This window comes from Staurois parvus, unplaced genomic scaffold (assembly GCF_062004578.1).
Source record: "Staurois parvus isolate SC_StPar_1 unplaced genomic scaffold, SC_StPar_1.0 ptg000232l, whole genome shotgun sequence".
Taxonomy (NCBI): domain Eukaryota; kingdom Metazoa; phylum Chordata; class Amphibia; order Anura; family Ranidae; genus Staurois; species Staurois parvus.
Window position 1 is genome coordinate 7,187,795 of NW_028318028.1, and position 72,089 is coordinate 7,259,883.

At 41.5% G+C, this 72,089-nt stretch overlaps 2 long non-coding RNA genes across 2 annotated transcripts; both read right to left on the reverse strand.

Annotated features, from left to right (window-relative positions):
• Positions 1-18,155: 18,155 nt before the first annotated feature.
• On the reverse strand, positions 18,156-24,630 carry LOC149460320 (uncharacterized). The gene is made up of 3 exons (XR_016313088.1): positions 24,446-24,630; positions 21,408-23,548; positions 18,156-18,440 (listed from the first exon to the last, which is right to left on the reverse strand). It is a non-coding gene; the product is annotated as an uncharacterized LOC149460320 (long non-coding RNA).
• A 17,840-nt stretch (positions 24,631-42,470) lies between these two features.
• On the reverse strand, positions 42,471-56,554 carry LOC149460321 (uncharacterized). The gene is made up of 4 exons (XR_016313105.1): positions 56,483-56,554; positions 51,226-51,246; positions 44,555-44,643; positions 42,471-42,699 (listed from the first exon to the last, which is right to left on the reverse strand). It is a non-coding gene; the product is annotated as an uncharacterized LOC149460321 (long non-coding RNA).
• Between the last annotated feature and the right edge of the window lie 15,535 nt (positions 56,555-72,089).

A 72,089-nucleotide genomic window follows, 5' to 3' on the forward strand; every position in this document is an offset into this window, starting at 1 on the left:
CTGATCGCCTAGGCGATCGGACCAGAAGTGGGAGCAGGTACCTGTCAAATTCGGTTACCTGCTTCCTCCCGCTCCCCAAAGGTGCCAATCCTTAATGGGGAGCGGGGGAGCAGTCCTTAAAGCGAAACTTCCCCTTTTGGGTGGAGCTCCGCTTTAAAGTGACACTAATCATTATTCTTATTCTGTAAAAATAATTTATAAACATTCACTACTTAATGGCTCAGTAATCTATTTTTCATGAAATTGTTTCTTACTGTGCTTTCCTTCCTCCTTTTAATGTCCTTAATGATCTCCCAAACCTCTCCTTTTCTCTCTCACTTCCATTAGTTTGCAATAATTAGCACAGCTAGTTGTGATCATGTGCACTGCTTTATGCATACTACACATTCTATAGTCCACATTCCATGGTCCCTAGTCCATCTTTAAAGCAAGCAAGACAGGGTGGCCACTTTCTTACATGCAGTGGGATTATGGAGAATGAACATAGCCACCGTCTAACAGGAGGTCAGATTATTGCAGTCAATAAAATAAAGGAATTTGAAGATTTGGCTGAGAGCAATACAAGGTTCTTTTGAGTTAAGAATACATATCGTTTTCTGAATCAGCGTGTCACCTTAAATCATTGCATTAAAAGATTACAGCTTGCTGATCACTGCTGATTTGTAATCACTCAGCTGTTCCTGGTTGTAAACAAGCAAGAAGGCTATCTGATGAGTTTATTTTTTAGAATTATTTTCAGCACAATGCAGCACTAAAGCTGGCTATACACTAATAGGATTTAGTCTGAAATTTTTCATTTTAAGAATGTTTGTTCAATTTTCTAGTCATTAGTGTGGTCAATCCGACCTTCATTTTTGACCACAGTGGCAAGAAAATTTGAAGAAGCAGGAAAGCATGATGAAAAATGTTTCTTGACTTTACAACAATGTGTGTGGTTTTCATTCGGGAAGTTATATTCTTTCCAAAATCAAATGTTAAAAGCAAAAATAAAACAAAAACAAATTTTAAGTACTTTTGATCAACATTCGTCCAGTCATCAAATGTTCATAGAATTTTCTTGCGACTGCAGAACAATTCGTACAAACATTAGTTAAAAATTCTACTAGTGTATAGTCAATGTTATTCTAAGAATGTCCTTATAGCCACTTCCATATAGCCCTAAAAAATGGTGATAAGTTTTAGAACAATGACCCCACTTTATAAAAGTGGAAATACTTAAAAAAAAAAATAAAGCCTAATTCAAAAATTCTTCCTTGTAAACCACTCCAAATATATTAATTATGGGAGTCCTTACCAGTGATGCTCAAGGTCAGAAGGAAAATTTCTCCTAGCTTCAGTCCCATCTCTTACGTCTTTCTCTCCCATTTGCAACAGAGCTGAAAGCCTTTTGGTCAGCAAGAAAATTGTGTATATACTGTAAAGGACGAAAGGGTGGGTCCTTTATCACATCTCTTTTGTTAGGCGTCTGAATTAGGAGTATGTCTGTAGGAGAACTTTCTAAGTACTACCGATAATCTCTGACCTCTACGTGTATGTTCAGCAATTATTAACACCGTTCTGTGTACGATTCAAAATATATGGAACACTATCCACCCTCTGGCCAATAAAGAGTTTGGGTGAATTGAAGAAGCATTTTTATTGCAACACTTAGATGATAATTAAAATGAGATAAGTTTACAGGTAATTCTAAATAGCTGTAGATATTGTTAAGTTAAGTAACTCCAGGCAACAAGTAAAAAATCACTCAACTGCTAACTATTCAGGAGATGCTACAAATGAGTTAAGGAACTGTCGCCTAGGTCTGCAATGCTGGCAGAGAGAGGCAAAGTTACTTGGACATGACTGTCAGTTTACTGTTTATAATGCTGCTCCTGTTCACATTTGAGGAGAGGATTCTGTGATTGTTCAGTGAGAAAAAAATTACAGGCATGGTTGCATGAAAGGTTGCTGTCACAAAATATAGAGCAGCCAGAGTTAAGCTCGCCCTCCATCCACAAGGTGGTGAACTGAGGATGTGGACTGCTGGAGATTCCGAGGAAGAGTGTAAAAGACTGTGGGAAATGTAGTGCAAGAAAAGAGACTTAACTTGTATTGTAGTTTGTTCTTGGACTTCAACTCCCAGTTACACTATGGTGTGCAGGAAGGGGATTGTTTTTAAGGATTTTACCTGGGCTGAAAAAAAGGGAAGATGCGCATTCTGCAGAGAGACTGAGACAGACCTGCTGCGCCTGGGGAGAGAGGAGAGGCAACATCTTGCTAAGAGGCAGCGAGGTGATGGCTGTACCAGAGCAGTGGAATGAACCTTGGATGCTGGGGAGCCTGTTGTCTAGCTATGGAGCCAAACACGGAGGACCTTGATAGTAGGGGACACCTTGCCTGGTGAAGACAAGGAGCTGGTGAGAGGTAACTGGCCAACTTTGCACTACACTTTTGTAAAAGAAGGATGGAGTTGCATGGCAACATGTTTTTAGCCCCAAGAAGCGGGCCAGCAGAAGGAGTAAAGTAGACAACTACTGACTGTTGAACTGACAACATGTTGTATCTTCCTGTTAGTTAGGGCTACCCAGAATAGAGTGTAGAAGGGGTTGTATTTTATACCTATCATTGTGCTTGCAGCACATTCTTGTCCTTATTTAATTATTGCAGTGTGTTTTTCCAACTGTTTAATCTTTGCATTACATAATGCTTACTGTTCTTTTCCTCTGTTGTTTATCTGGTTGTAATTTATTCCTCGGTATTGTCTCACAATTTACTGCGTTATTCGGGGTGTCTTTACACCTTAAGTCATTGATGTGTATATCCAGACATCTGCAATAAATATCCCTCACCTGCCAGGTGTGTCAGGGAGTGTGCTGCTAAACAGAGTCGTGGGCAAAGGAACAAGGTGACTCAACGTGCTCCTTGGGGGGGTAAGCGATATACACGAGGGCTTATAATTCTGGGATTTTCCTGTCCTTCAAGTGAATGATGGAGACAATGAGCCTGAGAGTCAACTCATATTCTGCGGCTGCCACCCAGTGGTGTAAGGAGCAAAATGGCTGGCAGTTGTTGAGCATGATGGCTGATAATCTCAGAGACGCCTGGACAAAAGAGTAGATCTGCCAAGCAGTGATGGCGTAAGCTAACTATAATTTTACTTAGCAGTCATTGGGGCGTGTATCCAAACAAATACAATAAATATCCCTCACCCACCAGCTCTGTCAGAGAGTGTGTTGCTAACCATGGAGTGGGGGGATCTAACGCGTCTTCTTAGGGGGTAAGCACTACAGAACCAAACCCCCCCCCCCACTTACAGCAGTTGTTTGCTCCAAAGTGAAAGTACCCTTCCTCCCCTCTGCCTCTAATAAATTTGCAATTTTTTTTTGTAGGTGACACTGGGTAGACAGGTACCTGCCACATGTTTCTCACTTATTGCCTACATGAGAATTATGTCAGTCTGCCACCTTCCCCCCACTCCCATCCACAGTCTCCTGGAACACATTACACAGTGGTGAGTGCTGAAGGACTAGAGTGAAAAGCAGTGGCTGACAATCACTGTGCTCCACTCCAAGCAGGCAGAGAATTGAGAGACCAGTGGTCATGTGATTGCTCAGTTCTTGGGATTAGAGCCGACATGGGACAGCTGCAGCATCACACTAGTGCTGCAGCATAGAAGTGAGTATGGATTTTTTTTAATTTAATAAACCTCATACTTTTTTCTTTAACCTCCCTAGCGGTATTTCTGAGTGTAGCATGGGGTAGAGTTTCAGTACCAAAAGCGGTAACCCCGAGCTACACTCGGGCATACCATGCAGCGTTGCATAGGGAGTCCCTGCAGTGCTTACCTTGTCCTTCGCTCCCACGATGCGTCCCCTGCAGCGTCCCCGGCCATCTCCTCCGGCCAATGCCGGCATCCGGCTTCTGTGTTCCGGTCCCTGTGACGTCGGGACGTACGGGCGCCGGAACCGGCAGCAAATTTGAAATTTTTAAAAAAATGTCATTTTTAAAAAAATTATTATCACATAGTAAATCATTGCTGTTTCAAAACATTTCACATACATTTTGTCCCGAGTGCTTTGTCCTGTGCCCTGCCTGCATTTTGATTGTTCTTTCTGCCTGGAAACTTAGAAAAGTCCATGGCGTCCAAAAAGCGTCCCTTTATGTCAAAAGCAGTTTTAGACCAGCTAGAGAACAGCGATAGTAAATCAGAACCACTTGCAGAATTGAGTGATAATGATTTGTGGGGAAATTCGTCATCAGACACTGAAAATGATTTTGCGACTTTCCTCAGCGATGTGCGAACTTGGTGCTATATTTCAAATTTAAGTGTTTTTGGTTTGATTATATTATTTTATTACATTTATTATTATTATATTATTATTTTTTATGATTATTTATTAAATTATAATTTTTGATTTCGTGTTTCAAGTTTTATCATATCCGGAATGTTTACTAGACTCTTGTTCGGACAGATTTCAGTGAGTTATTCCTAAATTACAGGCCTACAATAAAAAAAATACATATTTCCATGCAAAAAAATGGTACCGCTTTCAGCACCAAAAATCTGAAATATTCATACCGCTAGGGAGGTTAAAGAAAAGGATTGGCTACCTATACAGCAGCTTTAGGAGTAGCTTATCCTTTTTAATTGAGGTTTTTTAATAAGACAGATCATTTAAATTAAACTCCATCACTATACATAGGCTGAATAAAACTTCAATATCTACTATACCGTTCACACCTTCGCTTATTTCACATTCTTGGAATATTTAATGACATGACTTTTAGATAGCAGATTGTTCAAGATTTTCAATTTGCAGCCCTTTATTTGAAATTCATTGCATGACAAACTATTTAAATAGTTGATAAGGCAATATACAGTATGTCAGAGATTGCAGACCAGGAAAAAATGTTAGTTCCCATACACTGCAAGGCGAAATCTGTATATTCAATGTGGTTTATCAGCAGGCTGGTGTGTACATTATTAATATATAATATGACAATGTCAGATGAAGGATATCTATGATGTCTTATGACAGCTATTGCACTATGCAACAGATTCCTCAAGTACACATTTAGTATTATATGGATTAAATAATTCAAGGGGTTTGGATGGGTTAAGCAGTGTTCTTTTATGAATTTTTTTGTTTTGGAAGGATATTATTTGCAGCATTCTCATTTGCTTTAATTACTTTTCAGGGAGATTTCTGCTTCTGAATTTCAAATTGTCCACATTACAAGAAAATCATAATGGTGAAATCCAAGATGATGAAAAAAATTAATCCAGCTCTTTATTGATGTAGCACCCTCCTAGATTAAGTAGGTTGCTAGGTAAACTTACAGTATATTGATTATGGCTGCGCAGGTTTCACAGGCTGCTCTGCTACTTCCCCCTGTCTTGTAGAAATTTCTAGAACATTGGGAGGGTGGGCAGTGGCTGCAGCCTGAATATTCATGGGACTCCAGCCAATCCCTGGGGGAGTGTGCTCAGAAGCTGGAGAGGGGGCCCATAAATAGTTTGAAGTCTGAGCAGTAGGGGCAGCTTGCAGAATGTTGGTGTAGGGCAGTGTCCAAGGGTCCCAGGAGAGCCCTCCTGAGGGGCCTTGCCCTCCTGGGCAGAAGCCAAGGAAGCCAACCTGAAGACATAGAGGGCCTAACTAGGTTTAGCTGGGGGGCCTATTCACAGAGTCACCCAAGAATCCAAAGGGTCAGGACAAAACACAATGGATAGAGCCAGAGGGAAGTTGTGGTAGAGAGCCCAAGTTGTCCAAGAGAGTGGTGTGAGTCTTCATCTTCCTCACTGGAAAGAACCTGGTATATAGCGGCAGGAGGCAACCGATGAGCCTGTGGCTGAGTGAGCACAAGACCCCAGTGCTGCAGGTGTGACAGTGTGGTGCTTTAGACTCTTGGAAGAGTACAAGTCACAGACAGCATAGAGATTTTGTGGGACTGTGCTGGGGGAATGCAGCCAGAAGTTGCAGTACAGCCAAGCAGTGGTGGAATACAGCCAAGAGTTGTACAAGTGCAGCCAAAGTTGTGCAGAGAAGCCAGAAAGTTATTAGTCCACAAGTTTGTTTAAGTCTAAGTTCTATAGTTATGGGGTATCCCATGCTTCCTAATCCCCATCCAAGTTCTGTGTTCTCTCATAAAATCTACCCCCCCCCCCCAGACAGATTCTTGAGCCAAAGGAAGAATGCTGGAAATGCTGTGTGCCTGGCTGTGTGTGCTCTAAGGGGGGGGATAGGCCCAAATTAGCAGCAGCTCTTTAGGGGGTGTGCTACATTATATAATAAAAGTAATCTTCTTCTAAGAAACACGGACATTGTCATTGCTGAACTCTTCCTGAAATTGTCAGTTGCCTGTCTGTTGTGCTGATCTTCTGGTTTTAATACCTATGTGTGGCAATGACTCAGAACAAATATGCAGATTAAAAAAGTGAAATGGAAAAGATAGTTAGAACTAATCTCTGTACATGTTCTTGGATAGGAACGTGGGCAGGCACTGCACTCCTACCTTATCATATACAATACAGGACCAGTGATGGGTGATGGTTCTGCATTGTATGTGATAATGATGGTGAGAGGGGTGGCGACAAGACCTGCGAATAAAGGTGGAGTTGATGGGCAGAAAGACTCTGAAACCATTGAGAAAGACTCTGAGACCGTAAGTTACTATTACTATGATTTCTCCCATTTCCCAGAAACATGAAAATATATTTTTCATCAGCTGGCGGGGTGGAGTGATTTTAATTATTTTGTCTTTGCATTGCATACTAGCACATTATGAAAGACTTCCCTAAAAATGAAGCCCTCCAGCAGAACGCTGGCACAGCTCCTTGAGGCTTCTATCTTCAGCCGGTCTTCCTTCTGGGTTCGAGAGCAGCAGCTGTTTGACTGACCAAACCGTTGTCACTCCCACGCATGCGAGCTGGAGTATCGCCCATGGCACAGCTCTTTAAATCGATGGCATGCCGTCCATTGATAGCGCAGTGCCCATATGTCTGTGACATCACCGGCGCTGCTATAGTAAATCCGGTGCACGTTTAGGAGATTTTTACAGTACCTACAGGTAACATCCCCTTGATGAAGCCACGTGACCCTGTGGCACAACGCGTAGGGGAGGGGCTCTGATGTCACCGCATATTCGGCATCTAGACGGCGAGTATGAGAAGTGTGTTTAGCACACACAGAGGAGACTCTTGAGCATAATTATAAGGCGTGTTTTATTTTTGAACATTGTGAGTGCAAAATCTACTGGCTACAAATAAAAGCTGTTTTAAGGATAAGGCACTATATTTCTCTTTCTTTTACATGTACGTTATATGGAGAAACAAGGAGTGATGGAGGAGTAGATTTATAGTCCTAAGCCTGCCAGAGGGAGAGATCCATGCATGTCCATCCATATTAAAGGATCAGTACATCTAGAGAATCCTGGTGGATGGAGTACCACATTACATCTATAATCCTTTTTATCACAGAGAAGTTGAAACATCCTGCTATTATTGGGACACAAAGCTATTTTTGCCTAATTGAAAGTTAGGCTTATATTGAGGTCAGTGCATATTGATATCAAGGCTTGCTGAGTTTAATCACAGAAAGTGAATACCTGACCTGGATCACATTAATTGACTTTAGGACATTCACAATTTATTACATTTTTATATATATATTTTATATTATATATTCTTTATAATTATTTTTTATTTTTCATTTTATTTATTTCACATTTTTTCACCTGATGGATTTATAATTTTATTTTGGAGTATTTATCACAATAATTTGGATTATTAATTTTAATATTATTAATTTGCATTTATTTGAAGCTGATCATTCATCATGTTTGAATTTAGCATATTAATTAATTAGCACATGAAGGTGATTTATATTTATCAATAGGACCTTGACACAGTTGCATTGTTAAGATTAATTATTGACACATGAGTGTGTGTATGAGTGTCAGAGAACCAGATTAGAACATAGAACATAAATGCACACATTTTTTATTATTAATTTCAATCAATTAATAATATTAGTGGCATAGTGGCTCACAAGCACTTTATATAATTTTTTTTGATACCTACAGGTAAGCCTTATTAAAGGCCTGATGGCCTAAATGGACTGATAAAGACTTACCTGTAGGTAAAACATAAACAAATAGGGTTTACTTCCACTTTAACTCATAAAGAATGTCTTAAGGCACTTTAGAATTCTGTCTCTTCTCCTCTTGATAAACATTGTAAGCTGTACCATTGCAAGTTCCCTTCACTTGAAACACCTAAACATATCATTTAGAACAGCCTTTCTCAACCTTTTCAACACAGAGGAACCCTTGAAATAACTTTCCAGTCTCCGGGAACACCTATTAAAAATTACTATGTCTACAACTCATGAAACATTAGTGATGGTCAGTGGGAAGAATACTTGTTACACTTGTGGTCAGTGGGAAGAATGACCCCCTTATAGATTGCTGAAAAGATCAGTTATGTCAGTTAGAACTTATCTGAGTGGCAGATCCTGCTCACTGCTCAAGGAACTCCTAGCAACCTCTGGAGGAAACCTGGTTTAGAAACCCTGATTTAGAAGTTTGTCCACACACATTTACCAATATAGGTAGTATGATGGCCAGGTATGCACAAACGTATGGGTATATGGTGTATGTAAACACTGACCATACACATACACTTGTATCCTATGAGCATTTACAGCTATAAGTGAAGGAAGCATTGGAACAAGAGCTCGAAATCCATAGCACTAACTTTACTGGAAATATTTTCAATGTGGTAACAGTGACAACTCAAAGTATGCATCCACTGCAGACTCCCTGCACCACCCCATTTTATGTTACAAAACTTGTACTGATCAAGAGTTCTCCTGCTCTATCTCACATGTTCTGAGCCTGTGAGGGAAGTTTATGATCAGTGTTTTGCTTCCTCTGAATTGCACACATAAAGTGCTACTTAACATTTGTCTAATCCATTGCAGAGCATTAACACAGATTAATGTACATTGTGTTAAGGCAGCTCATTAAAGTGGTTTTGCGCCCTGTTAGAAAATAATTAAAAGTCAGTAGCTACAAATACTGTCCCATATTTCTGCATAAATTGTTTCCAAAATGTGATCCGATCATCCTAATAAAAATGAAGATAATGTTACTAACAGACAACACATTACATTGTCATATTTTTATTGAAATGAGGCTTAAATGATCATCTTTATCATCTTTATCAGGTCTCTGATAAAAAAAGTGAGTATTTAGTTACAAAAACAACCAAATGGTTTCTGTAGCTGCTGGACAGGCCTCTGTGGCAGTTAAAGCTGAAGTTAGATATGCCAATTTTTGCATAGTTACATTGGTCTTGTTTGGACCAAACTAAAGATGTATGTACCATACCTATGAGGTCCCTGTGGAAGCTGGAAATCACTGTAGTAGTCACTGCTGCTGCTACAGTGATCTTCACTTGCTTTTGTATCCCATGTTGAGCAGCTGATGTGGAGTGTCAGGGTGGTGATGACATGATGAAAGTAAAAGAAGGCACACCGGCATAGTACATTATCATAAGTAGATGGCACACAGTAGAGGGCATATAACAAACCCAGTCCCAGTGCTGGAAACCAGTCCATCCACGGGGGTGTAGCTTTTGCGTTTCAAGGGTGATGCCCTCTTAATCAGAGCTGGTGATCCCACAATCTCCAGCAGCATGGCAGCCACTTGGCATAGAACCTGGAAGCTAGCAGCAATCAGTGTAGTAAGCGCTGCCTACTGCAGTGATTTCCAGCTTCCACAGGGAACCCACAGGTAAGGCAAATACATACTTTCATTAGCCCAAGCTGGATGTGAAAATTGCCATACCTAAACTACCTTTTTAAATGGAATTGTGGCTCATTTCTGGATACAAAATTATTCTATTATTATTATTACAGGTAATTTACGCAGCGCTTTACATATACATATTATACATTCACATTAGTTCCTGCCCTCAAGGGGGGTACAATCTAAGGTCCCTAACTCACATTCATACATACACATACTAGGGACAATTTAGACAGGAACCAAGTAATCTACCAGCATGTCTTTGGAGTGTGGGAAGAAACTGGAGTACCCGGAGGAAACCCATGCAGGCACAAGGAGAACATGCAAACTGTTCATGTTGATTTGTTGGATATCTTATTTGAACGGTCTGTTCAAATCCCACTACTGTATATCAAAGACATTGAGATCAGGATCTTACTTGGATGTTCCATAGCAAGGAATTATTTTCTTTGAGGCACTATGCTGAGAGCTACTCTTGTAGATCACTGTCATTTTTCATTGCAAACATGCTTTTCTACATTGGGCCCCTTTCACGCGGACAATCCAATCGGGTCCCCTTGTCAGTTTTTGCAGAATGAGGAAAGAACAAAGAGAGGGTGCACAGGCCTAGTGCATTACCATAAAAAATATTTAATAAGAAATAAAGTAGGTGTTGTACTCACAAACGACAATAAAGTCAAGGCACATCATAAAAGAACAGCTGGGTCAACACCGCGCTGAGTAACAGTCTGTAATGGGGAATGTAGACATCCAATAGGCTGACGCGTTTCAAGGACTTGCCTCTTCCTCAGAGCCACGTGTCAGTTTTTTCAGACTGACCTGATTGGATAATAAATATATTTTTATAGATCGGCGGTTGTAAACAGACTTGTGTCAGTTTACACCCACATACCTCCAGTCGCTAAAAAAATATGGAAGGGGATCTGTTCCCCCCTATCTAGGTGGATCGGATTAGAGAGCAGTCATGTGTAAATGGACATAGAGCATAGCGGGCTCTGTCCGTGTCTGTTCTGCATAAACTGAGCAGAACAGACCTGTCATCCACCCGCTCTGCACTGCTCAGTGGGGGGATCTGTGAACAAATCCCCTGCTGAGCAAAGTGAATTCCCGTCCCATGTGAAAGGGGCATTAGACAGGCAATATGCAACAATGACAAATAAGAGCAACTAAAAAAAAAATGTGAAACACAATAGCAAAGTGGGAATATGATACAAAATATAACACTTACAAAAAATATACACAAATATTTAAATCATTTGACATAAGTCCACCAACTGAAAAATATGATGAAGTGCAAAGTCCTTATTGATTCACCGAGATCAGCATGTGAACAACATAACGATAATTGATTGAATAAAGTGCATTCAGATATCACCACGTGCTCCAGAGGAAAACCTCCCCCAATTCAGTGGCACTTGATATTGTGGCCTATCCAAACCTGACAGGCAATCGCACTCGTGGTCAGTGTCAGCGTAGTACAGATCATCAATCAAGAAGCCCTTCATCAATTAGAGACTGATATGACGGTGGGACATCCTCCAAACTATTACACTCCGTAATCAGGGAAAGACGTGAAAGGAAACTCAGCGTAAATCCATTTAAAACCATTTATTGGATAGAAAGTATTGCACTCACATAAAATAAATGAAAGCATGCCAAAATATCCACCATAACTGTTACGGGTATCTGCATATCCCATGGAGCGAGCGTCTCACCCCATCCTCCTCGCGAGCAATACGTCATTTCTGATGTAAGGTTGATGTCTCATTCCAGAGCATGTCGTGCGGCCCGACCCTGACACGTGTTTCTTCACCTGACTTCATCAAAGGGTTCATATAATGACAATATGCAGGTCATATATATTTTATAACTTATTCTGTACAATGACAGCATAATTGCAGCTGTAATTGTACCTAAAGTGCATTGAAGACTCGGAATAATCTTCCAGCACAGGTAGTGAGCCAGTCAACAGTAAATAGCTTCAAACATGCTTGGGACAAAATGCAAAAACATTTCCCAAAAAACAATACAAAAGCAAAAAAACGGGCAGACTCGATGGACCACTCAGTCTTTTTCTGCTGTCACTTTTCTATGTTTCTGTGTTTCTAAGATCATGAAAGTACACATGTTGCCATGGAAAAAAATCTTTAATCCAAAGAAAATTTTCCATCCCATTATGTTTCATTTAACTGGCTCAGCAGGCTTTGTAAATCACTTGACACTAATTATCATGAATGACAGTTTACCAGAATACATGCTTCAATTATGTGTGTTCCTCTGTGACAGTGCAGAGCTTAGAGCAGAAATCATAGGAAATGGTGACAAATAAAGTGATGACATATCGCAGCTCTGCGGCTTGTCCTGAGATCCACCTCCTGTAGTCTTGTGTTATAGATGGTGGGCAACGTAGTTTTGGGCAAGGCTATGATGTACATGTCACTTATTCTACTCTATGAAGACACCATAAAAATTGAAGCTGATCTGCAGGTAGATATCAAAGCAAAATTCAATGCAGCCCTGTAATAATTAATAAATCATTTTTTTCGTTTTTAAAAATTGAAATTGCCAATTTGGCTTAGCATCAGCTTCTTGCAGCACTTGAGCTCAGACAGGGAGAAGTAAAACCAGCCCAAAGAGCCAGTCAAATGTGCTATGATGTGAGGATCATGCTGATTGGAGGAGAGAGCGCAGTGATAGAGAGATGAGCTCATAAGTCTGCTGACACTAATTTGGGCAGTGACAAAGGTTTTTAGGGGGAAGAAGGCACTCCAAAAATATCACTGAAAACCAAAGATCTCACTGAAAAAAAAGAAAAAGACTGGCGTAGTGATTGAATAAAGTTAGTGCCAAAAAAATAATGGACAAGCAATGGTAAAGGAATATTGTGACTTAACCTCCCTGGCGGTATGATTATTTCAGATTTTTGGTGCTGAAAGCGGTACCATTATTTTGCATGGAAATATGTAGTTTTTTTATTGTAGGCTGTAATATTTAGGAATAACTCACTGAAATCTGTCCGAACAAGAGTCTATTAAACATCCCAGGTATGATAAAATTTGAAACACAAAATCATAAATTATAATTTAATAAATAATCATAAAAAATAATAATATAATAATACATTTAATTCAATAATATAATCAAACCAAAAACACTGACATTTGAAATATAGCGCCAAGTTCGCACATTGCTGAGCAAAGTCGCAAAATTGTTTTTAGTGTCTGATGACGAATTTCCCAACGAATCATTATCACTCAATTCTGCAAGTGGTTCTGATTTACTATCGCTGTTCTCTAGCTGATCTGAACCCGCTTTTGACCTAAAGGGACGCTTTTTGGACGCCATGGACTTTTCTAAGTTTCCAGGCAGAAAGAACAGTCAAAATGCAGACAGGGCACAGGGCAAAGCACTCGGGACAAAATGTATGTGAAATGGTTTGAAACAGCAATGTTTTACTATGTAAAATTCGTTTTGAAAAAAATGAAATTTTTTAAAAATTTTCAAATTTCCCGCCGCCGGCGGCGCCCGTACGTCCCGACGTCACAGGGACCGGAACACAGAAGCCGGATGCCGGCATCAGCTGGAGGAGATGGCCGGGGACGCTGCAGGGGACACATCGCGGGAGCGAAGGACAAGGTAAGTGCTGCAGGGACTCCCTATGCAGCGCCGCATGGTAAGCCCGAGTGTAGCTCGGGGTTACCGCTTTTGGTACTGAAACTTTACCTTGAGCTACACTCGGGAATACCGCCAGGGGGGTTAATGTACATCTGATAAGGTTGCGAGTAACCAATGGTAAATGGTATATGCAAAATTAAAGTAGCGCTTGTGTAGAATATAGCTGTCTCCAAGCAGTTGTAGGTTGCTCTTGATGCTTGGGGTAAAGCCCAATCTTAGGTCTGCTCAACAGTCATCGGGATTGGTAAAACAACTGGATATTGATGATAATCAAACACAAAGTATATTTGTGTAGTAAGGGCGCTTGTTGATAGATGGTGAGAAATGTCATTACTGAAAAAAAAATCTCACAAAAAGTAATATTATTGATGGTTTTGTTAATGAAAACACCAAAAATGTGTCTGTTACAGCCTCAAGTTATAGGTGTATCTTCGGATGTGCAGGGAGGACAAAGGTTCATTTTACTGAAAGTGGTTGTAAACCTCAGACATAAAATATGAACAAAGCCTATCCCTCTATAGTGTGTACTTGTTTAAATTAAGAGCACTAAGGGGTTTATTTGCCAAAGCTGGTTCACTCAGAATCTGGCGCAGCTGTGTATGGTAGCCAACCAGCTTCTAACTTCAACTTGTTCAAACAAGCTTTAGCTGGTTTCTATGCAGACGTGCGTGAAATTCTGAGTGAACCAGCCTTAGAACGTAAACCCCTTTGAAAATGTGCAAGTGCACGAAATGCATTAGGGAGGAGCCAAGCCAGTGTTACCGGACTGCCTGAGCCACGAGGAAGGCCAGTGGCCATCTTGGATTCATGTTTACATTCCTGTACACCAGTGGTCGGCAAGCCGCGGCTCGCGAGCCACATGCGGCTCTTTACACACTAAAATGAGGCTCTTCTGTGTGCCGGGCGCCCGCTCCCCTACCTCCTCTCGGGCGGCCGCCCCAAAAGTCAGGACAATGCAGCTAGCCCAGCAATGGGCAAACTACGGCCCGGCGGACCTTTTAAACCGGCCCGCGGAGCGTGGCAAACATTGGCTGTCAGGATGTAGGCGGGGCAGCGTGACGAACTCCTCCTCTCACAGTCCGCCCTGAAGACCGGAATGGCGCGGGAACACGGCGAGAGGAACGCGCGGAGCAAAGGTAAGTGAATTGACACAATATGGGGAATGAATTACTATAGGGGGGGATGAATTACTATAGGGGGGATGAATTACTATATGGGGGATGAATTACTATATGGGGGATTAATTACTATATGGGGGATGAATTACTATGGGGGATGAATTACTATATGGGGGATTAATTACTATGGGGGATGAATTACTATATGGGGGATGAATTACTATGGGGGATGAATTACTATATGGGGGATGAATTACTATATGGGGGATGAATTACTATGGGGGATGAATTACTATATGGGGGATGAATTACTATGGGGGATGAATTACTATGGGGGATGAATTACTATATGGGGGATGAATTACTATGGGGATGAATTACTATATGGGGGATTAATTACCATGGGGGATGAATTACTATATGGGGGATGAATTACTATGGGGGATGAATTACTATATGGGGGATGTATTTTCAGTTTTAAAAATGTGGCTCTCAAAATAAATTTCAATCGTGGTTTTGGCGAGATTTGGCTCAGTTGAAAAAAAAGGTTGCCCACCACTGCTGTACACCATAGCTGCATTCCTATGGTCCAGATGTGAGTGCGTTTTTGTTCAAATCTGTGTTATTTCTGCTGATTTAATAAACATACTGCACTATATAGCACTTTCTTCCCTGGCTCATTTATTTTGAGCCACTAAGGCTCCCTGTTCCCTGTAAGTGCTTACTATTTGGTGTGTAAGTTTGAAGTGGAACCTTCCCTATATCCGGAGAGTGTCTTTGGAGGAGAGGCTGTGTGCAGACATATTGCCAGACGTGCTCCATATATCCCAGGATGATGAGGACCAGGAGTGGTCTTGATTACTCAAAAGCGCTTATTGTTGCATTGTCTGGTTAGTGCAACTTACTCTCCTTTCCACATGCACTTGATGCACGGATCTGCACCTGTTTGAAGATTTTATTGTCACCGATACACCAAATTGTGCGCCAATTAGACGCATTTGTGCACCCTTTGTGACACTTCTGTAGAATCTCAAAATTACCATTGTTATTTTCCTATTGGACTGAGCGTTAGCTTATCTTACATGCACGCTATTCATATGCGCTGTATATTTATGCTTTTATTTATATTTATTAATTTATCTTTATTAAGGATGTTTTATGAGTCAAAAGGAGATTGTTTCATCTGAGCGCTGCATTTTGTTTGGTATTATAAACCCCTAAGTGTCATTTCTGTCTGGTGGTTTATATCTCTGCTATCAGCATGAATCACTTCTGTTGTCCTGACACAAAAAGAAAAAGGGTGGCGGGGAGGGACCTCCAGCAGATTGACAGCCTCTGCTCTAATCCTGTGAGCTCTGTGGAGTTGGAGTGTCTGTTCCTTCCAATCAGCTCTCAGAGCTCTTCTCACTAAGCTCTGCAGTGTGTAATTTCAGCTCTCTGACCCTTTTTTTCTGAAATCTCAGACAAGCTTATAAATTTAGCACTTTGAATGGATGTTTCATCACTCAAAGGACGTCATCAGGGGCGTTATTTGTTTATTTAGTGTGTCGATTTAAATGTTTCCATACTTTTTTCGTCTATTTTTCCCTGAGCCTTGGAAGCTAGTGGTCTTGCTTCCAGTATTTGGAGCGCAATCAATGGTCCGTTGACTATTCAGACCCAGAGTGAGGGGTTAGATTTCCTGGTAATTATGGTGTGTTCTGGTGTGCGGAGCGCAATTGAAGTGGGTCATGGTTCATTCCTGTCCCTACTTATCAGGCATGACATTTCATGTTGACCACGCCCCTGACAACATCCTTTGAGTGATGAAATGCATAGTGTAGAGCTTTGACGGGTTGTAGTGGATTGTGATAGACAGTCCACGTTTTATTAGATGATCAGTAAAATGACAATTTTATAGTCTTGCTACTTTCTGCTTCTTGCTCTTTAAAATTCCTTACTCTCTTAAGTAAACAATCAGATATAGGTTGACAGAACAATGATGATAATTAAGATGGCGCCTTCACCTGGGGTCTCACCGTAGGTAACTCATTAGGAGAAAAGTATCTTTTAATGTAAACAACCCCCATAAAAGGGAATGAGTCTTTTTGGGGAAAATGATTGGAAGATATCAACACGGATGGAAGAACACGCAGAAACCCAATGGACTTTTCACCCAATCAATGTATATGCTTTGCCTGCATCATAAGCCCTATAAATGATACTGTTAGTTCTTCAATAAAACAGAATTTTAGGAAGTTGACAAACTGCAACAGTGTCAGTGTCTTCTTCCACGTGCACGTAATTCTATATTAATTTGGCTCACTGGTAGATCACGGTAAATGGTCTGTAAGTGACCGAGTTCAAAACAGTGTGATGTCATCATGCACCGCCACGGACCATGGCCATCTTGTTGGTTGGAAACATTACTCATATCTGCTGATTCTTACTCTGTTGTTGTAAGTACATTACTTGAATAAATTGCATCTACACTACGACTACACTATGATTGGATATATTTTTTTCCTTATGTGGTGTTAACTATGTGGAGAGGTATTTGCCATCTTAGACCGCAGTGTTCAGTAAGAAGCTTCTAACTCATCTGGTATCTGGGGAGATCCTTCTGGGAATCCTGGGTTCATCTGTTGGGCTTGATATCTGCTTTGTTTGACCAGTCCTTCGGGTGCTCAAACTTTCTGGTAAGAGACCAAAAGATTGGGTGAAAGGTGAATGATTCTGGTTTCACTCTGCACCATTATTACTGGATTAGAAGATTTTTTGCAGAGACTTTATTATATGTACTATGTTGTTTCACCAATATTTTTCATCTGTGGTGATTTTGATGTTATTATTATTCTTTATTAGATAATTATAAGTGCTAAAATAAGTGTTTGTTATTTTACTATTCATTGAATGTCTTGCTGCAATGCTTAGCATGATTGAAAGAACAGAGGGTGCCTTTGTGCTGCCACTGTATGGAAGGGATCTATTGCTTCCAGTTGGCAAAAGGTACATATTTGAACTGATTGCTTTATTACACTGGGGTTGATTTACTAAAACTGGAGAGTGCAAAATCTGATGCACTTGTGCATGGTAGCCAGTCAGCTTCTAACTTTAGCTTGTTCAATAAAGCTTTGACAACAAAACCTGGAAGCTGATTGGTTTACATGCAGAGCTGCACCAAATTTTACACGCTCCAGTTTTAATAAATCATCCTCTGGTGTGTTAGACAAACTTTAGATCAGGGGTCTCCAAACTGCGGCCCTTTGCTTGCCTTTATCCATCCCTTGAGGCATAATTCCTACCATTGACACCAATAATGAGGCACTATTCCTCCCACTGGCACCATCTATTTCTCCCTCTAATACCAAAGATCGGGCATTGTTTACTCCCACTGGGCACAGCCCCCCAAAAGTCTGAAAGACAGTAAACTGGTCCTTTCTTTGGTAAGTTTTAGATTTTAGGTGCAGCTGCAATTTATTAATTTGATGTTATTTGCTGCATTATTGGAGCCGAAAGCAGTGAAGCAGGACTTTCACCTTTATAAACTTCATATGACACAATCGCCTTAATGAAAAATCAACCAGCAATGGGTCAACAGTATTAACAAAAGTTTATTGTACACATAGACAGTTTAGAAAAGTCATGATCAGAGCTTCAAAATGCTATCCACATTGGAGAATGGAGAAAGTTATAATAAATAAATATAGTCATTTTTCCTTTAGAACAAAGTGCGTGATAGGCTTATCCTCATTAATGCAGGTTATTGACCAATGTAGGATTGTTCCGGGGTCACTACTGTGCACATCCATGCTGTGAGTATACCCCAATGCTGGATTGTGTCGACCTTTTGCATCTGCGGCAACATTTACAGACAAGCTGAAAAAAAAATAGAAAATTTGCATAATCAAATAATGAGAAATCAGAAGATATATATTTTTAGATGTTGATATTTCTGGTCATCTACTTGCCTTCCTAAATGGCCAGTCCACCCAAAGATGATATTTCATCTTTAGGTAGTTGTTGGAGTGCTAAACTAATGATTGTGTCATCACCATATGCGTTATATAGGGGTTTCTTTTGCCTGCCTCTGGATCAACTATGGGCAGGGGCGGACTGATAACTCATGGGGCCCCCGGGCAATAGGGGATCATGGGGCCCCTGTGTCCTTGTCCAAACTCAAAAAAGCCTATGAAAAAGGTACCAGGGGCATCTCATGGGGCCCCCTACTGACCCCGGGTTCTCAGGCAGTGCCCGAGTTTCCAAATGGTCAGTCTGCCCCTGACTATGGGTATAGGTTTCTGTATATGAGGATTTCAATTTATGTATTCTATTTTTTTTCTATTGACTGAACTAGATGGGCTTGAGGTTTTTTTTTTAACCCGACTAATTATGAGGCTATGTGTGGTAAACAATCATAGTATTATTACATAGCAATGTTGTAGAAAAACGTATGGCAGAGCATACAAGAATACTGTCAGCCAAAAATCACCATATAATGCCATCACTGTTCTTTTTGTTTTAGATGAAGTGTGAACATGTTAAATCTACTGACAGGGTTTTATTTCTATTTGTGTCCAAAAAATGGGAAATTTAAATGAATAGGGTTTTTTATTAGGGACACCTGTTCCAGTGACAACTAAGTGGGGACTTTTCATCACGTTGCAGAACTTTCCTCTTATTTCAAATTGTGTTTCTGTGATAGGAAGTGTATTACCCTGGTGAGATGCAAAAAGCAAGACAAAAACTGACAGGGGTCTTAACCCTTACTTTTTCTATCAAAACTAAAAAAACTGACTTTAACAAAACTTTAAAGCTGAATTCCAAGATAAAAAAATATTCTCTAAATGCAAGAGGCATATTTATTAATACTTGAATTTCTGTGCGTATTGTATAATCCTCCTACATCTGTGCATTCATCCAGGGTGAAACCTTCTCTCTGTGCAGCAGCTTCCTGCATTATGACCAGTTACTGCTGTTCTCTCTCCTTGTGCAGGGTGACTGGTCCTGGCTCCACCCCTTCTTGTCATCTTCTGCAGATAGCCTGTAGTGGGTGGGGCCTACGGGATCCCTCGCACAGCTCTGCTTTTTGCACAGGCTATGCACAGCACAGTGATGATGTCACTTCTACTTCTACAGGGTAATATCTGGGTTTGAAAAGGCATTTGGTTCTCACAAAGGGGATTTATATCCTCTGTGGATACTGAGGAATATATATAAATGCAAGTATTTTTGCTTGGAATTTTACTTTCATAACTCCTTAAAGTGTATATCCAGTTAAATTTTCTTTTTAGAACTTTTTAGAACTTCAAGTTTTTACTGCTAACAGTTTGAAAAATGTCCTCTCTCTTCCCGATCCACTGACATTTTACCAAAAAGAAAGTGAAGGGACCTTTTCAACCAGGGGTGGACTGACAACTCATGGGGCCCCTGGGCAATAGGGGATCATGGGGCCCCTGTGTCCTTGCCCAAACTCAAAAAAGCCTATGAAAAAGGTACCAGGGGCATCTCATGGGGCCCCCTACTGACCCTGGGCCCTTGGGCAGTGCCCGAGTTTCCAAATGGTCAGTCCGCCCCTGTTTTCAACTGCAACACAGGCAGAAATATAAAGGCTCTTTTTTAAAGTGGTAGCAAACCATGATCTTTTAAAAAAAAAACCCCAAAAAAACCTTGCAAGACAATGGCATAATGTGCTAGTATGTATCGCATACTAGCACATTATGTGAAATTTACCTTAAAACGAAGCTCTCTAGCGGCACGCTGTCACCACTGACAGGTTCCATCTTCACGTGGACCTTTTTCCGGGTTTGTGTACTCCTGCGGCTTGAATGGCCGAGCTGAGATGACATCACGTCCGCATGTGCAGAAGTCACTTTTTTTGGCACACAGCTCTGAAGGAACAGCACGGGTATGTCCGGTGCTCCTTTACTAGTAAATATCTCCTAAATGGTGCATGTTTAGGGGATATTTACAGTACCTACAGCTAAGACTTATTATAGGCTTATCTGTAGGTACAAGTGAAAAAAAAATTACTTTATTACTGTTTTAATAGAGGAGGGGAGAGCTAGAACCCCATCAGATTTTTATTTCAGTGTTTCAATTACAGATTTCCGCTCACTTCCTGTCTGATGAATTCATTGTCAGTAGGACAAAAAGTGAGGATACATCTCTTTAATGGAGCCCCATATCACAGTTAACAAATGACAGGAGTTCTAATCCTTCCTCACATTATACAAAACTAGAAAAAAAAGTTTTAGACTTGAATACACTTTAATAAGCAGCAAAAGCAGGAACATGGTGCTACGCAGTTCTGGCACCAATTGCTGGTGTGGGATGTTTTATATTGTTGCTGGAGTGTATCTACTGTTGCATAGGGGAGTAAGTCTATGGTTTCTAGCTTCTGGGGGGGGGGGTGGCTAGTGTTGCAGGGAGGAGCAGGGTTATACTACTGTTTTGGGGGGAGGTCTATTGATGTTGGCTGCTGGGGGATCTACTATTGCTGAGGGGACTATTGTTGCTTGGGTGGATCTATTGTTGCTAGTGGGGGTATATTGATGCTGGGGGATCTATTGTTGCTGGTGGTCTATTGGGAGGAAAGTAGGGGGCAAGAATAAGGGACAGTGCTTAGAGAAGGATTGGGGCAGAGACAAGGGTTGACTCAGGAGGAGTACCCGTACCTACTCTCTGAGATTTTATATATATATATATATATATATATATAAAAGTATATATAGTATTTTAACTGCTCTTTGTCTGCAGATCAGCAATATGCATTTCACAATGACAATAAGTGATTTATGTACTGACTCTTGCTTATTCTTTATGTTAAAAAATGAATGTACTCACCCCGAAAAATAAGATTAGTATAAAGATGAAAATTGTAACACTTTCTAGAGTCAACACAGCAATCTGCCAACCAGGTACTTGTCCTAAAGACAAAACATTTAATAGTGAACATGCAGAATTTTTTTTGGTATGAAGCCTCCGTATTTATTACTATAATACAGTCAGACTGTGTATACAAGAATAGAAATACACGTCTTTCAAAGTTTTTTTAACTACTAAGGCAAGGATTACACTAGCAGCAGTGCTTGCCATTCCTCTGAAAAATGGCTTGGGGTTGCAGGGCAGTTGCGCTGTGGCCCCATTCACTTGAAGGGGTCACATTCAACAGGTGGTGCTGCCTAGTAAACACAACAGGGGGATCATTTTTGCCACATCAGTAAAGCATCACGGCCATGACATATGTACACTCTTATCTGGCTGCCTTTGTAGCTTAAGAAGGGCAGCTGGAGGCAGTAAAAACACAGCTCAACAGTCTGTTTTTACTGCCCCCCCCAACTGCAAATGTGAACTTAACTTTTACTCCCAGCTAGGTATGAGTTGACAGTTTGGTCTGAACTTAACTTCAGACTAAACTTTGGCTCTCTGGAAGTTCAGATGAACTTTTGCCCATTTGACCCCTGCTTGGGAGGAGCTGGAAATTTATAGAAGCAGTATTTCTACGTTTTCTATATGTGACAACATTCTGCTGTCACTGGTTGCCAAGGAAGCCATCACCCTCTGCTTCCCTAGGAACTGTTGATGTCATTGAGAATCCCCAGACACATAACCAATGGGATGGGGACAGTAGTGACATCACTTGCCAAATATGGCTTCTGGCCATATTTGGACAGTTACATTGACCAAATATGGTTATGACCATATCTGGCGAATGGTGTCATCACTATCCCCTTTCCCATCCCTCATATAACTGATGGAGCTGTCATTCGGCTATTTGTACCATCAGGACTGGTCATGTGTGCAGAGTCATTGTGTATTTTTTTCAGTGAGTCAGCAGCTAGCAGACATCATTAAGGATGATCCCATTCTTTTTTCACATGGGGACAGAACCTGGGGCCCCTTTATTATAAAAAAGGCTTCCAGATTTAAATAGGCCTCCCACTCTCAGACCGCCTCAACCATCAGCCAGGGTTCGGGGAAGAGACCATTGTCATCATCAGGTGAGCACTGGTAGTGGCAGGGTCACCTACTGGCTTTTTATATCTCTAGGAAACCCAGCAGGGAGATGTAGCTCCATAGATCGCAGCTCTATAGCCACTTACTGTAGGAGTCTCGCACCACCTGCTACAAAAGGAGTGTTCCTCCTCCTATGTTTTCTTCATAACACAAGATAAATTAAACCCCATCTACAGCAATAAATCTTTCTGTCAACTTTGTATTGCTATCTTTGGCCAATATTTCACCTCAAATCTTGTCCCTGTGACATCAGGACAAGGAATGAGAAGAGATGTTGTCACCTGAGCAGGGAGACACAAACCGTAATAATATCTAGACAGAAGTTCCAACCATTTTCCCATAGAGATTTCCCTTGACTTTGTGTAAAGTCAGAAGGTGAGGGGAAATCTCCTCTACATTTAAGATTTATCAGGGAGAGTATGGTCTCACATAAGTGCTCAGCAGTTGCTCAGGCCTGGGAAGTTGAGAACAGAGGTGTTACTACATTAATATAGAGGGGGAGATTTACTAAAACTGGATCATTCAGAATCTGGTGCAGCTGTGCATGATAGCCAATCAGCTTCTAACTTCAGCTTGTTCAGTTAAGCTTTGAGAATAAAACCTGGAAGCTGATTGGCTTCTATGCAAAGCTGCACCAGATTTTGCATCATGCAGTTATAGTAAATAGCCCCCAGAATGTTGTTAAATACTATCCAATACTTACCTAAAACTAATATCAAGGGACTGATACTGGTCTTTACACATACCTCCCAACTTTCCCAGATTAAAAGAGAGACAACTTTCAGTGCAAAGTATTATGGCAAAGGACACACCCAAGGACCATAAAGAATCAGTACACATAACTTGTTTGGTTAAACCCACAAGTGCTTTTTTCATCAATTTGTTTCTATACGGGTTTTCCAAAATAACAAATACAGTAAGAGGTTGTGTAGTATAGATTGAGAACAAGTTCTACTTACCTAGGCAACCTGGAAAATAAAGAAAAAATATATATAGTTATTATTATTATACAGTATTATTATGCTTTGTATATGTCATACATTTACATTAACACTACCAAACCTATCCACACATAATTAGACTTCCATATTTCCAGAAAACGTTTAAAATGTACAACTCACATATAGTATATAAGTTCATTGGTATTAGATGGTAGAAAGTGCAAGGTTTTGAGGCAATGCACTATCTATTCATCTATCTATCTATCTATCTATCTATCTATATATCTATCTTATCTTTCTTTATCTTTCTATATCATCTAATGCATCTGGTTAATAAAAAAAGACAGTAAAAGAAATAACATTTTATGGTGTGCTTATGTTATAATTGATCAGTAACTAAAACAATCAGTACCTAAAATCACTTTATGGATTAATTTCATAAAGTTAACATATCAGGATATGTTTCCTTATTTTAAAAAAAAGGTTATTATTTCCTGCTGAGTCCATTGAGATGTAAAAAAAATTAGTCAATAAAAATAAAAATCCATATGTTAAACTTTGTGAAAAGAGCATAAAATCTTAAAGAAATATCTATCTATCTATCTATCTATCTACAGTATCTATCTATCTATCTATCTATCTATCTATCTATCTATCAGACCCCAGATGCATATTACGGACCGATGAGAGACTTTTTGAATGCAGAGGTTTTGAAACGGCTAATCTATCTATCTATCTATCTATCTATCTATCTATCTATCTATCTATCTATCATTCAATGGAGTAAAATGCAGATATAAATAATTATATATATATATACACATACACAGTATATGTATAAAACTTTCAACAGACTGGTATTTACTACCACATAAGTACACTTCTATTGCCCCATTGATTTAGGCTTGTCTGTACAGAACATACCTGTGAATTGTAGGCAGACTAAAAGGCAAATTATTGTGAGGTAGGAAGCCATTTTGAAGTGCTCCTCTCAGCTTGTATACTCAGCAGCAGCAGTTCCCTTAATAGAACTTATAAAGGCTTTTGTCTGGGATATGTAAGTGGCCACACCTCTGGTACATTTACATAAAACAGGTTCTTCTCCATGCTGGCTGGTCAGAATATCTCCATGTTGAAAGGGTTGGCATGAATGTGATATAGGAAGAGAAGAAAATTCTTGGCATACTCCCTATCCTATAATGAGAGCCTTGGATGATCACACATTCCCAGAATGCCTTTCTCCACAGAATGGTGACTAATCTATTGACAACACTTTCTAATTTTAGCTGTTCAGGTGTATCTGCTAATGTTTGTGTATCGGTGATACTGAATATCAACAGTAGTTAGTGTAATTAGGGCAAATGACGTTGAAGAGTCGATAAGCACGTTTGATAATATATTCAGTATCAAACTCATAAATCATAAATGGCTCAGTATATGCAAATCTTTAGAGTAAAACTTTTGCCAATATCTTTTTTAAAGCTTTGGGTACTCTTTGTCCAAACCTTTGTTTCTAGTTTACATGAGTGGAGAAATTCTTGTCCTTTCCTATTGGAAGGTCGTCCATCGGTTGGACATACAGTATAATAGATAGGCTTTCCTTATGAGTGGGATTTTCAATGCACATTCACAGAAAATGTGAAGGTGTGGCTGGAAAATTTGCAGTGGTAGCTTCATGGCCCCTAGTGGGTAGTACAGGGGCAAGGACAGGCACATATAAGACTTTAAAGGATGGGATGTTAGGCGTTATAATGTATGCTTGTCCCTTTCTTTTTTTTCTAGTTTTGGTTAAGCTGGCCTTGCACCTGTAAAATTTCATTAGAAAATTAGTTTGGTTATCTAAGAGTTAAAGAGCACAGTTTGACAATGGGTTTTCACAAGGATGAGTGCAAGAAACAGACAAGGACAAGGATGGAAATTTTTTTTTATATCAAATCGGAATTAATAATTTTCTACTGATTGAATTTGCTCCCACCTAAGATACATCCTAACTGTTCTTATGCGCATACACTTGTCAAGGTAATCTGCAAATAGCAAAGCCATGGATAGTAGTAAAACCCAACAGGTATTCTAACCTATTTCCACTCTTATCCAAAGCTTAGAAAAAAGTTTTGTCCGGGCATACACAAACCTGTTTTATTTCCGTTATTATATTCATTGTGCTTCACTAAGTCATGTGAAAGACTTTCCTTGAGAATCTATCACACGTCCAGGCTGTTTGAGCACACCCATGCCACAGCTGTAGCAAACTGATTTATGTGAATTCAGTTTCATATACTGTACATCTACCATTGCATATCTATGAAGTGTATCTAACCAGTTTACATTCTTTTGGCTTGCTGCTTACTGTCAATTTCAGTTGTTAATATTCGGTATATAATGTATAAACCTGAAACTACTAAGTGCATGTAGTGTGCATATACACATGTTCAAGGGTGTCCGCCTGAATGCAATATTTTTTGAGGGGGCACATGGGAGTCAAATCAGCCCCTGGCGTTCTTTAAATCTTCAATATTCTAGCAGTGAGATTTCCATGCCTTAATTCATGATTGTGCCTGAAAGTTTTCTGTTTTCCTAACCATTTTTGGTTTTTCCATATCTTCCCATAGCATAATTCATATGATAAAAACCCAACCAGGAGAGTGGGAATCCATCATATGGGCACAAAGGGTGTGCAGCACAAAACACTGGCAGCCTTCCCAACCGATAACTAGCCTTAGCAGTAAGGTGCAAATGGAAGGGCAATGCACTTCACAAACAAAAAAAGAATTTCCCAGCCACACTTACCAGCCAGCCTGCAAAACAACCAATTTGGCCCTGTCTAACAGTTTGCATTATAAACAGAGGGCTTTGTTTGCACACATTTGCAAATACATGCATAAGCCACAGTCCTGCATCATGTATCCTCTGTATCCTGTGGATCTAACTCTAATATTTCCAGAACCTCCATAGTAGGACTGATATATGTGCTCCTACTATAGAGACTCTGGAAATTTTAAAGTTAGGTCCAGAGTATACAGGAACTGTAAGGGACTGCCCGGCGGTACCACTAGCGCTCCACTGATCAGGCGTCCCCAGCGCACGGAATCTAAGCCCCAAAGCACTTGTTCACCAGGGCCCCTGTTGGTGGGGATGAACTTGGAGTACCCTGAGACCAGGTCGTGACTACTGAGCACACCCGTCAGTGGTAGGGGTATTCGCCAGGGGCTCCCGCAGGGGAGAGCCTGATATGAGGAGGTCGGGTGACCCCGATGGGATGGATGGCTGAGCAGGTGCAAGGTCGGACAAGCCGGGTCGGTAGCCGTATGGACGGTGCGGTACAAAGCAGCGGGCAGAGAATAGTCGGGGCACACGCCAGGTCAGTAACAGAAAGTCAGATCCAATAGGGGGCATCCGGGAGAGAGGTCAGGCAAGCCAAGGGTCAGAGCAGGAGAATACAATGTGGTCAGGTACAATCCGGGTCAGCAACTTACAGGATACAGGTTCACAGGATCAGGAATGCAGGTAAGACCAGAAGGCACTGAATGACAGCTCAGGGCCATTTAAATATCGCGCCCTGCGCCATCATTGGTGCCAGGCGTGCGCCCTTGGCTCCTAGTGCGCATGCGCGAACCCGGACGCCGCAGCCGGCCAGGACCTAGTGCCCGTGTCCCTGCACAAGGCGGCGCACTGCGCCTGCGCCGGGACCAGCGCCGCGGGGATCCCTGACAGGGACCCTTGATGTGGGACTGTGGCTTACACATATATTTGGAAATGTGTGCAAACAAAGCCCTCTGTTTTCAACGCTAACTGTTATAGAGGGCCAAATTGGTTGCTTTGCAAGCTGGTTGGTAAGTGTGGCTGGGGAATCATTTTTTTGGTTTACAAAGGGTATGCAGACCCAGGAACAAGTGCAGATATCTCCCTGATATGGTCCAAAAGATAAATAAGAATCTGTCAGATGTTGTAGGTCACCTCATCTACTAAAATCACCAATATGGTCCAAAAGAGATATATAATAATTTGTTAGATGTTTTAACTCCCCTCATCTACTAAAATGTAAAGTAAAAAGCATTTAGTTTTTAATGACCCTACTTACCACAAAAGGATTCTGTATACATTTTACAATTGATACCTGTTACCGAGTGATGGCACTCATGCTGTAGATTTCGACTCTATGTGCATACAACTATTGTGCCACTGGATGGAGCTCAAGCCTTGTAGCATTTTACTCCATTAAATGGGAGGCTATGATCCATGTGGTGGCAGTAACTGTACATTTAGTAGGGATGATAAGGAAATTGGACTTGCAACGCAACATAGAAACATGGATGCAAGAGTGGCATCAGAAAAAGACCAACTGACCCCTCCCTTTTAACCTTTTTTTTTTTTTTTTGTAAGACTGGACCTATGTGTATCCCTAGTATGTTCACTTATTGTTGATTGACTCAGTACCCCCAAGTCTGCCGCAGACATCAATTATATTTTGGGCAAATAATTCTACAGTTAGGGAGAAATAAAAAACTTTTTTAGCTAATGAGATGAGTAACTGTTTTGTGTAATGCTTGCTTGAGTTGTATTCACAGGGTTGAGAGGGATTTGTTGACTAGCGATGCTTTATGGACAATAGAGTGAATTTTCAAATTTGTTTAAGAATGAAGACCTTTACTAAATATTTCAGGATGTCCTTCCTTAACATTCTGATATGGCAGTGCAGAGAATGGGTACCAGTGGTGAATGTTCCAGGGCCACATACCAGGCAGTGCACCAAAGTCAGAATGTCTTCTCTGTCATGGACAGGAATCAGGACTAGGACTAGGAATCAGACTTAACAGCACTCTACTAGTGCCCCTCCAGCTTGTGGTCACCAAGTCTTACTACGGGCCTCATTATTATTATTATTATTATACAGTATTTATAAAGTGCCAATAGTTCGCTCAGCGCTGTACATTACAAAGGGGGACAGAACATGTGACAGAACAATACCAATACAATGTGATACACGAGGGGTTCGAGGGCCCTGCTCTTTCGAGCTTACAGTCTAGGAGGGAGGGGGTGGTGGCACAGGAGGAGATAGCTGTGGGGGATGGGGTGGTAGGAAGAGTGGAGGAGGTCGGCAAGTTAGCAGGGGGTGGGGTAGGCTTCCCTGAAGAGATGGGTTTTCAGGGTGCGCCTAAAGGAGAGGAGAGTAGGTGATAATCTGATGGGTTGGGGCAGGGAGTTCCAGAGGATGGGTGACACCCTGGAGAAGTCCTGGAGGCGGGCATGGGAGGAGGAGACCAGGGAACTAGAGAGAAGGAGGTCTTGTGAGGAGCGGAGTGTGCGTGCTGGGCGGTACTTGGATATTAGGTCAGTGATGTAGTTCGGGGCAGTATGGTGGACAGCTTTGTACGTCAGCGTTAGGATTTTGAATTTGATCCGTTGCGCAATCGGAAGCCAGTGGAGGGATTGGCAGAGGGGGGTGGCGGAGACAGAGCGGTTAGAAAGGTGAATGAGTCTGGCAGCCGTATTCAGGATGGACTGAAGCGGGGATAGCCAGCGGCGAGGCAGGCCAGTGAGGAGGGAGTTGCAGTAGTCGAGTCGTGATATAATGAGGGAGTGGATGAGCTGTTTAGTGGTTTCTGGGGTTAGGAACGTGCGGATTTTGGCGATGTTGCGGAGGTGGAGTCTGCACGAGTTTGTTAAAGATTGGACTTGGGGCTGGAAGGATAGGTTGGAGTCCAGAATGACACCCAGTACTCTGGCCTGCAGGGCGGGTTTGATGGTAGCGTTGTTGGATGTGACGGAGAAATCAATGGGGGGTGGTGTCCGGGCTGGGGGGAAGACAAGAAACTCGGTTTTGGAGAAGTTCAATTTAAGGAAGTGGAGCGACATCCAGTCTGATATGTCGCTCAGGAGGTGTGTGATTCGGGCTGAGACCAAGGGGGTGAGGTGGGGGGTTTAAGGGGAACAATGTTTCTGTCAGGGAATGAGACGATCACCGCAGAGCACAAATCTGCGCATGCGCGGGATCCCGATGAGGCGAACAGGCGTGAGGGCACTAGGACAGAGGCGCGCACGGCGACACCCGCGGCCGCGCATGCGCACTCGCGCACACGGGTGGGCGCCTGTCACCAATGATGGCACCGAGCGGGCTATTTAAACTGGCCACTGCAGTATCTAAATTGCTGTATGGTCTTATTTCCCCTGCCTGTGCTTCCTGATTCTGTATTGTTACCTGTTGCCGAACCCAGCCTGCTCCTGACTACTGTTAACCATCTCCTGCCCTGACCCCTGGCTTGTCACTGAATTATTCTTCTGCCTGCTCCTGATCATTTGACCTCCTGCTGCTGAACCTGGCCTGTGACTCGACTATCCTCCTGCCTGCTGCTCTGGTCTGCTCTGCCTCATCCGTTACCAAACCCGGCTCGTCTGACTCTGCTATTCACCTCTGGGTGCATCTGCATCCATCCATCCTGCACGGATCCATCCGCATCCTGCTCTGCTCCTCACCAGTCCAGCTACTTCATCGGGTGGATCCCAGGCTCTCTTACCCCACTCCTGGGACTGCTGTGTCACTCTCAGCGGTTCCCGAGCTGGGGTTGTACAAGAGGTCTGCCTCTTCACGTCAGGCTCACTACCAAGGTACGTGACAGTTTCCTTTTAAAAAGGCCAAAAACTTTAAGGACTCTAGCCCCCAGTACCCATCACCTCACTACTTTTTCCTTTTTGTTCCCTCATCTCTCCTTCGTTTTTATCAACATCTTTTTTGCAGTTTCATGCAGTTGCCTTAGGCTCCCCTACACATTGTTGGCAGTTTTACCACCTCTCGACCACCCATCTAAATTATACCATACCTAGTTACATAGTTAGTCTGGCTGAAAAAAGACAAAAGTCCATCTAGTTCAACCATACAAAAAAAAAGTTATAATCCTATACCTACAGTTGATCCAGAGGAAGGCAAAAAACCCCCCCAGCAAAGTATGATCCAATTTGCTCCTGCAGGGGAAAAAACTCTTTCCTGATCCCCCAATCGGATATTCCCTGGATCAACTTTACCTATAAATGTTAGTATCTAGTTATATTATGTGTATCTAGGAAAGAATCCAGGTCTTTTTTAAAGCAATCTAATGAGCTGGCCAGAACAAACTCTTGAGGGAGTCTATTCCACATTTTCAAAGCTCTTAACTGTGAAGAAACCTTTCCGTATTTGGAGATTACATCTCTTTTCCTCCAGATGTACAAAGTGCCCCCTTGTCCTCTGTGATGACCTCAGGGTGAATAACTCTACTCTAAGTTCACTATATGAACCACTGATGTATTTTTACATGTTGATCATATCCCCCCTTAATCTCCTCTTCTCAGGAGAGAATAAATTAAATTCCTTTAATCTTTCCTCATAGCTGAGCTTCTCCATGCCTCCATGCCTCTTATCAGTTTGGTTGCCCTTCTCTGTACTTTCTCCAGTTCCCCAATGTACTTTTTGTGAATTGGTACCCAAAACTGAACTGCATATCCCAGATGAGGTGTTACTAATAATTTGTACCGGGGTAATATGATATCTCTCTCTCTGGAGTCTATACCTCTTTTAATACAAGAGAGGATTTTACTAGTTTTAGAAACTGCAGCTTGGCATTGCATGCCATTATTAGGCTTATGATCTACCAGAACTCCCAGATCCTTCTCCGCCATTGATTCCCCCAGTTGTACCCCCCCAGTATGTATGATGCTTGCATATTCTTAGCCCCCAAGTGCATAACCTTACCTTTATCAACATTAAACCTCATTTGCCACATAGTTGCCCAATTGAACATTGCATTGAGGTGAGCTTGTAAATTGAAGACATCCTGTAAGGACGTTATAAATATATTATATCGTTTATAAATATATTAAAAAGTAAAGGTTCCAACACTGACACCACTAACAACCCTAGACTATTCAGAGTATGAATCATTAACCACTACTCTCTGAATATGGTCTTTTAGCCAGTTTTCTATCCATTTACATACAGATTTTTCCAAGCCCGTAGACTTTACCTTACACATTAGCTATGTGTGGGGAACTGTGTCAAACGCTTTTGCAAAATCCAAGTATACCACGTCCACCGCCACCCCTCTGTCCAAGGTTTTGTTCACCTCCTCATAAAACAAAATCAGATTTTTTTGACAACTTCTGTCTTTCATGCATCCATGCTGTCTGTTGCTTACATTTTTTTTTTTTAAGCAAGAACTCATCTATGTGGTCTTTTATTAAACTCTATAGTATCTTACTAACTATAGACGTTAAACTAACAGGTCTATAATTACTTGGTAAAGATTTTGATCCCTTTTTAAATATAGGAACCACATTGGCCTTACACCAATCCAATGGTTCTATGCCACTCAGAGTCCCTAAAAATGAGAAACAATGGCTTTGAAATGACAGAGCTCAATTCTTTAAGGACCCATGGGTGTATGCCATCCTGCCCAGGTGCTTTATTCTGTTTAAATATTTCTGGATCATATCAATTGTGAGCCAATGTGGATCATCTGGAGCTGCGTCATTACCATGCCCATTATGGACAAGAACTCCCCATGCTCCTTTGTATACACAGAGCTGAAGAAGGTATTTAATACATTTGCCTTCTCTTTGTCCGCAGTCACCCACTATAGATTATTTTGTAAAGCACCTGCATGCTTTGATATGACATTTTTACTATTAATATAATTGAAGACTTTTTTGGGGTTTGTCCTGCTATCTTTTTCAATCTGTCATTTGTTTTCAATTTTTGCGGCCTTGATTTCCTTTTTACATATTCTTTTATATTCTTTGTAATGTTTAAACAATGATAGTGTTCCTTTGTTTTATATTTTTAAAAGCTCTTTTCTTATTATTTATAGCTTTTGTGACTTTGGCCGTAAACTACATAGGTTTAATTTTTAGCCTTTTAAACTCATTGTCCATGGGAATATATTTTCAGTGTGTTCAGATACAGTCTTTTTGAAGAACTCCCATTTCTGTGTTGTGTTCATCAAAGCCAATATTCCATCCCAGTGAAAGTCTTGGAGAGCAGCTCTCAGCCTTGGAAAATTAGCTCTCTTAAAGATGAGTGTTTTTATTTTTCCCTTATGTGCTTGTTGTTTAGCACATGTCGAAGCCATGAGCCAAATGCTTGGCTGATGATTGAAGCACGGTATTTCAATACAAAATGCTTCTTGGGATTTGAAAAATAAAAAAGTTTATTCCCAAAAAGAAAACAGGCATTCTGGAGGGGATTGGATCACTTCCTGAATGCTTGTCAGCCACTGCTCTACCTCCCTCTGCAAAGTGGTCCACTGCAGTAGACACTGCCACCTGTATGAAAGAGCCCTAGGGCAAGTCTCCACCACTGTGCAATAGGAGTAACTGAATTTCACATAAATGATTGTTTCAGATATCTAAATGGTTTACTTAAGACTCTTTTCAAGAAGCAAATGATAAACTTTACAATGTGAAAAAAGTAAACATAGATGCACTTTCTCTTGGGCCTCACAGGGAACATCAGAGATTCTCTTTCCACTTTTTGGCTTCATCAGGATGCAACACTTAAGGCCCCATGGTGGGTTCTCCATACAGAATCCACATTGCAGCTCTTATTGGTGGTCTCCATATTGTGCAAGCACAAGTCTTCTTATTGCGTTTGCCAGGCTCCCATCCCCCAAATGGAATCCAAAAACTCACCAGCAAGTGCTAGCATATTCTATCCTCACTGGAAGAAACTTACCAATTGACAGAAAGGATGTGCTGTGCAGGGAGGTCTTAAAGACTCTCTAATACATACTGTATGTGCAGAGGATGCATCCTTTCTCTAATTTTCTAATCCAGTCAGCTGTCTGAATTCCCTTAGTAGACATGAATAGCTAGAAATCATACTTGGACCAAGTTAATATGGAATTTTCACAGCACAGTAGTAAAACAGGCAAACAAAGCTGCAGTTATCACAATACCTGCTGAGTGTAAATGGCAAGCATCAGCTATTTGTATGAAACTTGAGTACCTGACTGTAAAAATATTTTACATTTGTAATTTTATTTAATTTGTTTGTGTTAAATTTAAAACACACAGTGGGGATCGAAAGTTTGGGCACCCCAGCTAAAAATTTGTATTCATGTGCATAAAGAAGCCAAGGAAAGATGGAAAAATCTCCAAAAGGCATCAAATTACAGATTAGACATTCTTATAATATGTCAACAAAAGTTAGATTTTATTTCCATCATTTACACTTTCAAAATAACAGAAAACCAAAAAATGGCGTCTGCAAAAGTTTGGACACCCTGCAGAATTTATAGCATGCACTGCCCCCTTTGCCAAGCTGAGACCTGCCAGTGTCATGGATTGTTCTCAATCATCATCTGGGAAGACCAGGTGATGTCAATCTCAAAGGTTTTAAATTCCCAGACTCATCTGACCTTGCCCCAACAATCAGCACCATGGGTTCTTCTAAGCAGTTGTCTAGAAAACTGAAACTGAAAATAGTTTACGCTCACATAGCTGGAGAAGGCTATAAGAAGATAGCAAAGCGTTTTCAGATGTCAATATCCTCTGTTCGGAATGTAATTAAGAAATGGCAGTCATCAGGAACAGTGGAAGTTAAAGCAAGATCTGGAAGACCAAGAAAAATATCAGACAAAACAGCTCGCAGGATTGTGAGAAAAACAATTCAAAACCCACGTTTGACTGCACGATCCCTCCAGAAAGATCTGGCAGACACTGGAGTTGTGGTACACTATTCCACTATAAAGAGATACTTGTACAAATATGTTCTTCATGGAAGAGTCATCAGAAGAAAACCTCTTCTACGTCCTCACCACAAAAATCATCGTTTGAACTTTGCAAATGAACATATAGACAAGCCTGATGCATTTTGGAAACAAGTTCTGTGGACCGATGAGGTTAAAATTGAACTTTTTGGCCGGAATGAGCAAAGGTACGTTTGGAGAAGAAGGGGCACAGAATTGAATGAAAAGAACTTCTATCCAACTGTTAAGCATGGGGTTGGATCAATCATGCTTTGGGGTTGTGTTGCAGCCAGTGGCACAGGGAACATCTCACGAGTAGAAGGAAAAATGGATTCAATAAAATTTCAGCAAATTTTGGATGGTAACTTGATGCCATCTGTGAAAAAGCTGAAGTTAAAGAGAGGATGGCTTCTACAAATGGATAATGATCCTAAACACACCTCGAAATCCACAGGGGATTACATCAAGAGGCGTAAACTGAAGGTTTTGCCATGGCCTTCACAATCTCCTGACCTCAACATAATTGAAAATCTATGGATAGACCTTAAAAGAGCAGTGCGTGACAGACAGCCCAGAAATCTCAAAGAACTGGAAGACTTTTGTAAGGAAGAATGGGCAAAGATACCTCAAACAAGAATTGAAAGACTCTTGGCTGGCTACAAAAAGCGTTTACAAGCTGTGATACTTGCCAAAGGGGGCAGTACAAGATATTAACTCTGCAGGGTGCCCAAACTTTTGCAGACGCCATTTTTTTGTTTTCTGTTATTTTGAAAGTGTAAATGATGGAAATAAAATCTAACTTTTGTTGACATATTATAAGAATGTCTAATCTGTAATTTGATGCCTTTTGGAGATTTTTCCATCTTTCCTTGGCTTCTTTATGCACATTAATACAAATATTCAGCTGGGGTGCCCAAACTTTCGATCCCCACTGTAAACAATGAACATGTATACAAAAGATCTATGAATTTCTCCTATGTACATAATACAGTGTAGGATTTGTCTCTGTGGGTATTAAGTCAGTTTAGGCCTAGCAGCTTTGCCCAGCAAAGAGCATCCTGCTGGTATTTTGGGTATTTTATTAATAGAATTTTTTTAATGTCTTCCTTTTTTGCTGAACCTTACCATGTAATTTCTTGTGGTGTCAACAGCCACAGACACAACTGCAGAAAATAAAAAAAAAACCAAAGCGCATAAAGCATATTGAGAAAGGCAACAGTGTAAGGCAGGCATGTCCAAAGTCCGGCCCGCGGGCCATTTACGGCCCGGGGGTCGGTTTAATACGGCCCTCCAACAGCCCTCCCTGCTCTGTGTAATGTGGCCCTCCCACGGCCCTCCCTTCTATGGCAGACAGTCTTCTGCTTGAGAGCAGAGGGCAGTGCGCATGCCTGACTGCGGCGCGTTCTCCCTGGTCTGTGTAAATGCGGCTGTCGCACGGCCCTCCCTTCTGTGGCAGACAGTCTTCTGCTTGAGAGCAGTGCACATGCGTGACTGCGCCGCGCTGGGAGCGACAGAGGGCGGTGATGTCAGGGCCGGGCTTCCAGCGTGAAGTGTGTTTCTCTTCCCCTCCCGGCTGCCGAGCAGAGACTTCAGCTCCAGCTACCTTTTTCACCCTTCACATTAATGCAGGTAAGTTTTTTTTTAAATTTATTTTCAATACATTGTGAAAACTCAGCTGTCAGTTGATCTTAATGTTATGAAATGAAAAGTATGTCGTTTGCAATTAACTTGGCATAAAATAATTTATTTGCATTTAATTGTAATGGTTCAAAGAATGTTCGGAAAAATGTTCGGCCCTCCACCATGTTCACTTCATCCAATCTGGCCCTCTTTGAAAAAAGTTTGGACACCACTGGTGTAAGGGAAACAAAATAATGCTAAAAAATAATGCTACCAAACACCATATCCAGCAATCTGCAATACAGTACCTGCTAAACAATACTACAAGTGTAGTAAAGGTGCGCAGTAAAGATAACCATAACCTTTGAGTCAGGAGATAACCTTTGTTAAAAAAGCACTCTTCAGCTTGAAATATGTCAGAGGGGACTCCTCCTTCTATTTAAAGGATAAGTTCACCTTTGGGAATATGTCACATGTTCCACCCGATTTTAGGGTGGAACATGTAACATGTTCCCATAGCTGCACCCGCGCCCCCCTCCCTCTGACAGATAGTACGGGGAGAAGTTTTCCAGTACTATCTGTCAGATTTGAAAACAGCTTCGCCCACACGGCCGCGTCATTCATTCATGGACTTCTGAGAATGAATGAACTGTTCAGACTGCCTTTTTCAATGAACTACCATGCCACTGTGGAGCACCGTGGTAGTTCATTGAAGCTTCCTGTCAGTATATCAGCTTGGCCTACATCCCGTACGACAAGCAAATATCCTGACAGGTCTGCAGGAGACCTCAATGGCATCAGCGATCTACTGATCACTGGTGCAATGCTTTCCAGGCTCCTTTGGACAATAATAATAAATGCACATTTTTTACCTGCAAAAAAATGTGCATTTATTATTTTTGTTCAAATAGTGAACTTACCCTTTAAACAAACAGGAAAAGCAGCTGCAGGCTAGAGTGAGGTAATTCCTTCTCTTTTCTGAACAATTTACCCCAGTGCAACTGGCACCTAGGGATTTTTCAAAGGAACTTGTGGTTTATGTAAAAAAACATTCTATTGTGAAAATTGTGGGTAGACAGAAGAAAAAAAGCCTTGGTAGATTGGGGTAGCGGATGTGTTAAAGTCAACAGAAATAGACACACAGACATAAGATGAGGATTGCTAAGCAACCAAGAGGCATTGAACCTCTGAATAAACTGATGAAGTGGCATATTAGCCACGGAATGTATCCAATAGATCTCTATACTGTACTTCTAATGACTTTGACCCTTCCATGACCACCACCCCACACTACCAAGGGTATCTAGGTTGCGTAAACTCCTGAGTATTTTTTTCTCTCCCACCTCAAATTCTACCCACCACTGTAACATTTCTCCTGAGGACCTAGGGCTGGGACCCCTGATGCATCAAGTGTGACCGCCCACTTCCTGCATGGAGACAGGGATGTTCTCCACTTGCCAGTCTAAAAGGTTGCATTTACCATAAATGTTGGTTACTTGCAACCTTAAAAACAAATGTACGTGTTTTGCATCTTTGTCAAATTAATACCCTTCTAAAAATACTGAGTATTGACTTCACTATAAGGGCTCTCCCATCCCTCCTTTTGTTTTAATTTTACTGGTGGACATTGCAGTGTTTTTTCCCTGCCACCGCTACTACAGAGGATTACCACCCTACACATATCTTTTGGGAAAATGTTCACAAATTGGATGCGTTTTGAACTGCATCCAATTCCCATTACATCTGAACCAAAAGGCTTTTCTATGGAGTCAGTTCACATATGTGCAGATTGGCTGCAGTGCGATTTCAAAAAAGTCCAGTCCGATTTTCAGCCTTGTTCAGGTGCAATTTCTAATGTCATACACTTTAACAATTTGCACCTGAATTGCATCTGAACTGCTGAATGAAGTCGCACCAAACGGGGTTTGAAATCTTACTGCAAACCTGCCCCAGACATATATGAACCCAGGTTTAAATCTCATTTAAATGTACTAAATGATTAGAACGGTGACTTTCATCACAAAAGCACAAGAGGGAGACTTATAATTTGACCTTTTTAGGGTGGTGAAACCTTAAAAATATTTTTACAGATTTGGGTGACTCATTAGTTATCTGTTGGAAAGGAATTGCTGTTTTGTAATTACTATTTAGAGCTGTTCCTTTGTTTACAGCTTTGCTACATATACAGTAGTACATTATATACTGCAGTCTAGCTACTGTAACTCAAGAACTTGCTCCCCTTAAATGACTTGTTGAGTTTAATTTCAAAGTGAAGTGATATCATCTCTACTGCCTAATTCTTTTCCTCTATGTTTTCCTCTAGATCTGTGACTTAACCAGTGTTGCTTTGTTACTTGTAGGCTTTGGTTCCTGTAGCCGTACCTCTCAAATGTCCTTCATTTAGACTGTTGTTCCTCTTTTAAAACTAAATCCCTCTTTCCATCAATCCTCCTCAAATGGCCCTTTTTATTTCTGGTGCAGGAATCTATTAAAATATTTGTATTCCAAAGTTGGTTTTCATCCAATCTAACCAATCAGATTATTGTATTGGTTATTTTAAAGAGAAAGTTGGAGTCAAATTGATGAAGAATACTGTTCGTCAATAGTTAAATCCTTGCCTCAGAGAATTCAAGCTGTTAAAAAAGCCAGAGTATTAGTGGTGTACTGCAGTGTTTTTGTCATGATTCCATAATATTTTCCACAGGATTGAGTGATTTCGTATTTTTTTCCTCTGTTTGATCTGCATATATAGTTGCAACTGACTGGTTTTCTTTTCTTTTTTTTATGTGTTTCTTAAAGCCAGAAGGTTGGAATGTTAAATGAAAATAGTTTTGAGGCATGTCTGTGATTAGTTTTTTTTAATTAAACAATTGAATGAACATTTTCCAAGAGTGGTGATTCCATACTTTTTGCCAGGGGTTGTATGTAGCCTATTGGCTTTTTAGTTTTGTGTAGTTAGCAAACTGGGACCAAATAGCATTTCTAAGTTGGACATAATGCAGTCCGAGGTTTAAAACCATTCTTTGCACGTTGCTGACCAAATAAAATGAAACAGCTACAAGGAATGATATCCTTAAGGTATATAGAGTCAGGACACCAAAAAGTGTTTTTTTTCAATTATAGGCAGAACCTGGTAAGCCACTGGATTCTCAAAGGTCTTGGCAACCTCTTCCTGTTATAACTCAAAATTGTTCCTGTTCACCTAGGAATTTCAGGTGTTCCCATCCATCTGTAAATGTTCCAGATCTTACTCTTTCAATCATCCATAATATAAAATAAATAGTCTAAAAGGAAGAGTGATAATAACTAATCATGTCTACAGCAGATGTATAGACCTGGAAAATTAAGCGCAAAGATTTCATCATTAGTTCCGACAGCTATATCTGCAGATTTGTGGTTCCTCTACCTTGAAGTATCTCATACAGCTGTAGCACACTCTTTGTTAGGTTGCTAGTTAGACTTGGTAAACGTAGTCATTTTAGCTGTACTATAATCAGTTGAGCAACTTGTGATTATTTTGGGTTGTTTTGTGTCTCACTGGTTGTAGATTTGACTGCTTCCCTCTGCCTTCTGGAGGGTTCTGGAATGTTGTGGGCTGGGAGAGTCAAATAAGCAGCCTGAATATTTGTGTGAACCTAATCAATCCCTGGGGAGGGTGCCTAATAGGTTGGTGGGAAACTGCATAAATAGTTTGAGGCCTGGGACAGAGGGGTTCTTCTTGTCCAGGAGGAGAAGATCCAAACCTGAAGGGCTTCTGCCCTTCTGGGCAGCTCAGCTGTGCTGCTATTAGCTCATTGAAGTCCCACCTGGAGATCCTATTCTACTGACCTTACTAGAGCTGATCAAGGGATTTCTTTGGGGGATCTGGTCTGCATAGTTCACAGGAGACATGTCTGGAAGATATTGGAAGGAGGCATCCATTTATCAAAGGACATTAGTGAGTACAGACCAGTGTGAGAGATCCCAATAACTGTGTGCTGCTGCTATCCTTCTAGAATCAATGTCAGCCTGTGCTTAAAGGGGGGCATTTTCAAGTACCACTTGAAAATTTGCTAACACTGAAAAGGTCACTAAGGTCTTCTCTGAAGCTCGCCTTACCACCTGCCCCCTTGACCCTGTCCCCACACAACTCCTACGATCACCCTCCTCCTCCATCCTACGCTCCCTCACTCACATCTTTAATCTCTCCCTCTCCACTGGCGCATTCCCCTCCCCTCTGAAGCATGCGCACATCACTCCCATACTTAAAAAACCCTCCCTGGATCCCACCGACCTAAACAACCTTAGACCCATCTCCCTGCTGCCATTTACATCCAAACTCCTTGAGCGCTTAGTCTATAATCGCCTGTATTCCCACCTCACAGACAACAACCTCCTTGATCCCCTACAGTCTGGCTTCCATACCCTACACTCCACCAAAACCACCCTACTCAAACTCACCAATGACCTGCTAACCACCAAAGCTAATGGCCACTACTCAGCGCTCCTACTTCTCGACCTCTCCGCGGCTTTCGACACAGTCGACCACCCCCTCCTCCACAAAAAACTATACTCTCTTGGCCTCAGAGACTCCGCTCTCTCCTGGCTCTCTTCCTATCTATCTCAACGCTCCTTCAGTGTTGCCTATAATGCTGCCACCTCCCCCTCACTCCCCTTCTCTGTTGGGGTCCCCCAAGGTTCTGTCCTCGGGCCCCTTCTCTTCTCCATCTACACCTCCTCCCTTGGTCAACTGATACACTCCCACGGCTTCAACTACCATCTCTATGCCGATGACACTCAAATCTATCTCTCCACCCTTCGCCTCACCCTATCAGTCTCCGCCGAATCACTAGCCTTCTGAACGACATATCAGACTGTATGTCACTCCAGTTCCCCAAATTAAACCTTGCCAAAACCGAGCTCCTAGTTTTCCCCCCAGCCCACGCCCCCCCCCCCCGACTTCTCCTTCACGACCAACAACGCCACCATCAGTCCCATCCCGCAAGCCAGAGTACTAGGTGTCATTTTAGACTCCAATCTGTCTTTCCAGCCCCAGGTCCAATCGCTGACAAATTCATGTAGACTCCACGTCCATCTCCAAAATACGTCCGTTCCTAACCCCAGAAACTACTAAGCAACTCATTCACTCCCTTATTATATCACGACTTGACTACTGTAACTCCCTCCTCACCGGCTTACCTCATCACAGGCTATCCCAGCTTCAGTCTATCCTGAATTCTGAGACCAGACTCATCCACCTTACTAACCGATCCGTATCCGCCACCCTCCTCTGCCAATCCCTCCACTTGCTTCCGATTGCCCAACGCATAAAATTCAGATTACTAACATTGACGTACAAAGCTGTTCATAACACTGCCCCAAACTACATCACCGACCTGATATCCTTATACCACCCAAAACGTACTCTCCGCTCCTCACAAGACCTCCTACTCTCTAGTTCCCTGATCTCCTCCTCCCATGCCCACCTCCAGGACTTCTCCAGGGCTTCCCCCATCCTCTGGAACTCACTACCCCAACCCATCAGACTGTCACCTACCCTCTCCACCTTTAGGCGCACCCTGAAAACCCATCTCTTCAGGGAAGCCTACCCTGCCCTTACCTAATTGCCGATCTCCTCCACTCTTCCTACCACTCCATCCCCCACAGCTATTTCCTCCTGTACCACTATCCCCTCCCTCCTAGATTGTAAGCTCCAAGGAGCAAGGCCCTCGAACCCTCGTGTATTGCAATGTATTGTTACTGTACTGTCTTGTGTACTGTCTCCCATTGTAATGCACAGCGGTGAGCAAACTGTTGGCGCTATATAAATACTGTATAATATTAATAATAATTTTCTGTGGTGTCCCTGTGTAGCTCACCACACAGTTCACCATTTGTTGTTGCAAGGTCTGTGCTAGGAAGTTCTGAGAAAGTGAGAAGTTTCCTCAAGTTATTGTTTTGCCCTACAGGGGTATCTCACAGTCACCCCGCATCTATCCAAGTTCAAGTTCAGTAATGCATCAGAAAAAGGATACCCCAGACTGTTTACCAAGCCTGAAGAGTGACTGTGACTTTGGGCCTGACTGCTATTAACTGGGGAAGGAACCTTGCGACTAAATCAGCGAGCCCTTTAGGGAGTGAGCACTGCACAGTCCACTGAAGAAGTGGCCATCTCTCTGCCATGAAATGTGTTGATAGGGATTTTATGTACAATCCATATTTAATAAACATCCACTTTCATGAAGAAACAGTTTCCAAGTACATCATTTAATGGTGGGTGACTTTGCTAGTATTACCATCTCTTTGAGGGCTAAAGATCTTTCACCATCTATCAAGGTTCTGAGACGCTGTCTCCAGCATCCACTAAAACTCAAATATCAGGTTTAGATGGGCTGATCCTTTAACTCCTCTTGAGATCAAGTATGGTATTTTTGGAAAAAGGTAAAAGTTATTTTGCCATACCATATGAATGAGAAGAAACACATTGTTTTAAGTCATTTTCCACATTTAAAACGGGGTAAAATCCCTCCTTTTATCTCTTCACATGAGCAAGAGTGGACCTCCCCACTCCAAGATCCCTTTTGAAAAATATTTAAACCACAAAAGCTACCATGATTTCACATATGTGGTATCACTTTCTTTATATAATAAACGTTTAATAAAAAAGTCACTTCATTCAGTATTTCAACAAAGATAGAAGTTGAAGACCACAATCAATAAACAATTTCCTTCGATAAAGGTACAAAGTATTCCTCATGGACAACACAATAGGATGGTCCTTTATCTGACCGACATCCTAAAGTAATTACGGAGCTCGGGGTTCAAAATGTCTCTACTTCATATTCGTCTATGACGGTAAGCAAGCTGCAGAAAAAGAGGAACACAAAAAGATGTTTAAAATTAGTTATGCAGGCACATTCTAGAGAAACCAGTTAACCTATCAGTCATTATGGGTAGCAAGGGGAAATGTAAGCAAATGTCTAGCCACATTTTTTCTTACTTTTGAATAGAGTCGGGAAGAACTGGAACCCCTGTCTTTTTTTTTCTGGGGCTCCATTAATTAAATTCCCCCTCATTTCCTGTCAAGGGGAGAACAGTTTTACCAGACACGAAATGAGGGGAAATTTGTTAAACAGACAGCAATAAAAAGCTGATGGGTCTTAAAGCTGTATTAAACCTAAAACCAAAAATGTAATATATTGCAGCTTGCCAATCAGTAGCTGTGGCGGCTGCATTCATTTTCTTTTTTTAGGCTTTTTTCCCTTTGTTTTCACCTGATAATCTGGCTAGTAGCACACCTCCTGTATTAGAGCGCCTCCACAGGGGGCAGCAGCATTGTCAGTCTGGGAGGAGGTAAGTGTTAGGTACTAGCAGATTTAGATATGCTAACAAATTGAAGCCAAGCTCCAGCTTATACTTTATCATTGGTTACAGCAAACAATTTTTTTTTTCCTTTTTAGTATAAAAGTTCTACTTGAATAAATAAAAGCTGTTCATTGCATGCACCCCTGTAAGTGGTAAATGGGTTGTCTCATGCCCGTAATCTGATACATCTAGAAGAGAGCTTGTTCTCCTGAAAAATAACAGATTTACTGACTAGATCACTAGATGAACATATAGGAAAGAAAGCCTAAAAAAGAAAAAGCTGTCCATAACACCTTACCCCTAGTAATAGCAGCTAAAATGAGACCAGCATGCTCATGGGTATTATATAATTGGAACCATTTTGAGGATCAGAATAATGTAAAGCATTGATGTTCCTGTTTTACTGTTTCTCCACTTTTACCAAGTTAAAATATATGTCATGTTTTTTGGCTGCCTAGGGTTGTGGAGAGTTCCTTCAACTTCCAGCAGTGGTAACAGTTAACATCTTTGAGGGAAAATCCAACACTTTGCAGTTGTCACCAGACAGGAATGGCGGATTATTCCCCCAATGGGGACACCTACCCTGCTAACAGTCTTGAAACATTGATTTTGATCCCATTTTGGAGAGATGTTTTCTTACCACTTCACATGGTGGGAAGAAAATAAGGGAAAAACTGCCACATTGGGAGCAAAGTAAGTACCTTTCCCGCTATATATATACAGCCATATATATATATTTCTACATGAAGTGTATGTGCAGAAATGGTTAAGACCATTTTTTTTTTTTTGCCGTCTGTCACTGAAACACAACAGGGAATAAGACATTCTCAAACAGGAAAAATCTACTCTAACCCTAAGTTCACACCTAAGCATCTTCTGCAGAATTTTGTGTTTTACAGAAACGCACTACAGTGCATTTAAAATGATTTCTTATGGGGAATGCCCACATCTCCACGTTTTCATCCAGCGTTTTTTTTGGACAGGGTCAGCAACTTTTTTTAACACAAAAAGTTGCGTTTTTGGTTCTATAGACCTCAATGGAAATGCAGCAAAAAAGCATGTTGTGCATTTTTGCTGCATTTGGCATTTTAAATCTGCATAGCAACAAGAAAAAAAAGCACAAAACGCATCAAAAACGCATAGGTGTGAACCTAGCCTGATACAGTCAAACAAGTATCACCTTCCTGTTCTTGAGATGACTCTAAATTTTGGAGTTTCTACTTTCTTTTCTTCCACGGATGCAATGGTGACCAGGATAAATAAGGGGATGGAACTTCCCAGCAGGGACACGGAAAGCAACATTTTTAATTTTGGAATTGACAGTAATGTAGCCAAGAGATAAAATGTAACTTACCATGAATCCAAAGGCTAAGAGTATCATGAAGAGCACAGAACCCACCAGAGCCAGAAGGGCAATTGCCCACACAGGTACATGATAATAGTCTGTATTTGAAAGGAACAGAGATAACACTGTCACAACTCATCACCTTCATGTTCTTAGTTGTTGAATCTATAGTGTTACAATATATGGCAAACCTCTGTTAGGAGAAGGAAGGGCATATTATATCAATAAAATAGTAATTTGAATGATCTGGTGTTTCTGTTCCTCAGTCTTATCAGGAATTAAGAATGCCCAAAAGGAAGTATCGATGCCCAAAATGAACCTGTGTTTTTCCCATGTAAGGCAAAGTAACAGGTTGTGTATGGAACAGGTGTATTAAATTAATTTGGCATGTGAACCTTCTGAGCAATAAAAAAAAATCAGATATATCCCGTGTTCCTCAGCAACAGTAGTGAGAGGCTAGAGCAGTGTTTCTCAACTCCAGTCCTCATGGACCCCCAACAGGTCATGTTTTCAGGATTTCCATTATTTTGCACAGGTGATTTGATCAGTTTCACTGCCTTAGTAATTACCACAGCTGTTTCATCTGAGGGAAATCCTGAAAACATGACCTGTTGGGGGTCCATGAGGACTGGAGTTGAGAAACACTGGGCTAGAGTGAGAGATTCAGCCTAAGCTGTCCAAATAGTCCTGTGATCAACAAGAGGCTAAAGATTTTTATTGTGGTCTTGTGTTCTAATTATCCCTGCAAGGGTTTATTTTGATATCTATTTTGTTCTTTGAACAAATAAAAGTGGAAAGAAGTTCCATTTGATGCTGATCCCTACATTTGGTGAAATAATGAAAATTGCAAAGTGGATCATTCTACCTGTAGAGGATTGGTACCCCACTGAGATTAGGCTATTTTGTGCTAAAATGTGGCAATGCAAGACACAGTATTTTGAGTGTGGCAGATGATATCGACCTGAAGAAGGGACAGTGTGGTCTGTAGACCTGCTGTGTATGTCTGGTTGAGAAACCCAGAAATCACTGAGATCCTGTTGACAGCAGACTGCATTGTCCTGAAGCGCATATACTGTACTTTGTACAGAACCAATTAAAGTTTTTTTTGTGAGTAGTTAGAATTCTCAACTTTGCAGTTTTTCATGGAGGACATGAAAAAAGCGTTGCTCCATGCTACTGCCACCCAGCAATAGGCTTATCAGAAGAACCTTGCCAATCAGCAACTAACTAATTCCAACCAGCAAGAAGCCAACGGGTTACTGACTGTCAACCTGGCCAGTCCCCAGAAGCATATGGGGACTCAGGTTGCAGCTCTGGCATGGCAGCAGAGAGGGCCCAATAGACTCTAAATTAGGTGGTACAACAGCTTGTGGCCAGAAGTCTTTGTTATTACCCAGGGTCATCGCTGGACCTATCACCCTGTTTCAAGACGAATTCTTATAAAGAAGTGTCTGGAACCTGAAAGTCTTACAATTGTCCAAATTGTGAAGGAGGTTACAATGTATTGTTTTCTGTGGGCCCTGACTTAAAACCTAAAATGAATGAAATTTTGAAATCTTCCAAAACCACCAAGAGCTCTTAGAATACATAGAGGCCATGCTCTGCTGGTGTTGTGATAATTTGAGACATATTGCTGTATAACATTATCTGTCCCAGATTCCTATGGGATGTGACACCGACATGTACAGTGGGGATCGAAAGTTTGGGCACCCCAGCTAAAAATTTGTATTAATGTGCATAAAGAAGCCAAGGAAAGATGGAAAAATCTCCAAAAGGCATCAAATTACAGATTAGACATTCTTATAATATGTCAACAAAAGTTAGATTTTATTTCCATCATTTACACTTTCAAAATAACAGAAAACAAAAAAATGGCATCTGCAAAAGTTCGGGCACCCTGCAGAGTTAATATCTTGTACTGCCCCCTTTGGCAAGTATCACAGCTTGTAAATGCTTTTTGTAGCCAGCCAAGAGTCTTTCAATTCTTGTTTGAGGTATCTTTGCCCATTCTTCCTTACAAAAGTCTTCCAGTTCTTTGAGGTCTCTGGGCTGTCTGTCACGCACTGCTCTTTTAAGGTCTATCCATAGATTTTCAATTATGTTGAGGTCAGGAGATTGTGAAGGCCATGGCAAAACCTTCAGTTTACGCCTCTTGATGTAATCCCCTGTGGATTTCGAGGTGTGTTTAGGATCATTATCCATTTGTAGAAGCCATCCTCTCTTTAACTTCAGCTTTTTCACAGATGGCATTAAGTTACCATCCAAAATTTGCTGAAATTTTATTAAATCCATTTTTCCTTCTACTCGTGAGATGTTCCCTGTGCCACTGGCTGCAACACAACCCCAAAGCATGATTGATCCAACCCCGTGCTTAACAGTTGGACAGAGGTTCTTTTCATTAAATTATGTGCCCCTTCTTCTCCGTACCTTTGCTCATTTCGGCCAAAAAGTTCAATTTTAACCTCATGGGTCCACAGAACTTGTTTCCAAAATGCATCAGGCTTGTCTATATGTTCATTTGCAAAGTTCAAACGATGATTTTTGTGGTGAGGACGTAGAAGAGGTTTTCTTCTGATGACTCTTCCATGAAGACCATATTTGTACAAGTATCTCTTTATAGTGGAATAGTGTACCACAACTCCAGTGTCTGCCAGATCTTTCTGGAGGGATCGTGCAGTCAAACGTGGGTTTTGAATTGTTTTTCTCACAATCCTGCGAGCTGTTCTGTCTGATATTTTTCTTGGTCTTTCAGATCTTGCTTTAACTTCCACTGTTCCTGATGACTGCCATTTCTTAATTACATTCCGAACAGAGGATATTAACATCTGAAAACGCTTTGCTATCTTCTTATAGCCTTCTCTAGCTTTGTGAGCGTCAACTATTTTCAGTTTCAGTTTTCTAGACAACTGCTTAGAAGAACCCATGGTGCTGATTGTTGGGGCAAGGTCAGATGAGTCTGGGCATTTAAAACCTTTGAGATTGACATCACCTGGTCTTCCCAGACGATGATTGAGAACAATCCATGACACTGGCAGGTCTCAGCTTTGCAAAGGGGGCAGTGCATGCTATAAATTCTGCAGGGTGCCCAAACTTTTGCAGACGCCATTTTTTGGTTTTCTGTTATTTTGAAAGTGTAAATGATGGAAATAAAATCTAACTTTTGTTGACATATTATAAGAATGTCTAATCTGTAATTTGATGCCTTTTGGAGATTTTTCCATCTTTCCTTGGCTTCTTTATGCACATTAATACAAATTTTTAGCTGGGGTACCCAAACTTTCGATCCCCACTGTATATGTCCCTGTTTGCCCACCCATATTTGGTCACTGATCCAGATATGCCAAACTGAGTGGTCAAAATAAGTGGGAAAAATGTACACGCTCTCCCAGACCTGGTTACCATGGTACATATTGGACTCTTAGAACATGAACATTTCAATCAGTGCCAGGTAGGTGTTGTGTGTGTGTGTGTAAACATAAGGTGACTGTAACATGTACTCCACGGCCACTGTCCATGGCCCATAGAATTGTCTGCCATGAAGCAGCAGTATATTTGTTACTGTTGAATAGTATGATTTTGAGGAGGGACGTTCCACTGTTTTGGGAACTGTGCAGTAAGGGGAAAAAGGCCATAGACCTGAAAATACCAAAGTGTCCACTAAGTGGACATGGGACCCTTTTGAATATAATTTTGATTCTAGTGCCACAAGGGTGATCAGCGATGAAAGTGTATATTTTCCCTTAACTGGGTTAGTTGTTTAGTCAGAGGTGTCCTCAAAGACCCACAAGATGCCACTATGCTGGAGCTAATGGTCTTTTAGGACAGCTTTGGAACTGGCTCATTATGTAACTCCACTCTCACAAAATCCTGAGAAAAGTGAAGGTAAAAATGGAAACCCAGTGAGTCCTGACATGGGGCTTGTGTTTCCTAATTTTGTAATCAAACAACGAATTGTTGTATCAGGTTGATACAATTTGGGTTGCAATTGAGGAACAACTCAAAGTGCCTGGACCTTATAGTGAGGGTTTTTTGGGACATGAAAAGGCGACAGGTGTACAATATAGACTATGTTTGAAAGTAAGTTTATGTGAAAGTAATAGGGGCCTTATGAGATAAATGAAATAAATTGGAAAAATTAAACTACATGGTGTTCAGGGTGTACAAGCCAGATAAATGAAAAAAAAAAAAAAAATTATAACATAAACTTGATTAAGGCTTGGAAGGATGGAGAGGCTGGAAACAACACAAGGTGTCAACGTTTGATACTTATACAATGCCCAATATTGATAAACTAATTAAGAGTCTGTGACCACCTTTGATCTCAGTAGGGGATATTGACAGGTTCTCCTGAGGAGGAGTATTAAAAATCAGAATTCTCTATCCCAGTGGGTTTGTTTTAGTATGCCTGAATGCCATTTTGGCCCTAAAAGGAGCTCCACCCATGTTCCAGTGAATGATGCACAATATTCTTAGGTTTCATCATCTATTCTGGGTGAAGTAGTTATTTTTAGCACACACTGAGAAAGTCACCTCCTTAAACTGTAGGCCATCCTGAATACCATCAGGAAAGCTGGCTTAACAGCAAACATGCATAAATGTTACATACGATTAGCAGAAGCCCAGTATCTTGGATACACCATTGGATAGAGCCTAATAAAATCCCAAATCTATAAGGTAGAAGAAAAAAGAAAGTGGTCTTCTCCTGTTACCAAGAAACAAGTCAGATCCTTACTGAGCATTGTTGGATCATAGATTCATCCTAAATATCGCCACTGTAGCAGCACCAATAACTGGCCTGACCAAAGGCAAGAACTCTGTAGGGCATAAATGAAGTTCAAAGGCTAAAAATGCTTTTTAAAGTAGTTTGAAGTAGGTTCTGTGTAGACAACCAGCGCTGGTAGCCCAGAATTTCATCAAATAATTTGTGGTCCAGATTAATGTTTCAAGTGTAGGTCTGGAGGCTGTGCTGTCACAAGTGGTAGACAGAGAGAAGCATCTTTGATTTAGAAGTTGACACCAGAGAGAGAAATTATAGTACTGTGGAACACAAGTGTCTGGCCATTACGTGGGCCTTCTTGGAGGATTTATGCTAATATTTTCTGGCATGCTGCTTCTGACTATGCTCCCTTAATATGGATGGCCCTGGCCAAGAAGCAAAATTCAAGGGTGACTTGCTGGTTCTTGGAACCCCAATAGTTTTCTTTCAAAGCAGAGAATTGCGCTGGTTGTAATAAAAAAAGTGCAGGTGCCTTCCTGAGAGCACACTGTTTCTGGGCAGCGGATGTTTCAACCCCCAGGGAAAGGCTGGAGGGGCACCGTATGTGGAAGACAGCATCCGCTAGCCAAATGCATGGTCCAAGATGGAGTGTATGTGTCACCTTGACTTGTAGGGTAAAGGTGAACACACCTTCTCACAATTGATTAAAATAGTTTATTATTGAGAAGCTAGAAACAGAGACGTTTGTTGGGTAGGTGCAGAATGGTGTGGCAGAGAGTAGGCAAACAGAGTCGCAGTTTGCAAAGAACGATGTGTTATAACAGTAGTTCAACAGTACAAACAGGCCCAATGGGAAAGCCCACACATCTGGTGCCACTTACAACTGTGCAGCAGAGAGACAGCGGTTTGAAACACGTCTATCACAAGGGGCAGAATGTGGCCTGGTTAGTCAAACCCAAGGGTTATGTTTCCTGAGAAAGTAAATGTAGTCCCTGCTCTCTCCATACTCCCCCAGAACCTTTCCTTAATGCTAGCACTGTCCCTGACAGATGGGCAACCTGTCCCTACTTAGCCACTCTCATAAAATGTGCTAAATCAACAGGTCAGAGTCTTAAATAGATTCTGCTTGACCCAAGATGGCCCCCAGGGTCACATGGTACAAGAGCATCCAATTTGATCACTCCCCCGTGTGACCGAGGAAGTCATAGAGAGCCAGTTTCCCTCAACGTCCTCTGCCATCTGCATAGCTGATGTGGCCAAGAGCCACCTGCAGTGGAGAATACAGACTGCACTTGCCTACAAGCTCTAGGAGCAAGTTGAGACTGGTAGCTTGCTCACCAAACAGCCCTGTGAAAAGCCAGAAGGCTAAAGATTTGTGGTTCATTTATTCTGCAGACAATAGACAATTAAATGCAAGAAAGAAACAATAAAATGCAATCTGACATGTAGAGTGGCTTATTACAAACATGCTATTTGACATTGATCCCTACAGTATATATATTTATATAAATTAATATATTTTTTAATGAAAGCAGTAAAAGTGCCTTAATTTTGCTTGATATAAGCCTCTTGCAATTCCCTGCACTGCAGGGCTGGGAAGGAGAAACAGCCAGCCAGGTGTGCCACAGTGCTCATGTCCCAACAAGTGACATGTTGATAGTGGGAGAGTGCAGAGTGACAGAGATATAAGCTCACCCTGCTGCTTCTTCTTTCACTGTACAGTCACAGGCTGGAGGAGTAACAAGTGTCACTGCAGGAGAGAAGAAGTGGGTCTCCTGTCCTGCCAGACTGGACTGAGCTGTGATATCTCAGGATGGACAGATATACAAACTGTTTGGCCCTCTTATGTGTTTTTCATCTGTGTATTTAGCTGTTTGCCTAGATTTCAGCTTCATTCTTTGCTTCAACTGCTTTAAACCCACTGGTTTATTTTTATGCCATGTTATATGTTTTATATACTTACATTCTCCATCACAGAGTGACCCTGTAAGACAGAAAAAGGAAAAAAAGTTTATGTTTTTATAATTTTTAAGTGTTTTATTTGGTGGTAATACTATACATCCATCACCAGCGTCAGTATGGTGTCTGTCCCACCGAAATTACATTCTACTGGAACGGGATGAAACTAGTGAGCTGAATCACCAAGAAGATTTTTAAAACTCTTAGACACTCCAACAGTGAGACCACTTTGTGAGAACTACCATCCCTCCACCCATGCCATGTACTGTCATTTTTCTAGCTGCAGAAAGACATACTGTAGGTAAATGTTCTGCTGGATTCTTCACAGTGTCCAAGAAAAAGAAGAGGTTATTATTAAGACTGTTATATGATTTTATAGCTAAACTCCAGAATGTTTGGAAAAAATGTTCTTGCAGTGGGACCCCCCTCCTCCACATTGCAAGAGTTAATTGCTCATTAAGTCTAGAGGTACAGGAGTAAGCTGGAATGCTTGCTATATTCCTTGCAGGATTCTGACAATCTTCCCTTCTCTCCAGTGCTCTAGGCTGTGGGCAGGCCCAGGTCATCCTCATGTACACTACAGGACTGCTGGTCCTGCATTATACGTGATGATGTCAGAGTGTGACCACTGGATAGAACACAAAGTAAAAAAGGGGCCGCACAGCATGGTGGATGCCTGGGGGAATAAGGCAAGTATTACAGCTTGTTCCTTTACTCCTAGAATTAAAGCAGAGCTCCAGTCAAACAAAAAAATATAATGAAAGTAAGTAGCTACAAAAACTGTAAAAAACAGCCACTTACCTGTCCTATGATTCAGCGGTGTACTCACCGCAGCCGGTTTCACCTGCCATCCTCGCTGCCCGGTGCCGGCATCTTAAGTGTGGGCACCCAGCTGAGACAGCTTGCGGCTTCACAGTTGGGTGCCCACTGTGCATGTGCGAGTAGCAGTGCTCCTTGTGGATGGCCCCGTAGTCTTCTGGGACCTGTTACGTGTCCCAGAAGACTATGTGGAGGTTGGGGAAGGACAACATCCACTTCTGATCGCATAGGCGATCGCAGCGGAAGTGGGAATGGGTACCTGTCAAAATTGGGTTCCCGCACCCTCCCCCCCATTTCCCAAAGGTGCCAATTCCTCACAGGGAGCGGGGGACCAGTACTTAAAGTGGAACTTCCCCTTTTGGGTGGAGCTCTGTTTTAACAAGCAGTTAATCTTTGCAATACAAGGATACCTTTTACAAAAATCCTGGATTTCAGCTTGAACTAAGAGGGTGGAGCTGTGTACGCAAGTATGCGGGTAACTCAATTAACATGCTGCTACTCAAAACTGAAATATCACTTTAATTTTGAACTGACCCTTTAAAAGAAAATCATTAAAAGCTTGACAATTAGTAACACACACTAAGGCTTGATTCACACTATTTTGCTGTGGAAACACATGTTACTGATTGTGGGGAGGAGTGGTGCTATTCATTGCCAATGGCACCCCTACACACCTAGCCAATGGATGTGTGTTTCAGTGCACATGGTAAATCACTACTGTGTATTGTGATACACTGCATTACTAAAAAAAAGTATTATGCAAATTTTTTTGGTGTGTTTCGGTGCAAGAGGCAGGCCATACAGTAACTAATGTGCAAATAATGCACGTCAGCACAAAAAAAATGCTTATAGTTGATTCAGCTACTGACCAGCTATCTATATTGATTTTGGGCCTGTTTTATCCCTTTATTATGTTAACAAATATTTTATCCTTTTTTTCTTATTTTAATAGAACATATTTATTTCAAAACACGCTTTTAAAGTGATTGTAAAGGATCTTTTTTTTTTCTAAATAACAAACATGTTATATTTACCTCTTCTGTGCAATGGTTTTACACAGCCAGCCCCAATCCTCCTTTTCTGGGGTCTACCGCCAATGCTCCTGGCTCCTCCTGCCTTCCGAATACCCCCCATCAAGCCATTTGCTGGGGCTGGGGTACTTGTGCAGGCTTTATCCTGAGTCACACTGTGCGCATCTGTTGACACACACAGTGTGGATTGGCTCCACCCCCCTGCTCCTTCATCAGTAGATTTGATTGAAAGTAGCAGCAGTCATTGACTCCCACTGCTCTCACTGAGTCCAGTGAGAAGGGAAAGAGGGAGCAGTGGCGCTACTTTTCTGCACAGCAATGGATCAAGATCAATATCAGGTAAGTATTTAGGGCGGTATGGAGAAGCTGCACCTAAAAGGTTCTTTTCCTTAATGCAGAGAATGCATTAAGGTAAAAAAACTTTAGCCTTTACAGGTACCTACCAGTGCCTGGGTACCAGCGCTGTATTCCTTCAGCCATTTTTTCGTATTGCTGTGGAACCTCAGTGCTGCCATCTTGGATATGAAAGCTGGTTGTGGCCCAGGAGGGTGATGGAGGGGATAGGGTGAGGCAAGGGAAGTCATCCTCACCTAGGCAAGGATTGCAAGGATTGTGGAAGTAGCAGCTGGTAGTCATAAAATCAGTACTCGCTCCAGCTCTCCCCCAAAATAACCTGCAACATAATTAGAGGCTGGGGGCAGGAAGGGAACCTGCAGGACTTCACTTTTTTGTGAAGTTTTGCTTTAACTATAAAGCAAAATAAGCTCATGCTTAAGGCACAAGGGGTAAGGGGGCACCACAGAGTTTTTCCCCCAAACTGTTATACACTTAGAACTCTTAAACTGCCACAGTAATTGTTCTTATCTGTTGTTTTCTACTTTAAAAAGCATTATTAAAGTGGAGCTCCATGCTCCCCCCCCAAAAACATTAAAAGTCAGCAGCCACAAATACTGTAGCTGCTGACTTTTAATATAAGGATACGTACCTGTCCAGGAATCCAGCAATGTCCTCACCCGAGCCGATTCTTTGGGTGCAGGTGGCAGCATCTTCAGTAAGGGAAACCGGCAGTGAAGCCTTCTGGCTGTCCACTTTGTGAATGGCCCTGCAGTCTTCTGGGACCTGTGAAGGCTGCAGGGGAAAGATGGAGGGGAGCTCATCTGGGCCAAATCGCTGTGGCACATCTGACTGGAAGTGGGAGCAGGTACCTGTCAAAACCAGATACCTGCTACCCTCCCCCCTAAAAAATACCAAATGTCGCAGTGGAGTGGGGAAGGATGTGAACAAACCTTTTGGGTGAAGTGCAACTTTAAAATATCCTTTCCTTTGGCATGAGTGACTACAGGTAGGACCCAATAGGACCACTGTTATGCCGTATCATACGCTTTACATGTCAACAAACATGTCCTACTGTGATGCATTGCAGTGTTATCCTTCTGGCCTACCCCTACATCACTACTGTATCTTCTAGTGACATAATGGTCAGCAGGAGGAACCGCTGAAGGCAAGGGGGAGCGCAACAATCAACACTCCCAAAGTGTCAGGTTCTGAGGAGACTTCAGTCAGAGTTTCCTCTTCATTATGTGCACAAAGGTGATTGGGGGGGGGGGGGATAATTACTATCCTATTTGCAGAGACATCTGTTTCAATTTTGTGATGGAGTCCCCTTAAGAGCCAGGAGGCTGAAAATTAAAAACCCCTTTAAATTGCCTATAATTTGCAGTTAATCCCTTTTAAAATGTTAACAATGCTAAACACATGTTTATGGTAAGGCATCACCCACATTTATTTGGAAGGCAAGTTACATACTCTCTAGAGTTGGTTATTCTTTAGTGCCAGTACATGACTATGCATCACTTTCAATTGGATCTGTACAGCAGCATTCCATACATAATTTTCAAATCTACATTGCTAACAAAATCAGACCTTGCCCACACCCAGCGAGGAGGATTCTACTGTAAAGTAATTCAAATTAAAATACCTGGTATCCCTCATAATCTAGAACTAACCTCTTTGGGGACTGAAAAACACAAGCACCTGGAGGTCTTCAGGTCTTAAAGAATGGAAATTGATAAACCTAATGGACTGAGTCATTTTGGTATTAACCAGTTCCACACCGCTCTATAGCAGAAATACTGCTACAGTGCGGCATGGGTGCGCAAAATCACATATATATATACATGATTTTGCAGTTCCGGGTAGGGGGTGCGTGTGCCCTGCACCGCTATTCACGGCATCGGTTGTCAAATACTGGGTCCCACCCGGTGATTACTAGCCGACACCCGGTGATCGCTGAGTATCTTCGTCGAGAGAGACCTGTATGTAAACAATACTGATCTCTCCCTTGTCAGCTCCTGCACACTGCTTTGTATAGCTCTGCATACAGTGAAGCACACACACAGCCCCCATAGTGAAACAGCACAGCACAATGCTAACCCTTTGATCGCCCCAGATGTTAACCCCTTCATGTCCAGTGCCGTTAGTACAGTGTCAGTGGTTTTTATTAACACTGATCACTGTATTGATGTCACTGGGGATGTCAGTGACACCAAGTTAGTTCCCCCCAGTGACAGAATGCCCGCCGCAGTCTCACTATAAGTCGCTGATCGCCGCCATTATTAGTAAAAAAGTCCAGCATACTGTATATACCGTCATTTGTAAACGCTTTAACTTTCACGTAAACCAATTCATTTACACGTATTGGGCTTTTTTTAGCAAACACATGTAGCAAAATACATTTTGGCATAAATATATGACGAAATTAGATTTTTAAAATCTTTTTACTGGACGTGTTTAATAGAAAAAAGTAAAAAAATATTTTTTTTCTCAAAATTGTCGATCTTATTTTATTTATAGAGCAAAAAATAAATAAACACACAGGTGATCAAATACAACTGAAAGAAAGCTCTGTTTGTGAGAAAAAAAGGACGCAAATATCATTTGTGTGTAACATTGCATGACCATGCAATTGTCAGTTAAAGTAACGCAGCGCCGTAATGCAAAAAATGGCCTGGTCAGGAAGGGGGGTAAATCCTCAGAAAGGCAAGTGGTTAAAAAAAGTGATTCCTCTTTGTGATTTCACTATTTCCTGGTAAAACAAAAAATTAAATTTTTTTAACATCTGAAATAGCTACTGCTACCCTGTGTAATATTTTGCAGGTAGTCAAATGCAAGTATATTTGCATTTCATTATGGATTATTTAGGAAGATATTTGACTGGTGGATGTAGGATTCTACGCATTATTGTTCTTCATGCTGTGTATATAATTACGTATCACAAATATACATACATTTGATAGACATAAATCTTCTTAATAAACTAATCCTAGGAACTTCTCATCATGAAATCATCCATATACCATAACATTTCTGTGTACTATGTTAAAATATCAGTATTGTATATAGGACACTTACCTGTGATCTGAAGGAAGAGGAGAAGCAGAATTGCAGCAAGATTAGACATTGTGTAAGTATTGTTATTTCAATAAATACAGATTCACACTGACAAAAGTTTACATATGACTTTATATATGAGCTATGTAAGTCACACCTACCTAATTTGTATTACAGGAACCAGGTATGTGCCATGCCCTCAATTAACCCAGCGACACAGAGGGTGGCATCTTTATGAGAAGAGACATGAATGCTTAAATTTGTGCTTCCGTTAGAGTTGATACATTTATATACAATTTAGCACAGAGCTGGCATTAATATAATGATGAGCCGAACATACCTGGGTTCAGTTTGGTGCTGGTTCAACAAACGTTACTAAAGTTTTTGTGCCAGACCTGAACCCCTTTTTCCACTTGCTGACCACCTCATGTAGAAGTACGCCGGCAAGGAGGCCTCTCTGTGCTGGATCACGTATCTAATATGTGATCCAGCTCTTCTGGGTAGGGGGTGCATGCGCGTCTGCAGTCCCGGCTGTGCTGTGATTAGTTACAGCACAAGTCGATCAGTGGGTCCTGGCCCGTTGATCTACAAAATGAATGACAGGACAGAGCTCTGTGATTGCAAACAACACAGAGCTCTGTCCTGACATCAGGAATGCACCAGTTTTTGTTTCCCTGCAAAGGGAATAAAAATCGGCACATCCTTTAGTAAAATCAGCACACAGTACACACATCAAGCAGTGTTAATCCTTTGATTACCCTTAGATGTTAACCCCTTCCCAGCCAGTGTCATTAGTACACTGTCAGTGTATATTATTAGCACTGATCACTGTATTAATGTCATTGGAAATGTCAGTGACAGTTTGTCAGTTCCCACAAAGTGTTAGGCTCCTTTCACATGGAGCGGACCCATTTAGCGGATCTGCTTGCTCAGCGGGGTATCTCTCTGCTGATCAAGCTGATGACAGCTCTTTGTGTCCGTTCTGCGGCGGCAGAGCAGACACAGAGCTGCTCGCTTTCCTCAATGGACCGCCTGTCCGTTTTCATCCGATCCGACGGACAGAAGGGGAGTTGGATCCCCATCTGTCCCTTTTTGGCAGATCAGATTGGATGTTGGAGGGTGTAAATGGACACATGTTACACCCATCACTCCATAGAGGAGAATGGGGGTTCCGAAAGGGTCTGCCTGAAAACGGGCAGGCGGACCCGATTGGCACACCTATGTGAAAGTACCCTAAGTTAGTGTTAGATTGCCTGCTGTACTCACAGTACCGCTATAAGGATTCTGATCACCACCATTACTATTAAAAAAAATAAATAAAAATGACAGTATATATATACCATAGTTTGTACACGCTATAACTTTCACATAAATCAATTAATATATGCTTATTGGGATTATTTATTTCCAAAAATATGTAGCAGAATACATTTTGGCCTAAATTTATGAAGAAATTAGATTTTTTTAATTTTTTTTATTGGATATGTTTTATCGCACAAAGTAAAAAAAGTTTTTTTTTCAAAATGTTCATTTTTTGTTTAATAAAAAATAGAAAAAAACAGTGGTGATCAAATATCACCAAAAGAAAGCTCTATTTGTGGGAAAAAAGATATGTTTCATTTGGGTTGAGCATTGCATGACAGCGCAATTGTCAGTTAAAGTAGCACAGTAGCCAAATAGCAAAAATGGCCAGGTTCTTGAAGGGAGTGAAATCTTTAGGAGAGCAAGTGGATAAAATCAATGTGAGCTGAATGTTAAAAAAGAAAACAGTTCTAACCATTTTCTGAGCTAATAGACAAGGGATTGTCAACCAAAAACCAAAGGGGGGCAATGCTCTGTGGGAAATGTACCAAAGCCAAAGAAAAAAAAATTGTCAGGAATCAGTGATTTTAGTATTGCCTAAAATGAAAAATGCAAAACTCTATTAAATGACATTCCTGACAGATGCCCTAATCCTGCCTATGCGGTGGCACATCTGTGTGGCGTGTACAATCTACTCCAGCAACACCTTGCTGGAAAAATGACAGCTCCTGGCTGCTTCATTCTGTTTGTAAACAAGTGTCCAGGGATTCCATTTATCTATACCAGACCCATATTCTAAATGAGGGTTTGGTATACTGGAGATGTTAATAGGGTACTCCGACACCAAAAAACAGCATGGGGGTTCCCCCATAATTCATACCAGACCCTTTAATTATGGTATGCATTTTAAGGAGGAACCTAATAAGAAAATAAAAAAACCCCTCAAGATTAATACCGGATCTTAAGCTGGGTGGAGAGTGCAAGTGTGTGTATTGCTCTCTTTAACTATACCAGGCTAAATGCCCTGAATATGAGGGATATCTTGGCAGATAGGATGAGGAGAAGGGCCTCTTCCCCACAACCCTGGTGTGGGCAGGGGCTTATCAAACCCTTCCACAATAAGGGTGTATTCAGATATCACCCCTTCATGTGAATCACTAAGGGGTACATAATACCCCCATTTATTCACAAAACAATTAACAATGTAAATAAAAACACAACTACAGTTTTTGACAAGTTCTTTATTTAAAAAAGACCTATGATGTAGATCCATATCAATCACAATGCTTGATGCTAGCCAAAAGAAAAAAAATACAACAATGCCACTTGCTGAATGAGCTGTCATTGCCGATATAGGGGAAAAACCCAGTGTTTCTTTAGACATCATTGACAGCATGCAAGATGCTCCAAAAGTCTTGAGCAGTCCTTCCCCACGACTTTAAATAACTGGTTGCAAAAGTTGGAAAAACACAGGTGGCCATAAGGTCTCTCACCACCAATGGTGGGTAAGGTCCATCCCCCAAAGGCCAGATAAGAGCTATCACCATGCAATGGGCTACCCCTACAACCAGCATCAGCTGGACCTTCAGAATTGTCCTCTCTTTGGTGTTATCATTCCTCTCCACAGCTTGATATAGGCATACAGCAGTTTGTGTTGCTCTACTAGCTGGAATCACCTACTGTGCTCATACAGCAGCCTACTTCTCTCTGGATCTCTGCTCAGCAGCACAGCACAACAGTCCTTTTCTTTATATTTTATTTGTCACCTTTTTTTAACATAGTTTTATTGCTGTCACATAGGGGACCAATAGTCCCCAGGTGCTAGCATATTTACAGATCTTTCATGCCTCCCTTGCACTGAAGTAATGGAGAATGATAGCTCTGAACCTGGAACTGATGTAATAAATGCCGTATCCAGGTTCATTCACCAGAGGGAGGATCAACGAATGTTCACAGAGCTCCCTTCACTCTACCCAGTGACACCTTGTCCAAGGCCAGTAGGTAGGACAGCAGAGCATGTGATACACTGTGGGTAAGTGGAAATACAACATCAAGTGTTATATAATACAATAAATAGTAATCAATAAGTGACAGTAAAGCAAATAGTTAAATTCAATCAATCTGTCCCAGTCTTCTTCCCATATGTGATTGATTTAATCTATACTAGCCACCTTCATGCAAACGTGACTCCAATGATCACCTCTGTAATTAGACCCAAAAACAAACGTTATTAGGTCTAGATGCACTTTTCCCTTAAGGGATAAATATCAGGTAAATGATCTCTCCTTCTTGGGAAAGTGGACAATCTTTTCCTCCCCGGGCTGAAAGACACTCACTCTTCCTTTCTCCTCCATTGTGCAAATGCTCAGATAAACACAGAACAGCCTCTCATAGTGCAGTACTTTTTTTTTTTTTAATAAATTGCTTGATTCTAAGTACTACACTATGAGAGGCTGTTCTGTGTTTATTCGAATTTCAAAAGATGGCTATATTTATTCCATTCTATTATTTTCTGTTCTATTCTATTATACTCTATTCTAGTTTATTCTTTTCTATTTTATTCCTTTATTTTTTATTATATTCTATTTTGTATTTCCTATTCTATTCTGTTTTATTCATGTGTGTAGGTCTGTTCCAGCTGGATCGATAGACTTGTCTTCATTGTTAAAAGGTTTAGAAGCCTGAATTCCACCTCTGACTTCTGCCCTACTGAAAGTACTGCCATTAACTTTTGTAGTCCCTCCCAAGACACATGTAAGCAGGTGCTTCCAAAGGGTTAAGATTTTTTTCTCTGCTGCACTGATTCATACCTAGGTTCATCCGGTCAACTGTGTTATTTGTTCAAACTAAATTGTTACAATGTAGATGTAGATGTGTGCACTTTATCCTTAGGTTGACCTGCTAGGTTGGTGGATCTGAGAGGAAGGGGTAACACTACTAGTAAGGTTTCCCTGCTCTTAGCTATTCAGTGCCCCCTGCAGGTCATACCATATACATAGGGGCTTTTCAGTGCCCCAGGAGGTCATTTGGGGAACACTGCCAGAATGTAAGCTATTACTCTGTCAGCCTGTGCCCCCAGTCAGGGTTCCTTGAGGACTCACATGGGCTTTTAGCTGCCAATTATGGACTTATTGCCTTTTGGTGTATCAGACAGTGTGGCATTGCTGTCCAAAATCAGAAAACCTATACATCAGTGGCTCCTTCAGGGGTAACCACTAGACCATCTTAAATGCAACATTTTAGACAAATTCCATCATGTTCTAATCATGTTAAACCATTTTACCAGCAGTATTGGCTAGTGACTAGACCAACACCCAGAATTGTATTGAAGCACTTCTCCCTTTCTTATGGCTGTCTGCAGAAGAAACATTGAAACCAAGGACCCTGTTTGGAAAGTGCATTAATCAACGAATGGTGCCAATCACTAGGCATTAAGAAGTTGCACACTACCCTCAACCACTCACAAGGAAATGGGGCTTGTGAGAGGTTTAGTGGCACCCCGACACAACTGAGAGGCTTAGGTCCTGAGAAATCAAAGAAATGGACCTATTACTCAGTTGAAGTGATCTGGAAATGCAATCGAACAGTACATTTCTCAACAGATAACTCACCCTACCATGTTATGTTTGGCTGCACTCTTTGAGGGCCTACAGACCCATGGACCACAGTGGCCACAGAAGAACTTCTACACATTCTGACTTCTTGGATTCAGAAGTGGAAATTACACCTGTTGTAAATACAACAGTTCAATAAAGATTGGTCATGGGTGGAGCAAGGAAAGATGAAAGCATCAGAGTTTAACCTTCAAAATGGGGGCAGAGTACTAGTCTGATCTAAAGGTGCAAACCAGCAAGGAAAATTACAAACACTGTGGGAAGGAATGCCCTGAGTTGGCCTACAATAGCCTATTTCAGGCGTGCCAATCTATGATATCCAAGGAGAAGAAGAAGAAAAGAAGAGAAAAGCTGAGATGCTTACTCAATAAACTCCTCACACCCATTAAAATCCACAGATGGAACCATAAGGGAAGTTTTAGAAGAACTTGTCCATGTTCGTGTGCCACGAACATCTCTGCCACCATAGGTTCAATGCTGCCTCCTGCTCTTCTAGGACCCTCAAGAGATGCCATGGATCCTGACAATGGCCCTGATACAGTTCATTGGTCACTCAGCTGAGGTCTAAGCTCCCACTGTGGATCCCTTTGAACTACAATCCACTGATATGCCTGAATACTCAACCTGTGAGGAAATTCCAAAGACCTAACTTCAGGAGACCCCCTGAACACTTTGTGTAGAATGCAACTGAATGGTCTGCAGACACAGATGGGGTGCTGCTTTTGCATGAGTGCTGCATTGATGGAGTGCTAAGAAGCAGCTAAACACAGCAATCTAATCATGCCTTCTCTGCTTTTCACAGGTAAATGCTCCTATCTCCACTGTTAACAAAAACAAGCATTAACTCCTGCTTTCACTGGGTAAATGCTCCTATCTCCACTCTTAACAAGAACAACGCATTAACTCCTGCTTTCACTGGGTAAATGCTCCTATCTCCACTCTTAACAAGAACAACACATTAACTCCTGCTTTCACTGGGTAAATGCTCCTATCTCCTATCTCCACTCTTAACAAGAACAACACATTAACTCCTGCTTTCACTGGGTAAATGCTCCTGTCTCCTATCTTCACTCTTAACAAGAACAACACATTGACTCCTGCTTTCACTGGGTAAATGCTCCTATCTCCACTCTTAACAAGAACAACTCATTAACTCCTGCTTTCACTGGGTAAATGCTCCTGTCTCCTATCTTCACTCTTAACAAGAACAACACATTGACTCCTGCTTTCACTGGGTAAAGCTGTTAAGCAGTTAAACACAGCAGTTGAACTAAAGCAGGATAACTCAAGCAGCAGGAAGATACAACAGCAAGAAACTCTACTGCATGCTGGACAGACTGCAAGCAAACGCCCTGGCAAACATCTCTTACAAGTCTGTGTCCCATTCCGTGTACCTTTTAATATGTCCCCTCTACTCCTCCTTTTCATATTATTTTCCTGCGTTCCAAAAATCTCACTTCTTTATCCCTCTGCTCCACCTCAAAACTTGTACATCTCACCTTCACTGCTACCATCTCCCTACTACTGCTCTTATCACCTCCTGCTGATACTTCACTCTCCTGCTGACTCAAACACCAGGACTGGAAGGCATGTGCACTCGTACACATCCCGCTTCCATCTTACTTTCCTCACCCTTCTTCTTCTACTAACCTCTTGGGATATCTCCCCAAACCCTGGTCCTCCAGTATTTCAAACCCACACCAGGCATCCTCTTTCTTCCGGCCATAGCCGCAATCCCCACAATTTACCATCAGTCCCCATGCTCCCAAAAATCACCCTCCCTTTTTCATGTGCGCTCTGGAATGCCCGCTCTGTCTGTAAAAAGTTCACCTCTGTCCATGACCTTTTTGTCTCGTGCTCCCTTAACCTACTAGCAAATACAGAAACCTGGCTCCAAGCAGCAGATTCTGCTTCGCTCGCAGCACTTTCCTATGGAGGCCTCATCTGGACCCACTCACCCAGACCCAGTGGTCGGAAAGGTGGTGGGGTTGGTATGCTTCTATCCCCACTCAGCACCTTTCAAGTCCTCCCTAACCCTTCCTCTCTATCCTTCTCTTCTTTTCAGACTCACTGCATCTGGGTGTTTTCTCCTATTTCTCTGAGGATTGCAGTGATCTATCAGCCTTCTGGACCCGTTTCCCGCTTTCTTGATTTCTCCGCCTGGCTACCCTACTTTCTCTCCTCTGAACTACCCACTATTATTCTCGGAGATTTTAACATCCCTATTAATGTCAATAACCCGGCTACATCCTAACTCTTCAACCTAACCTCATCTTTTGCATTAGCACGGTGTATACAGTCCTCCACTCACTCTGATGGGAATACATTAGACCTTGTTTTCTCCCATCGTTGCACTCCCTACAACCTCACAAACACCCCCTTTCCTCTCTCTGATTACAATCTCATCACCTTCACAGTGTCCTCGTCTTCAAACACCTATCCCTCCAAGCAGCAAACAATTACCCGCAGAAACCTTCACAACTTGAACCCTGCTCCTTTCCACTCTGAAACTGACCAACTCTATGACAGAATCTCTCCCCTGTCCTGCCCTGACCTGGCCACTGCTGTCTATAACAGTTCGCTTTTATCCATATTAGACTCACTTGCTCCTCTAACAACACGAAGCATCAGGCCCCGACCGTTACAACCTTGGCAGACTGACGACACCAGAAATCTTAAATGACATAGTCGTGCACTGGAGTGATTGTGGCATAAAACCAAATCCCAGCAAGCATTCACCCGATATAAATCTGCTCTCTTAACATACAATTCCTCCCTTCATGCTGCCAAACAAGCCTACTTTGTCACTCTTATTAATACCTTGTCATCCAGTCCTCGTTGTCTCTTCTCTACTTTTAACTCTCTACTTTCTCCACCACCACCTCCACCTAGTACCTCACTCACTGCTCTCGAGATTGCAAATTATTTCAAAAACAAGATTGACGCAATTCGTAAGGGCATCGCCACTGCACAGACATCCATCCCACTTAGCATACCTTATACTAAACCTCCCTCAACACTTTCCTCTTTTGACCTTGCTACTACCGAAGAGGTCACTAAGGTTTTCTCAGAAGCCCGTTTCACTACCTGCCCCCTGGATCCTGTCCCCTCACAACTACTGCGGTCACCCTCTTCTTCCATCCTATGCTCCCTCACTCACATCTTCAATCTTTCCCTCTCTACTGGTGTCTTCCCGTCCCCGCTAAAGCATGCGCACATCACTCCCATACTTAAAAAGCCCTCCCTGGACCCCACCAACCTGAACAACTTAAGACCCATCTCCCTGCTGCCATTTACCTCTAAACTCCTAGAACGCTTAGTCTACAATCGCTTGAGCTCCTACCTCACCGACAACAACCTTCTTGACCCTTTACAGTCTGGCTTTTGCTCACTACACTCCACTAAAACTGCCCTACTAAAACTCACTAATGATCTACTAACTGCTAAAACCAATGGCTACTACTCCGTACTCTTACTACTTGACCTCTCTGTGGCTTTTGATACGGTTGACCATCCTCTCCTCAAAAAACTCCACTCTCTTGGCCTCAGAGACTCTGCTCTCTCCTGGTTCTCCTCCTACCTATCGCAGTGCTCCTTCAGTGTTACCTATAACTCTGCCTCCTCCTCTTCACTCCCTCTTTCTGTAGGGGTCCCTCAAGGTTCTGTCCTTGGACCCCTTCTCTTCTCCATCTACACCTCCTCCCTTGGCCACTTGATAAACTCCCATGGCTTTAAGTATCATCTCTATGCTGATGACACACAAATCTATCTTTCTACCCCTCACCTCACCCCTTCAGTCTCCTCTCGCATTACTATCCTACTAAGCAACATATCGGCATGGATGTCACTCCACTTCCTCAAACTCAATCTTTCCAAAACTGAGCTCTTAGTATTCCCCCCAGCCCGTGCCCCCTCCCCTGACTTCTCCATCAAGATCAATAACACAATCATCAGTCCCTCCCCTCATGCCAGGGTACTAGGCGTAATCCTAGACTCCCATCTGTCTTTTCACCCCCAAATCCATTCACTGTCCAAATCTTGTAGACTTCACCTTCGCAACATCTCCAAGATACGCCCGTTCCTAACTACGGAAACCACTAAGCAACTTATTCTTGTTATATCTCAACTTGACTATTGTAACTTCCTCCTCATTGGCCTACCGAATCGCAGGCTATCCCCTCTTCAGTCTATCATGAATGCTGCTGCCAGACTTATCAACCTTACTAACCGTTCTGTATCTGCCACCCCTCTCTGCCAATCCCTCCACTGGCTTCCCATTGCCCAACTAATAAAATTCAAAACATTAACAATAACGTATAAAGCCATTTATAACTTTGCCCCAAATTACATCAACGATCTTGTTTCCAAATATCACCCAAACTGTACTCTCTGCTCCTCGCAAGACCTCCTGCTCTCTAGCTCCCTTGTCTCCTCCTCCCATGCTCGTCTCCAGGACTTTTCCAGAGCTTTCCCAATCCTCTGGAATTCTCTAACCCAATTTATCAGACTATCCCCTACTCTACTCACTTTTAGGTGATCTCTGAAAACCTATCTCTTCAGGGAAGCCTATCCTGCCCTCAGCTCATATTGGAATCTTCTACTCTTCCAACCAGTCCATCCCCCACAGTTACTACCTTTTGTACCCCTAGCCCCTCCCTCCTAGATTGTAAGCTCCAAGGAGCAGGGCCCTCCTTTCCCTCTTCTTTTGAACTGTATTGTTGCTGTAATGTCTCCCATTATATTGTAAAGCGCTGAGCAGGGGCGGACTGACAACTCATGGGGCCCCTGAGCAATAGGGGATCATGGGGCCCCTGTGTCCTTGCCCAAACTCAAAAAAGCCCATGAAAAAGCTACCAGAGGCATCTGATGGGGCCCCGTACTGACCCCGGGCCCTCAGGCAGTGCCTGAGTGTTCAAATGGTCAGTCCGCCCCTGGCGCTAAGCAAACTGTTGGCGCCATATAAATCCTGTATAATAATAATAATTTGTCAGGGACAGCAAGTTCAAGTAAGGTGGATTGTAGTGCCCATTTACTAACCATGTGCAGATGCAGGCGCAGGCCCCTTTAATTATTTTTCCCACACTCCCATTCCCTGATTTCCTTAACACACTCAGGAAAATTTAAGTTTTTGTGTTTAAGCAGCTCAGAAAGTCCACACTTGTTAAAGCGGAGGTAGCTGGGCTACTGGTCTGCAACCCAACTGGGAGGTTCTCCACTATCGGAACTGGCGTGAGGGCAGATGGGCCAGAACCAAATAGCATGTAACCTTTCCAAAAGACCCAGCTACTGCAAGGAGCACCAACCTGATTGCTATCAGAATGCTGCAGTTCCAGTGGTGTTGCTTTGTCTTTGGGCCTTGGATTCTTCCAGCTGTTCACCTGTATTACCAGAGTTATCCTGGATTTCACTTTTAGGAATGCTGTTTGTCAGGTTAATTACAAGTGCTGTGTTCTGTACTGTTTCAACAGAGGTAGTGATTCTCATATAGCCTTTATAGTCTTCGAGACTATGCTGTGTTACCCTTAATGAACCACAGAGACAGCTTTCATAATCTGTTTTGCAATATTCTGCAGTGTGTGAATGCTCTTTGCTGTTCTGACTGTTTGGCATTAATGATTCTAACTTTACTCCAATTTAGTAAACTGCAGGTTTTAGTTACTCTGTCTGATCATTCGACTAATTAGGAACTTCCTATAATACTTATCTCCATCTAGTGGCCGGATTCCATTTAACTGGAAAGCCTCCCATTTACTTCCACAAGAAAGCTGATATTTGACAGAAGAATTACACACACATTAGCAGCTGGGAATGTGTGTAGATACCCCAGATGTAAGCCTTGTGTTGGTAGCAGTGAAAGGGTTAAAACTAAGATGTCAAATCGGTGTGACAAAATGTGAGCCTGACTAGGATTATGAAAGACCTTGGGCAATGAACACTTTGGTCTGGACTTTGTAATGTACAACATAGTTTATAGAATGATAATATAAGTAAACAATATCCCCACACAGCATGATCAAATCTCTTTGTGAACTTTAATAATAAAAATCTGTGTGTCTGTGCATATGAGCTAGCTAGTACCAGTTTGTGATTTCACATTCAAAATGAGACAAATTAATAAAATAAATATGTGCAGCGCTCAAATCCCTTAATATCCACTCTCGATACTATAAATAAAGACATCACTAAATATCATCTACATAAATAAACAATACTGCAATAAATATACACCTCAGTTCATCATTGCATAAAAACATTGGTGACCTTAAAGTGGTTCTAAGGGCTCAAGGTTTTTTTCATTCTTTGCATGAAGGTAAAAACCCTTCAGTTTGCAGCTCCCGCTCAGCCCCCCTAATACTTACCTGAGAATGACCGCGATCCAGCGCTGTGTACGAGACCTTTGGCTCTCCCTCTCCTCATTCACTGAGACACAGCAGCAGAAGCCATTGGCTGTTGCTGCTATCAGTCAAAGCTTGTGAGGAGGGAGCAGGGGACATGGCTGAGCCATGCTCTGTATGGGTGTACAGGTCCGGCTCGGGAGCAAGCACGAATCCATGTTTATCTTTTGGCTCCCAGGTCATAGAAATCACTCTCTTTTTTATTTTATTTATTATAAAATGAATTAAAGATGCAGGTAATAATAAAGAAGGGAAAAAGAGAGAAATAAAAGAGAAAAGGGAAAAAAGAGACCACCTTGTAATTATAAACTTATCGAATATACAAATTCACTCATCTAGGCTCTTACAGTGTCCCACAACTTTCCAAACTATACCCCCCACTCCCCAAACTAATTAAAATGCAATAAATTGGGACAACATGTATAAAGTCAGGTTACTCCATAATAGAAATCTCCATCCATAAAACAATGGTTCACCTAAGGGATGTGGCAATAGTAAATCCCACTCACAAGGGTTGGGGCCAATGTCCATATGGGTCTCTCTCTCCCTTTTTCTTTGTAATAGCTCAATGAAGGCAGACATTTCAGTTACAATACACTTTAATGCAAGAGGAATTGGAGGCATTCAGAACAGAAGTAGGTAGGAATCTACAATATTGATTTTACTTTAATTTTCCTCCACCCAAGACTAGATTTAATGTATGTATGTGTGGGAAGGAAGTAGACTATAAGTGCCTTTGTCAGCAGGGACTGAAGCTAATGGAGTGTTCTCTGTGCTCCAGTGCAATACAAGCTATATTGTTCATTAGAGGAACACACACACACTTATATATATATATATATATATAAAGTTTTTTTCCTATTTTAGAATAGTTTTTAACACTTTTTGCTGAGGAACGTTAAGCTACATCTTGTGGTTAGGAGCAGGTTAATTTCCTATAATGTTGGGTAATCCCATTTTTTTTGCTTGGGTGATGCTCTCTGACACAGTGATGTTTAGTTTAATTTTATTATTATAACCATTATCATTTAACCTAGACATTTTTAACCAATTATAAGGAAAGACTCAACCCATGACAATGCTGCAGTCTCTTTATGAGGACAGAACAAGTCAGAGACCTGTTTAGGGCTCTCTGGATGAAGTCACTGTTGTATGTGTCAGCACCGTTAAAGCTAAAAATAATGAATACTGCAAAGATTGAAAAGTTATAAATAGAATAATGCTGGGGTATAAACATTTTTATATAGCACATTAGAACACGCATAACAAACTACACAAAACACATACAACAACTCACCAAGCAAAACGCATACAACAACATTGTTGACTACTGATTACAAACTCCTTAGGGCTCATGTGCACTGCAGCTCCTAAACTGACGTTCAGGAGCTGTTCAGCATTTTTTTTCAGCAGCCCCTGAACTCTCCCTAATGTTTTCCTATGTGTCCATGTATACATAGTCGTTTACAGTTGTTTACAGGCAGTTGAGTTTACAGTGGTTTTTTTTAACGCACCAAACTTGCACTCAGGAGTAGATTTTACCAGCGTTTCAAATGCCAAATGCTTGTAAATGCATGTAAACACTTAATGTACAAGAAATGGTAAAAAGCACCTTAGTAAAAAACAACAAGCTGCTATGCACGAGATAGGTACCAATGACCTATGGAATAGACAATATATATATATGAAAGGTGCAGCGCTAGTAAGCAATAATTTAAAGGTCCCTGGTAAATCAGAAAATATATATTGGGTAGTCCCGTAAATAAATATAAATAGTTGAGGTAACTTTAATATCCGTGTAGAGGTGGTAATGAAATGCGCACTCACCGGACGCGCATATTAAATGCGCCTTGTATATAATTATCCTGCTGCCAGGTGGTGGGCAGTCTTCCCTCTATCGGATCCTAGGTAAGTAGTCCTTCTCCTCTAGAGGTCCCCTTGTGTGGTCCTAGTGGATGTTGTCACCTCTCCAATTTTTTCTATTTTTGCATACTCATCCATGTCTGTTCATCTCCGTAACTTCCAGAGAGCAGCTTCCTCCACACACTGTGGATCCGATAGAGGGAAGACCGCCCACCACCTGGCAGCAGGATAATTATATACAAGGCGCATTTAATATGCGCGTCCGGTGAGTGCGCATTTCATTACCACCTCTACACGGATATTAAAGTCACCTCAACTATTTATATTTATTTACGGGACTACCCAATATATATTTTCTGATTTACCAGGGACCTTTAAATTATTGCTTACTAGCGCTGCACCTTTCATATATATATATTGCATGTAAACACTTGTAAACGCAGATAACTGTGTTTCTAAGCATTTGCGTTTAGAAGCGTTTTTTTAACTGTTCCATATCCAGATGCTTTTTTCATCATCAGAAATGCATGCAAAGTGTTTTCCATGTATTCAAATGAACCCGGTACACCAGCGCAGTCAGTTCCAGGTTTTGCGTGAAGGAAAAAATGGTAGAATGTGCTCATGATGGGATCCATAGTGAATACAACCAGAAAAGACAGGTAATCTCAACACATACTGATCTCTCTGCTTCTGCTCTCTCTATTTCTCTCAAAATGTCTGAAATAGTTAATTATTAACTATTTTCAGTTCATTTTGGGCATTTGGGAAGGTCTCCTGAGGTTATCTTTTAAAAATGCTTCTAAACGTAAACTCGCATAAACGCACATAAACGCAGTATGCAAACGCAGCTAAACTGATGTTTTTTAACCTACGTTTTCCAGCAGTCAGTTTCCATCGTTCAGAAGAGTTTTCCAAACGCCCCGTGTACATGAGCCCTTAAACACGTACTGTTTCTGCTCCAACCAAGAAAATAACTTTTGGGATAGAGAGATAATATAATTTGCTAATATAAACAGCACTTTCCTGAATTAGTGGAAAGGTCACATCATCTGGATCCTAGGACTACCACATATTTAGATGGCTTATAGGACTGACCCCTTGCTTAATACTTCATCACATTCTTCTCTTCTATTGAAAGCAAGTTAAGGGTAGATCACACATCCAGAACCCAATAACAAAGGTCTTCATGTTCTATACAAAGTTAAAAAAACAATTGCTAGAAAGGAAATAAGCAACTTTGTGCAGAATTGTGATAAAATAAATGCAGAATCATGATGAAAATACATTTTACTGGATCCTTATGGCGGTGTCTGCCATTAAACCTTCTCCAATAAATGAGTTTTTGGAACTAGCAGAAGACCTTTACCCATTTATGTGTCAGACTATTCATCCATTCTATTGTACTTTACATGAGACAAAACTCAACAGAATTAACCCATTCATAGTATGTCTTTCTCTCCCCATAAACTATCTGGTGGCCAGGTATTTGAGCATTTAATATGTAATTTCACTGGCTGCTGCTCCACCAGCTGATCCACCTAATGTAAATGGCATTTCCTCAATCAGTTACAAGTGTTTCTTTCTTATGTTTTTGTTGCGTGTCAGAGAACGAGAGAGCATATGGGGCAATACTGTGAGTGGAAGAGCATTCTCAAGAAATATTACCTGGTAAAAATGGAATGTATGTATTATTTCAAGGAAAAAGTGTTTTTTTTTTAAAAATAACATTTGTATTGATGTTTTTTACATTATACGACAGATGATCACAATGTCAATGAAAAAGAAAGGCATGGATGCAAGGTATAGCTCAATCATGAGCAAAACAAAATAAATATTTCAAATACCCCCAGTATCCTAGTATTTGGGTTTCAGGGCATTACACGTGGGTCATAGAAGCAGGAAACTGCAATATTGTTGCAGTGCCCCTTCAGAAGACAATGTTGAGAATCAAAGATTTCTAGGGGTCTTTTTTACTCTTAAAACTTACATGAGAAAAGAGTGATAAAATGCACAAGAAGGGTAAGTTTACTATTCTTTCCTCAAACTCCTGCTATCTTTAAGTCTAGTCCTCTGTTAAGTTCATCTCTGATCTTGGTCAAATCTTCAGAATTATTAGGGCCACATGGGCAATGGGTGTTCAGTCCCTGTGCATCCAATCCCAGAATTTTCAAGAGCCCTACCCCTTTCAGGGTCCAACTCTACAACCTGTAGGCTGCCAAATTCAATAGCAGGCCAAAATAAACTGCGATTAAACATTGTGCTAAGTGGTGCTCATTTATAGGGCCATACAATTCTTGCTACCTTCAGTGCCCCACAAATTTTGAGAAATTCTCTGATAATTGAATATCATCTTTTTACCATTGCAAAGAACATTTCCTTTACTGTGAATGCATGGAAAACTAAAAGGCACCTATGTCTGGAATAGGCACCTGACAGTCTGTGGCCAGCATTATG